Source organism: Sceloporus undulatus, chromosome 4 (genome assembly GCF_019175285.1).
Source record: "Sceloporus undulatus isolate JIND9_A2432 ecotype Alabama chromosome 4, SceUnd_v1.1, whole genome shotgun sequence".
NCBI lineage: Eukaryota > Metazoa > Chordata > Lepidosauria > Squamata > Phrynosomatidae > Sceloporus > Sceloporus undulatus.
This window is the reverse complement of record NC_056525.1, coordinates 77,127,309-77,199,397: the sequence shown is the minus strand read 5'-3', so window position 1 is coordinate 77,199,397 and position 72,089 is coordinate 77,127,309. Positions and strand designations below refer to the sequence as shown.

Genomic DNA, 72,089 nt, shown 5'->3' with positions numbered 1-72,089 from the left:
AACTTTGTTTTTCAGTACAGTACTCTCATTTGCACTTGATTAAGTTGGCTGCAGTCCACAGAAACTTATGCCAAATAAACCTTCTTGCTTTCAAAGTGTCATAAGATTCTTTGCCCTTTTTTGCTATAAAAGACTAACATGGTTCCATCCTCTGTCTACATACAGCCGCCAGTCCTCAGGTCAGAATTTATTTGCATGAGTGCAAGTTCTGCTGATTTGGAAGCTGCCATAAATAAGAAAGTGCTCTTCCTAATTGCCTTTCTCCCATGTGTGCTCTTCAGCCATGTGCTTACCGGATAAACATGCCCTGAATTTTGTTTTAGCAGCCTAACCTGCTTTCCAGGATAAACTGTAAGGATAAACTGTGATAAAAGGCCAGCTGTAGCTGACCATGCACCATGTGGCGATGGCTGAAGAAAACAAACGACAGTGGCTTTAAATTAACTATAAAATGTTTTAACTTTGATTCAGATCCAACCCAGATATTTTTGAATCCCGAATGAAGAAAAAGGACGATATGAAAAAGCAGCCTGTTGGATTATCAAAGCAAGAAGAATTTGTCAGACTCATAGAGGAAAAGGCAAGGCCAGTTTTCAGTTTTGTTTGCTATTGTATTAACTACAGGTTGAATCTCCCTTATCTGGAATTCCGAAATCCAAAATATTTTAAAAAACCAAAACTTTTTTCATGGGTGGCTGAGATAGCAACACCTTTCTTTCTGATGGTTCAGTGTATGCAAACTTTGTTTCATGCACAAATTATTTAAAATATTGTATAAAATTACTTTCAGACTAAAGCGTACATGAAACATAAATGAATTTTGTGCTTAGACCTGAGACCCATCTCTATTATGAGACCCATAATGTACATATACATGTATTCCAAAATCCAAGACACCTCTGGTCTTAAGCTTTTTGGAAAAGAGAGACTCAACCTGTATCAGAAATCTGGCTTAGAAAAGTTGACACATATAGTGTGTGTGTATGTGTGTGTACGTGTGTGCGCGCATGCATGGAAGGGTGTGCTGGCTCCTAGTCTTTAGGTAGCTTGGACCTAAATTATTATTATTATTATTAAACTTTATTTCTAAAGCGCTGTAATTATACACAGCGCTGTACAAAGTCGGTAAACTTAAAGAGTATATAAAAGCCTGCCCAAGGCGTACACTCTAAGATAATAACAATTAAAAAGAGGAATAGATAAAATTACCATTTAGAAAATAAAAAACAAAGTAAAAACATCAAATATAAAAACAAATCACATCACATCAAACATTATCAGACATTATCATGTAATTTGTTTTGTTTTTGTTTTTTATTTATATACCGCTATTCCAAAGATCATAGCGGTGAACAGCAAGTAAGCTAATTAGCAAGTAAGCTAATTTGCCCCCAACAGTCTGGGTACTCATTTTAGCGACCTCGGAAGGATGCAAGCCTGAGTCGAGCTTGGGCCCTTTTGCTGGTCTTGAACTCACAACCTTGTGGTTTTGAGTGAATGGCTGCAGTACAGGCATTTAACCACTGCGCCACCAGGGCTCCTATAATGTAATGCTTTAAAGATGGCCCCAACACCTTGTACCTGGCCCAGAATCTAATTGGAATGATTTTCATATTGGTGTAATATCATCACTCCTAGATGTGCCATTAATCTATGTGGCTGCCATGTTTTGAACTACGTGAAGTTTCTGAACTTGGTAGCCCAATGTACAGCACATTGCAGAAGTTGAACCTTGAGGTGGTACGTACACTACTATCTTTAGATCCTTCATAGATAGGATGGGGGGCAGTTGGTATAACAGCTAAAGCTGATAGTAGGCACTCCTGGTCATTGTATCTCAGCTGTCTTTTGTAGTGATAGACGCAGAAGTATCCCCAAGCTGCAAACACTCCCCCATTGATGCTCAGGCAAAGTTCATCCACTAAAGTGACCACAGCAGTCTGCGCTCTGCATCCTGCTCTGAAGTTAGTTTAAAATGAGTCTAGAAAACCTGTATCATCCTAGACTGCCTTGAGTTGGGTTGCAGCAACCCTCTCAGTCTTCTTGCCCAGGTGTAAAGGAACCTTCAGAGGTTGTTGATCCAGGATTGCAGTTTTGCTTTGGGCATTTGGTTGTCAGGAACTTTTGTCTTTCACCCTCTCTTTTATTTTCACCTGTTCAGGCACTTCTCTCCTATTTCTTTAACTGCATCTTTCTGTCTTCAGTTGTGAGGCTGGAAGTGATGTTTCTCTATAAAGGCGCCTTTTTCTGGTGCCTTTATAGAGAAACATCAGGGGGCACTGCAATATATAGCAATATATATATATATATATATGCATGCATGCATGCATGCATGCATGCATTACATATATGCATTACAGGCAGCCATATCCACAGATTCAACCATCCATGGCTTGAAAATATTTTTTTTAAAAAAAATATAAATTCCAAAAAGCAAACCTTGATTTTGCAATTTTATATATAAGGGACACCATTTTACTATGCCACTATATATAATGGGACTTGAGCAGCCATGTATTTTGGTATACACAGAGGGTCCTGGAACCAATCAAACACCAGTGGATACCACTATAATTCTGTAGTGCAGATGCAGCACATGTCACACAAAAAATTGACAACAACCGTTGGCTTAAAGGAGAAAAAAGCCAATGCCTTTTAGAAGGTAACTCAAAGGTTGTAGCATACTGTACAGGTTTTCAGATTTTCTGTAACTCTTTGTCCAGGAAAATGAAGGTGAAGGGAATATGTTCAGGGCATGAAGTCTGCATCTGTTTACAGTCCTAAGATAGAAAAGGGTGGAGCCTGTATAGCAGAATCTGATACAGACTCCATGCCTTGAACAAATGCCAGCCGTCCTCCTACATTTTCGTTCCTTGTTTATCATAATGCCTGTAGGAAATCTGGAGAACTCAACAGCTTGCACAATGTTTTGTGACTTTTGGATTTGTCTAATACAAAAGTATTATCCCAATATGAATTTTGCAGCTGAAAATACAAACATCTATACTGTACTGTACATACAATGGAATATTGAAGTTATAAATTCAGAAGTCAAGTCCAAGCGAATATGCCATAACCTGTTTTTATATCCTGTGTAATGTTTGTTTAACTAACTGTAAAAGGATATCATTGTGTCATGTCAAGGAAGTAATTTCAGCAACCCAGAAACAAAAACATTGGCTTAAACCCAGCTGCTAGTCACAACTAGAGTAGATTTATTGGATCAGTGTGATATAAGTGTTGATTTATCATTCCAGTTAAGTCACTGGGTATACTGAAGTTGGGACTAGCCAGTGGAGAGTAGTTATGGCAGTTGTAAGCCTAAAGCATGTGGCAGCCTATTGCTTGCCATACCTGATTTAAGTCATTAGCCTTAAAGTTAGTATCAGGTGTAATCATAACTCCCAAAAATTGAAGTTCCAGAAACAAATACTTAATTCTGTACAATGAGGGGATTTTAAAAAAATAAAATAAAGGAAACTTCCTAAGAATAAATATTTCCTTAGTCAAATGTATAAAATATTAAGACAGAATAAAAATAACCATCAAACTTTAACCATTCTAGAGAAGTTTGTTACACATGTTTAATGTCTATGTGATTTTGTTTAATGTCTATGTAAAATTAATAATGACTTTTGCATCTGATTCAATTATGTATAATTTTGGGAAGAGGAAGATTGTGTATGCACATAGTTTCTAACCAGATATTTATATATGTATTTCATTGGTTCACTGACTGAGGTCAAAGTAGCTTAGCAGTTTTGTTACCAAACATGTCACAACAACATAGGAGATAGCAATTTTAAAATGAACCTTTTTATTGTAGTTCAAAGAAGCATATGAAGCCAAAAAAGGATTCACAAAAAATAAGGTAAAGCAGTATTGTATTAAGTAACTTTTCTGTGTTTTTATTTCATTTGTATTTACCCTGTTTTGTTTATTATCTGCTATGGGGTCCAGTTCAGTCCATTAATATATGAACTAGATGTGAATCTTAGGGACCTGAATCACTGTTCATCCATTTATTTTTATTGCTTAATTTATACCATGCCTTTCATCCACTGTGGGACTCAAGGTGGCTCACAATATGAGTTAAAATAAAACATAGTTGAGACAATGGCTAATAAAAAGTTTTTAAAAATTAAAGAAATAATAATATTAAAACATTAATTTATAATAAATATTATAATAATAATGATAAATATGATAGTGATAATAAATGTGTAACACAACACACCTTGGTTAATATATCTTTACTGGAAGACAGGTAACACTCAAAAGCCGGGGTAGAAAGAAAAATCTTCACCTGGTGATGGAAAGAGCATGGGAGCATGGAAAGAGAGCATTCCCTTTCCATGGCTGGGAATTTCGTAGGCTATAGAATTAGTAAAGATATACATAGTTCTGAGCACTAAAGGTAGAATCATCCAATCCATTGTATTCCACGTGACCATGTATGGATGTGAGACATGGACAGTTAAGAAAAAAGATAGGAAGAAAATTAATTCATTTGAAATGTGGTGCTGGGGAGGAGTGCTGGAGATACCGTGGGCAGCCAAAAAGACAGAGAAATGGGACCTTAAAGAGATCAAGCCTGAACTCTTCCTGCAAGGCAAGATAATCAAACGGAGGCTGTTGTATTTTGGCCACATCATGAGAAGAAATGACTCATTAGAAAAGACAATAATTCTAGGAAAGGTTGAAAGTACAGTGCACCCTTTTTTTACACGGGGGATCCTTTCTGGACCCCCTGTGTAAAAAAAGCGTATGCTCGAGCCCCATTGAAAATAATGGGGCATGTGCATGTGGCAGCAGTATGCCAAGGGTGCACGCCCTATTAATCTAAATGGGATGCGCTGCCCCATGCTCCCTGTGCATCCCCGCGTGGCTTTCAACATATACTGAAAGCTGCGTATAGGACCACGTATGACACGGGTGCACTCTAATTGAAAAAGAGGAAGACCAACTGCCAGATTGATAGACTTAATCAGAGAGGTCATAGGCATAAAACTACAGGACCTAAGCAGAGCAGTGGAGGATAGAGGGTTCTCAATTCCAACATGGAATCATGATCCTGTGATGGTAGTAGGACAGAGAGAAAGCTTTCTGGCTGGCATGGGGTGGGGCGGCACTACTTGTTTGCAGAACATCCAAAAAGCTTTTTACAGGAAGTAATGTGAGGAAATGGCACAATCTAAAGTGCCCCTCATGAATTTTCATTACATTCTATTTCTCCCCACCTTTCCCCAACCTCTCTATTTTTAGAAATAACGTAAGTTTGTATTATTGTACCTATATTTATTAAACTCTTGGGGGGGAAATAACAGCAGTATGTATATACTCACTATTTCTCTTTTCCCCTCTCACATGCAAAGGCACATGCATTCAATCCTGTGGTTTTTCTTCTTTTCCTCTTATAGCCATGGTCTATCATGCAAACTTTGTTGTTGTTGTGTGCCTTCAAGTCATTGTTGACTTATAGTAACCCTATCACGGGGATTATCTGGCAAGATTTGTTCAGAGGGGGTTTACCTTTACCTTCTTTTGAGGCTGAGAGAGGGTGACATGCCTAGGGTCACCCACTGGGTTTTCATGGCCAAGCAAGAAATTGAACCCTGATCTCCAGAGTCCTAGTTGAACCACTATACCATGTTGGTGCTGTACAAACTTTATTTTGTGTCATTTGTTTTAGACACTTGATTCCATACTTAATGTTGAAATGATGAAACAGAAGAAACCTGAAGAAATAAAACAGGTGACAAAACATTGTGAATGTATGATGATTGCGTTTATTTCAGATTCTTTTAATTTTCAGTGATGGACTATAAGTAAATGGAATCATTTCTTTCTTTCAGATATGGAAGCAGTATTACTCTGGGGAAGACACCGTTTATGCTGTTATTCCAGTAAGTATAGTTGATACCCAGTGATATTTGTTCTGTTGTGCTTGACTCACAAAAATTTGCTAAGTAGGTTTAATACTTTCTTGTTGTTAATCACTTAAATGAGCTCGATAATCAGTGTTTGCTGAAGTGAATGGAAGCATGATGCAGTTTCTTTTGATCAAGCATTGGATTCTTTGTTTAGAACTGAAAGGCTCAATGCCATAAAACAGAGGTCCCAAAACCTTTTGGGACTATCACCCCCTTTCCTCTTGAGCAACAACCACCCCCTCACCACATATTTCTTGATAGACAGCATCACCTATCCCAACTGCACCAAGCTTGCCTTCACCACCTCAGCATCTCATGTGTGAATACAGCAGTGGCCCATTTCTGCTGATTTTTGAAGCTTCAAAATACATTGGTTTTGAAAGGAGAATTCAGTTTGAATGAAGAATAGACTTCCTGCTATTGTTCTGCTGAAACTTAGTTGTATATATCCAGATTGGCATTTCTATACATTTGTGCAAGCCTTCCCATTGTAGATAGCTAATGTAACATATATGTACACAGACATTTGAAGACCTTCTTGTAGATTGATATTAGACCTTACAAAACCTTTCAGGAATGACCACAAGGTTCAATTGGGTAGCCCAATTACTAGCCAAATAAGTCTTCTTTGTTTCAAACTTTAATAAGTTAAAACTTCTGTCAGGATTTTTATCATTGTCTCTGTTATAGTGCTGTTGTTGATTGATTATGGGTATGGTTTATCATCTGTAAGTTTAATCATGATTTTTGGAGCCACCAAAAATGATTTGAAATATACATTGGAAATGTTTGAAACAAATACTCTGTCCTGTATTTCCCAGTAGTAATAACCATTCAAACATGTCTCTTCCCTTTTTTTTACCAAAGGGGAAGACTTTTGATTTGATGTGGGAGCGAATTCAGAACTGCCCCTCTGTAAGTATGGTACATGTTGTCTTAAAAGATTTGTTACAGCCACAGCTTTTTGCATCTGTATTGATTCTTCTTCTCATCTCCTAGTAGACTGACTGATGATGGCTTATTGTGTAAATTTTGTGCAATTTGGATCAACTGTCCATAAAAGACTTTGGTCCAAATGTAGTAGGTGTTCTTGTACTCTTACATTACAAGGACTTTAATTATATTAGAACAGCAGAGAACAGTTATGAGATCCTTCCTGGGACAGTTCTTGTAGATTGAAGTGTTTTATAGTATAATTTGGGAGAAATTTATCAAGAGTAGATGAAGTTTCCAACAACTGCAAATCTTTGATTAGAAAGGCCATTCTTATAAGTGTTGAATCTAGGCAACAGTTAACAAAGACACTATAATGGCCTGCTGAAATCCAAAACATTGATTCCAAAGACAGCTTTATGCTGTGTGAGATGAACACTGCTGGCAGATGGCTATGAAGAGTTGCTCTCCAAAAAATCTAATGTAATTATCTCCTCCTTTCATTTGCTATGTTGGGACACTTGCCACGTGATAACTTCAGCTTGTCATGCAATTATTTACAGGCCTTATTGATTAGTTTTGTGGTATCTGGACAGAGATCAAAACCCAGTGGGAGAAGTTTTCATATGTTTAGCTTAATGAAAATCATCACTGAGATACCTCTGAAAGCAAGAGATCTGTGAACATGATGATCTTTCACATAATCATTATAAATATGATAGCAGCTGGTGAGAGTGATGGTGTTGGAATATCCAGCACTTCATTCCTGAGCAGTGTTTTAACATTTTAACACATGTGAATACTGTGTGTTTAGTTTGCAAAACAGCTAGGAGCAAGAGAGGCAGACTAACCCGGTAAATGGCATAAGGGGAAGATGTTCTTGCTATACCAATGAAGGGTAGTAGATAACATGTTGAATTTAGATAATAGACCTTGGAATTTAAATTTTTACTAGACCATGAAGCTCACTTTGATCCAAAACACACTGCAGAAATACAGTCCGCCCTTGGCTTACGCGGGGGATTTATTCTGGATCCCCCCCCCGCGTAAGCCAAATACCACACATGTTCAAGTCCCGTTCAAGTGAATGGGGCTCATGCATGCGGTGGCACGGCATGGGCACACGCCCCATACATCCGAATGGGACGCAATGCCCCTTGTGCCCTGCGCGCTCCTGCGCATTTTTCAACATATGCTGAAAGCCGCATATAGCCTCCTGCGTATGACGCAGGCGCGCTGTAATCCAGTTTGAGACTGCTTTAACTGTCCTAGCTCAATGATAGGGAATTCTGGGAACTAGTTTTGTGAGATATTTAGCCTTCTCTGTCAGAGAGCTCTGATGCTACAATAAGCTACAATTCCCAGGATTCCTTATCACTAAACCAAGGCAGTTAAAGCGGGGTCTCAGACTGGATTATTTCTGCAGTGTGTTTTGGATCTTAGTGTTCTTAAGATAGGTACTATTTTCCAATTGAACCTGGCTGTTTTGTAAGAGTAACCCCATACATTTGGTCCTGATCTCTTTGGGACAAAGACAGAATACAAATGCTATAAATCTCTGAACATGCCCAATGTCAGATTTTTAAATAACTCTTAAATAAATACATTAGAAGTTGCAGTTCATAAATTGTAGTGTGTCTTAAGATCAAATGCTTGTTTTTAAACTCTAGTATTCTGTTACTGAGGTTTTCCATGTTCCAGTTCACTTAAAGCAGGGCAGGGAATGTATGGCACTCATATGTTTGACTGCATCTCTCACCAGTGCTAGTTTGCTGAGGGATGATGGGAGCTGTAATCCAACCATGTGTGAAGAGCCATGTATTTGTCATCTCTGGTTTCCTGCAGAAGCCAACTTGTTCTGTACAGATGGTCCTAACTAAACTATTTGGGATTGAGAGATGTTTTTTCAAAAGCACATTTATAATTTGTCTTTATAATTTAAACTTTTCCAACTCAAGCAGTGACTGTGGCTGTACATGTGGCTTCAGAAATCTCCTTTTTTTACCAAAAAAAAAAAAAGATTTCATCACAAGAAATGATTAAATAAACCAGTTTAATTTCTCTCTTCTTCCCGCCAGTTTCTATATGCACTGCCAAGGAAGGAGGGATATGAGTTTTTTGTGGGTCAGTGGTCAGGAGCAGAACTCCACTTCAGTTCTCTGATAAATATTCAGGTAGGTGATATGAGAAACTGATAAATCAGTTTTTGAAATGTATGTGTATATTTAAATAATTTTATGTTTTCTCTAGTTGGACATGAGTTCCTTAGCATCTTCTGCTTGTGCTCCACAGTACTATTTGCTTAAGGAGAGCTTTTTGTGTTATGAACCTTTCATTAGAGCACCTTCACATGTTTGATAAGATAAAGCAAGAGGTAACATTTTATTCAGTGATCAGGTGCTTATTGAGAACCTCATAAAGTAATCAGTCCTTCATGCTTGTTTCAAGTGAGATAACCTTCATTTCCAAAACAAGAAGCATGCAGAGATTCATTACCCCATCCTTGTTCTTTGTTACTGCTGTCTTGATTTTCCAAGAAACTGAACTCAACAAGAGCATAAGGAGAGCTTTGTGAGATCAGAGTTAAGGCCTATCTAGTCTAGTATTCTGTTCCTACAATTGGAACATGAATTCATTAGCATTTTCTGCTCTTGTTCCTCAGTAACTGGTACTGAGAGACATATTGCATCTGATGTTGAAGGTAAGATATAGCCCTCATGACTAGTAGCATTGACAGTCTTATTCTTGATTAATATGTCTAACCCCTTTCAATGTCATCTGGCATGGTGACTACTATCCAGACTGAATAACTGAACAGTAGTTGAATTCAAATGGTCATTTCTTGCCTGTTATACAAATGCAGCATCATTGCTTTCCTTCTTCACTGAAGGAGGCAATAAGTTTTGAATTCTTGTTTCATCTGAACTAGGAAACTATGGTTAGCAACTTTAAAACAAACCTGGGTATTACCCGGCAGACTGGAGGAGGACCAATGTTGTCCCCATCTTCAAAAGGGGGGGAGGGGAGAGAGAATTCCAACAAATACCACCCAGTTAGTCTGAGATTAGTACCAGGGAAGATTCTAGAGCAGATAATTAAACAAGAGAGTATGTGACCATTTAGAAGGGAATACGATAATTTGAAAAAGTAGATATGGGTTTCTGAGAAACAAGTCATGTTTTCTTGACTAATTAGATCTCTTTTTTTGATAAAATTACTGGGTGAGTAAATGAAGGAAATGCTGTGGATATAGCATATTTTGATTTCAGTAAGGCCTTTGACAAGGTCCCCCTGAGATTCTTACGAACAAGCTAGTAAAATGTGGGATAGACAGTGCAACTGTTTGGTGGATTTGTAATAGGTTGAACCCAAAAGGTGCTCAACAATGGCTTCTCTTCATCTTGGAGAGAAGTGAACAGTGGGGTGCCACAGGGTTTTGTCCTGTGCCCAATGTTGTTCAACATCTTTATCAATGACTTGGATGAAAGAATAGAGGGCTTGCTTATCAGATGACACCAAATTAGAAGGAATAGCTAATACCCCAGAAAAGAGGATCAAAATTCAAAATTAACCAAATAGATTAGAAAACTAACAAAGTGAATTTCAATAGGGAGAAATGTAATGTACTGCACCTAGGCAGAAAAAAATGAAATGCATAGATATAAAATGGGGGATACCTAGCTCAACAAGACTACATGTGAAAGAAATTTAGGAGTCCTATTAGACAACAAGTTGAACATGTGTTAACAGTGTGATGCAGCAGCTAAAAAATCCAATGCGATTCTAGGCTGCATCAATAGAAGTATAGTGTCTAGATCAAGGGAAGTAATAGCTCCACTCTGTTCTACATTCGTCAAACTTCACCTGGAAAACTGTGTCCAGTTCTGGGCACCACAATTCAAAAATTATAAATACCATAATAATAAAAAAGGACGTTGACAAGTTGGAGCATGTCCAGAGGAGGGCACCCAAAATGACGAAGGGTCTAGAAACCATGCCCTATGAGGGGAGACTTAGGGAGCTGAGTATGCTTAACCTGGAGAAGAGACAGTTAAAAGGTGATATGATAGCTCTGTTTAATTATTTGGTGTCATATTGAGGATGGAACAAGGTTGTTTTCTGCTGCTCCAAATAATAGGACATGGAGCAATAGAGGCAAACTATAGAAAAAGAGATTCCACCTAACATTAGGAGGAACTTCCTGACAGTAAGAGCTGTTTGACAGTGAAACACACTGCCTTGGACAGTGGTGGAGTCTTCTTTGGAGGTTTTTAAAGGGAGACTGGATGGCCATCTGTTGGGGGTGCTTTGATACTGTGTTCTTGCATATCAGGGGGTTGGACTGGATGGCTCTTGAGTTCTCTTCCAATTCTGTGATTCTATGATCTATGATTTAGAGTTGGTTTAAGTTCTTATTTATTTATCCTAATTTATTTATACACTGGTAACTATTGTCCCATTTGGAACAAAATGGGAAGTTGCCATTAATTAAATATATGTTCCTTTAATTGCTCCTAACCTAAAGGAAGAAGTGGTGTTTTCCTGCATGGCCAAAAGGATAATACATACCTTAATTTATTAAATAAGATGTTATCATTTGAGCTCTCAAAGTCGAAAGGGGTTGGTTGATTGTTGGAAGTATATGTTGGAAGTCAACATATTGTCCTATATTATAGACTATATCAATGTACATGCCACACTGAAACCTCACTCATAATGTTTTCAGAATTTCAATTCTCCATCTCAACTTTCTCGTGCTACCTTTTTGGCTTAAGATTTCCTCTTCTCTTCCTTTGTGTCCTTTTTACTTTTCCACACATAGGCCAGGTTCCAGCAACCTCTTGAAATGCGTTCAATGGGCTGCAAGTACATGCTGAAGTTTCTGAATTTAATTCCATACCATAGGTCACACTATGCTACTGATTCAAGCTGCTTATTAAGTTCAGTGTAGGCATAAAAATGCTGTTTGGATAAAAAAAAATACAGATGTCCAATTTATCTGTCTCTGCTCATGCTTCTTTGGTTAGTACCTGCCCTTTGTTAAAAGGAAATTCTTTTAAATTTTGGATAGATGATAGCTGGAAAGTTTATGTTTCTGGCAGTTGAGCAGAGTATTATTTCAGTTGTGCTAGGTGTTCTTATTTGATATAACAATCTCATCTGACAGAAACATTGTACATTGTTTTCCATGCGAGTTTCACATAAGAAGAATGAATCAGTTCAGAAATGTTCACTTTATGTTCCCTGAATGTATACTTCATTTTGTTCTAGAATCCTAATGCCACATATATACTAATAGTAATCTCAACTTTCTGTATACCATTGGTTATGTAGATAAAACAGCACCATTCCCATACAAGAGGAAAGTGATTCATGTACAGACATATTTAAAAATAGTCTAATGGGGACTGAGCATGCTCTGTGCCCATGGGATACAAACAACTGTTAGTGGAATGGAAAGGTAGCAGGGAGGAATAGATTAGCTGAAGTTTTGAACAGGGAATATTTTTCTGCAGTATTGTGTTGCATATTCCAGTTGTTAGGATAATTTGCTTCTTCATTTCTCTTGGGTGTCTCTTTGTGCTTGTGCTCTTCAATGGTTTGTTCATTAATTAAAATTCTGGCTTTTAATCTTCATTGAAGGGCCATATCATTATTTCTATTTCCTGCAGACACAAGGTGAAGCTGCTTGTAGCCAGTTGATCTTGTATCATTATCCTGAGCTTCGAGAGGAAAAAGGAATTGTACTGATGACAGCAGAAATGGATTCTAGATTTTTGGTAAATAGAAACATAGCTGTTTGTTCATTCCTTGCCCCACCCTCCCTTCAAGTAGTACCAATGGGAAAAAATGTGTGATTATTTTTCTTGATTACTAAATACAAAAGAAGGGTGACTATTTTCTGTTAAGGAAAAAGCAACATGGGTTATACAGTAAATGAAATAAAACATGTATGTGAGAGTCAGGGTGACTCAGCAGAAGCCAATTGAGAACCACACAGGTGTAAATGGTAATACAATTAACAAAGTCCTAACTGCCAAGGACAAGAAATGTAAAGTGAATAATTGGACACACCTGACAATTGTTAAATGGTCAAGGCTGAGATGATGAAATCATTAATTGTAGGATGAACCAAGAGAACCAATGGGAATAGTGTACACGCCTACTGGGTGGAAACAGACAACAGTGGGTGGTACCATGCATTGACTATAATAATGACTATACATCCCAATGTATTTTGTGGGTTGTAGTGTGGGTAGTAGTAGTGGATAGTGAGGAGTAGAGTATTGTTGTATTGGAGTTGTGTTGGATAGTTTTGGAGCTGTATATAGTAGAATAAAGTAGATCTTTTATTTAAGACTACTGTACTGAGTTGTCTGGTGTCTTGGGTGAAGCTACAAGAACCAGCTGGATCCTGAAGAAGGGTGAAGACTTCTGTGGAAGCAAGAGTGAGAAGGTTTGGAGAGTTTGTCGGGGTCTTCAGCCTATTCTCTGTAACTCTTGCTAAGCTATAACCACTGGCCAAAACTGGTCAGCGCGGTGCACAACCAGGTGGTGAGTTCAAGCCAGAGGTGAAGAGCTACAACTCCCATCATCCCTGACATTTTCAACATGGTGTACCAGTGGGATGTCTTGCTTGATATGTTAATATTACTAGGAACATCATGATCCAGGTATTAGCAGGGATCAGAAACAAAAAGTAACATTCAGTGTTGTTCTTTTCTCGGAAAGGACTGTAAGCTGATCAGCATTGTGCTTGTTGAATCTTCAATAAGCTTTTCTATATACACACAAATGCAAGGTTTCATATCATTATACATGTTAAAGAAGTAGGTTGAGTCATTCACCAGAATTCATGATTCTGGATATATGACATAGTCCTTGGCATGCCTCTGCAAATTCAAATGACTATCCCTTCCTTTAAGGCATGATGTGACCTAACTCTTAATGACATATTGGCAGTATATCACATCATCAATCCTGTACTACTTTTACAGCATATATTCATCTTGAGTTTTATTACTGGGTGCCTTTATTGAGTCAACACAACATTTGCTGACATAATGCATAATATTAGAGCACAGTGAGAAATTGAAATTGAAATAGTAGATATAAGACATAAGGTCAAGTGCAAAATGAATGTAAGAGGCTGTTGCATGCCACTTTATTTAGTATGTGTGTTTCTCCCCCTGTCCTGTTTCTTTAAATTGGGGATTGAGAACCTTCAGCCCCTCAGGTACTATTACTCCCATCGTACCTCATCATTAGATAGGCTGCCTAGGGCTGTTGGGAACTGGCATTCAACAACAGCTGGAAGGCCAGGGGTTCTTGCTTTAAATTATCATCCAATTTATGGTAAGGATACTGCAACTTATAGGGTAGAACCTTCTTCCCTGCCATGCTGCTTTTCCATGTGCCCTTACCCCATTTTATGCAAAGGAGCATTGTCATGAAATTTCCTTCTGATGTGTTAATGTTAGAGGAGCTAGTGATGCCTAATTAAGTTTCATGACAGACTGTGATGGGGCCCAAAAGCCTGATTGACATCCCACTGCAAGCACACAAGCATGCACCTTTTATTTTGCACCTGGATTTGTGGTCCATGAAATAAACTTGGAAGAGTCCTAAATTTAAACCATAGCCCATCTCTGAGCTCAAACTGTGGCATATTTCATAGGATTATTATAGTCCTGAAAAAGACCTCTCAGTCTTTCAACAACTTGCATTGTGTCTCCTTCTGTTTAAACTTTTCCAGAGTGTGCAAGAAGCTCAGTGCCTAGCCAGCCAAGTGCAGCTTTTTTATGCCACAGACCGACACGAGGTATACCAGGTAGTGGAAACTTTTAACCACCGGCCAGCTGAATTTAAGTACATGTCTGTAATAACTGAGGTTGAACAGAGCAGAGTTGGTGAAGAACTGAATCCTCAGCAAGAGCCACCATCATCTTCGGCTTGAGTGGTTCAGTAGCCACGAGCAGAGATGACTGACGTGGCATATGATCCTGCCTTGGGACTGGAGTTGCTGCTTCATACAGAAATAATCCAAATGGGAAAGGGTGATGTCTGCATCTGATGGGGAGAAGAAGATATCTTATGAATTGGTCAACTCAGTACTGTGGGAATGTGGAGGCTCTTGCATAACCCCATTTCTTTCTGAATGGTAGAGGAAATGAGGAAACACATGGTGCTTGCAGTTTCCTCTCCCGTATTGCACACAATTCAGTGGCTTTTCATATTTATGAAGATTCTCTGTATCACTTAGTCAGCAAGGAGGGAGTATGGGAGATGTGAGCTAGGAGAGACTAGATATGGTGAATTCCTAAACAAAAAACGATTCATGTAATTTCATCATAGTACACGATTTTTTTGCAGCTTGAGTGAAAAGGAAAGTTTTCTACACCGTGGGGCTTAAAAACAAAACAAACAAATAAAATTAAAAATACAAAAAACAAATACAAAAACACATCTTTGGATATGTCTCAAGCTTGATGAAGCATAACAACCATTCTGTATGTAAAACGTACAAAACCAAACAGTTGATTAGAGACTTCCGGGAAAAAAGGCATTGAATGTTTCTCAGAGTGTTTGCCTATCATACATAGGTGAGGAAAAACCTGTTGCATTTAGTCTCTAAAAACAGAGGTTTTACCCCTCTCCCTTCCCCAACAATAAGGATAATAAATATTGTATCAGAACTGAGTCATGCACAAATTTACAGTTCATTTGTGAAACTAGAGATAACTCTTGGTATCTTGCTTTCGCCCATCTTTGCTGCTTTATGTAATGGGTGAATTCCTTCTCCTTAGATGGCTTGTTTCTGAACCTAATAAGAGTGAGAAGGGGATAAGGAACAGGTTCAGGAAATCCTGGATGCAGATGAACCTGATACTGCACAGACTAGCCTTGGTTTTCCCGGAAGTAATCTGCAGAAGGGAAGCAAGATAATACTGTCTCTCTTCTCAAACTGGATTTAGAAATGACTTTATGTACATCGGAAATGATCAATGACAGGTAGTATGGATAAGCAAGGCGAGCGGAGAAAGCACTTGCAGTCTTGAGAATAGCTCCTAAAAGAGAATTTTTGAGTTTGAATCCTACACTCCATGCCCATAGCTGTCTTATCTAATGGTGCATACCAAAAAACAAAACAAAAACAAATCACCTCTTTTATCTCCATCAAGGCAAATGATTTCATTATGATTTTTTGGGGTGTGTATGCACTTGAATAATTTTGCATAATTTTTCATTTCTGAAAACCAAAGTAGTATAATAACTGTGACAGCCTGGATGGAAAAAGGTTAATTAAAAGAAAATAATTGCTGGATCACATATAGCATTTGATTTTAAAATCTGTATACATTTGCATATGAATAAAAATTGTTCTAAACAAAATACCTGCTTTACTTTCTGTTTTAGATTAAAAACATGCATGTCACAACAGGTACTTTCTTGGGAAGAGGCATTCTTTTCTGTGGAAGCAAAAGTTGAGAAGCCTCTTACTAAAGTGTCAGTGACAGGTGCCACATTGCATGTATTGAAAATTTAGTATGTCTTTGTCCTATTGATGTGGGATACCTGTTTAGTCAAGCAGAAATTATTTATTTAACTAAACTTTGAGAAGAGTTTTTTTGTGGGTTTTTCAGGCTATGAGGCCGTGGCCTAGAATAATTTTTTCCTGACGTTTCACCAGCAGCTATGCCTGGCATCTTCAGAGAATGAGTACAGGGCTTGGATCCTGAGTTGCCCTGTTGATGAAAGAGACAAAGGTGATTTTCACTGATTTACTCTTCCCTTTACAGCCTTCAGTGCCACTTTCCACACACTCAGACTGTCTCCCACCACTCCATTGCAGGCTTTTGGGAGGCACAGGGGGCTGAAATAAGTCTTCCAGAAACAGCAGGATTGTTAAAACCAATTTCTGTTGACATATGAGCACATGCATAAATGTGCTCGGTTAGAGAAGAGTTTGGATTCTTTTTGATTGGGTAATGTGCATAGCACATAGATGACTGTGACATCCTGGATTTCATAGGAAGTACCCTTTTGTTTTGCTAATGGAAATTAAATTTCCTGGACTTTAGACCGCTTTGTCTCCCAATACTACATGGCTAGAAGGATGAGTGACCTGCTTGCATAGATATCCCTCCATACTCTGAACAACACCACCAATAAATTCAGACCAGTGACAAACATGGTGTAGTGGTTTGAACATTGGACTATGACAGGAGGTCATGGTTTGAATCCCTGCTCAGCCATGGAAACCTACTGGGTCATCTTGGGCAAGTCACAACCTCTCAGCCTCAGAGGATGGCAATGACAACCTTCCCCCAACCTGAAAAAAACTTGCCAAAAACACCCCATGACAGGCTTGCCTTAGAGCAGGGGTAGGCAACCTGTGGCCCGCGGGCTGGATGCGGCCCCAGCCCAGTCCTGCCGCCGATTGCCGCCAGAGCCTTTGGCCTTTTGCGTGAGGGTGTGGGGCCTTTGGCCTATCAGGAGGAGGCGGGCAAGGGGGGGCAAGCGGCGGGCAAGGGGGGCAATTGTCTATAGAAACCTCCGAAACATGCATTTATATTAACATTTTTTCGCGTGTCCTCCATTTTTTATAAAAGTGTCCTCCATTTGAAAATTTTGTCCTACATTTGTCCCAGTTTATTTATTTATTTAAAAATATTTAATTATTTATTTTTTGGCTTCGGTCCCCCAGTTGTCTGAGGGACAGCAACCCAGCCCCCGGCTCAAAAAGGTTGCCTACCCCTGCCTTAGAGTCACTATAAGTTAGAAACAGAATTGAAAGCACACCACATTATTTTTAACCCTTTGTTGAAGAAGCCATTGGAACCTCAAAAGCTTGTAACATATATTTTATACATTTTGGTTGGCCCTATAAAAGCATTACTGTTTTGTGGATTTTCAATGTTACTGTACTGTGCATAGAGCAGAATATTCAGCTCCTCTTTTCCCCCTCAACTTCAGTTCCACTGGATGAATGAAAAAATCTGGTACTTGTGAAGCATCAAGCCTCCTCCATTCCTCTTGCTCAGCGGCAGCCCTGATGCTCCTTATATTGTCATGGAAACAGTCAATCACAATGGCTTGGAGAGGCCTAAAGCAGAGAGTGGAAAGTAATAAACCCAACAGACAGTGGGTGAATATAGATATCTTCCTGCCTCCCCTTATCATACTAGACAGGTGGCCTTTCCAATAGCAATGTTCTAGCATTAATTTTTGTTTTAAAAATATTTACCCCTGTTTTCAGAGAGGGCTGCTGCTTGCTGTGCCTGAAACACTTTCTGCACCATATCATCCTTTTTTAAAAATTTCCCCAATCTCCTTAACTTTTATTTTTATCCTATATTTCCTTTCCTTAGCTCATGTCGCCTAAATTGTTAGTCCCAGAGCAAGTCAATGGAAACTTGATAAGTCAACACTCATCTGAGTTCCCTTGACTGAATGATCAACTGCTGTTGAGACTAAATCAGATTTAGCCCTGTTTTAGTGTCTACAGTTTTTATGTACAGTCAGCCCTTTGCATTTGCAGCTTTGACCGATTTGATCATTCATGGATTTGAGTAATATGTTCTCTCTAGGAATCTTTGGGTTATTCAATGTGATTCTCGCGTCAACTTCCACCAAAAGCTGACACAGGAAATTATCACACAGGGGTAAGAAACAGGAGAGAAACGGAATGCTCCCATCATTATTGGACGATTGTGCAAAGATGATCACACAACATTGTATTAATAACCTATAATCATTCTGTAATATCTTATTAATGGTAAACTCCCATTAATATCTCATTACAGGACAATTACAGGACTATTACAGGTTATTAATGGGATACGTATGAGATGAGCACAATGTCAGAGATTATTGCATGGAGAAAAAGACCTGAAATAGATTGGGATTGCAAACTCAAACGTGGGTGGTATCGCACATAAAATCACCTCTGCCGCTTGGTGACTACAACCCAGGTCCCAGCCACACTTAGTTGGCAGCTTTGCAGAAACTGGACCTTTTTTTTTTTTTTGCAAAGCTGCTGGCTGAGCATGGCTGGGACCCCAGTTGTAGTTGCCTAGCGGTAGCAGCAGCAATTTAACATTTGATAATACCCACCTTTGAGTTTGCAATCCTGAATCTATTTTGGGTCTTTTTCTCCATGCAATAATCTCCATCATGTGATAGTCTTCATGCAATTGTGTGATAATGATGGGAGCATTCCGTTTCTCTCCCATTTCTTATCCCCATGTGATAATCTCCACAGTCATACTAGTGGACCTAGAGATTCCTAGAGAGAACCCTTCCCTGGGCCTTTGTAGGCTCTCCACCATGATGCTATGGCCAGCTTCCACCAGACATTGATCACAGCATTACGCTGAAGGACCTAAAGATTCCTAGAGAGGTGTTCTTTGAGCTTTTTTAAAAAGTGCTTTTTAATTTGTGTTTTCCCCCCACTTTCACCGGGGTCCTTCACCCCAGCAAATGTGTAGGGCCCACTGTATTTCTTACGACATTTATTGTAAACTGCTGAAACAATTCTACTCGATTGAAGTAGAAGAGAATTTCTAAAATGTAAACCCACCCTCCTCTTCTGGATCATGTCAGTTACCTCTGGTTGTAAAATAGTCAAACACTGGTCAAAGCATTGCCTTCAGTCTGCTTAAGATTCTTGCACACTTCAGTTTCCATTTCTTTTTAACATAGGTACCCTAATCAGCTTCTTGATTCTGACTACTGGGACAGCTACATCCTAGGAAATGAGTAAGATTCTCAGTTTTCATTACTGTTTCTTGAAAGCTTAACTCACTGCTGTGATTTACTTAAGGTTAGGCTGCTATAGCAGTTCAGTACAAAATTCATGTGTGTGCGCATGTACATGTTCTCAACATAATGGTGACCCCATGAATTCCATAAGGTTTTCTTAGGCAAGGAAGACTCAAGAGGTGGTTTTGGACGTTTCTTCCTCTGAAATATAGCTTCTAGCACATGGCATTGGCAATTTCCCATCCAAATACCTGGACTGACCTTGATTCAAAAATCACATGGGATATGGTGTCTTTAGAGCAGTGGTCCCCAACCTTTTTTGGACTACCATGCCCTTTTCTCTTGGATGTCAATTCTAGCTCCCTGCAATACATATTTCTTGGTATCAGATCTACTTTTCTAATGCACAGTCAAAACAACCAGTCTCATTCACTGCTCCCTTTGCTACATGGTCACACTGGAAGCAGCAACCAAGTAGCTGGCTGAGCAGTGACTGAGAACCCCCCTCCGCCTGATGGCCTTGCAACAGAGATGTCACTAGGGGGCATTGGGATGCAGACTGCACCAGGTGACACCATAATGGGGTGACACCATGACCACCACTGTGGCAATGCCACTGTTACTCTCTAAATGTCTGCCTTTTAGAAGAAACAAGACAGTATTAATGCACCTTATAAGACACAAGCACAGCAGAAGAGAAGATGTGCCCCAAAAGTGGGGCAAATGAGGCCTCTCCTTCCTCTAACCACTAAGCTTCAAACACCCTCTTGAAGAGGAGAAGACAGGGCAGGACGTTCAGGTTTCCTCTGTCCTCCTGGCATGGCATGGCCCTGCCCGTCCGTGAGAGAGGCAGAGTAGGCAGGAACATCAGGGAGAGAGGGAATGTGAGGAAGTATTTAGAAGGTATTTAGACCCCTGTCATACTATCAATCTAATTTCTAAAAAGCAAAAGAAACTTTCAACATACAGTACTGTATGGCACAGGAGAGCCACTAGAGGTCAGGATTGTACACTATTTATCTGGTAATTCCCTGGCTGTTTGGGTCTTTTTCTTCTGTCCTTTTTTGTTTTGGCTCTCTCAGTTGTTTCTGGCTGCATACCCAGAGGGGGAAATATAGCCAGCACAGTCTACATGTAGTCTTATTTATGGCCCTACATCTAGATTTTGCTTATGGAAAAATGCTTAATTTTTTCCCTAGAAGTACATATTTTAAATAAAGCGCATGTCAGTAGAACTTGGATGTCTTCCCCAGTCCGTTAATCATGTTGAGACAGTAAGAAAGTATGTACGTATGTTAAAACTTGAATACTGTTGCTGCAACAGTTGGAAGGGCCATTGAGAACTGATGGAAGTAATATGGCACAAGCATGACAACTGCACAGTCTCCTACTGTTCCAGACATTAAGGCTTTCCCATGATGGCTGGAAATGACAGGAGTCATAGACCACCACATTTAGAAATGGCAAGTTAGAGAAGATAGATGTAAACCAGCAGATATGATCACAGGGTTGTAAAATGACAGCCGTAAGGCACAATCCAGTAAAGTGCACAAGAAGACACTCCCCCCAACCCCCCCCCCCCCCATGGCAGTTTTTGTTGTCTCCAGTCCCTCCAAATTCCCTGGACCATCTTTGTTCTGCACAAAAATGTTGTGGGTGCATGGGGTCACTTCTTTTTGGATTGTTTCATTGGGGGGGGGAATGAAATGGCAATTTACTACCACCACCCCTTGGCTCCCTGGAAGCTCAATAAATGGCAAGCTGTGGTTCTCCATTCATAAGACCTAAGCCATGCATGCAGTTGATGACTGAAGCTCCCAGAAATCTCTAATTCATAGAGTTTCTATAACTCAAAGCTGACGATGGCAAGTAACAATACAAATTGCCACTCCTACGAACCTCCACTGTGGCAATTCACCTTTTTAAATATCAATCAATCAATCAATAGGTTGCAGAGACCAGCTACTCTGTTTCATATTTTAAAACTAGAAAGACTTAGGAAGAGTAAAACTAGAGAGAAAGTGAAAGAAAGGAGTTAAGTAGAATCAAGAAGGAAGTGTGGTAGGCAGGTGTTTTACAGGAGTCGTTTAGTTTTTGTTTTTGGTCATTTAGGGTTTAATTTGCTTTATCTCAACAGCTTTAATGCAGTGTTCTTTTTATGGAATGTGATGTTTTATCTTTTTATTTGTAAGCCACCATATGGCAAAAAGATGGCCTAGACATTTTGAAGAAATAAATAACTACACTTTCCTCTGTGTTCATGCTCAAAATATGTTCTAGGATTAAAATGATCCCTGGCGGTATAATCTGAAGTAGTTTTCTTATTCCATCAGCTTCCCTGGTTGCAATTCTTGACTTAGTTGACTGCATTATGTAGAAGAAATGATACCTTGGCTCACCCCTGGGGCATAAACAAATAAATAAATATCTCATTTGGATGGAAATGAATGAAGCAGAATCTTGGCAAATGCCAGATCTGAAAGAAAATAAAGCCAGATGCAGAGGTGCATTTGCTTTATTGTTTTGAAAGGGCAATGTGATCTAATTGAAGCAATAGGGAGGAAAGAACCAGTAAATGTGCTTAATTTTGCACCAGTGGGAATATGTTATTAAAAGCCATAGCATTTGAATTCTGAAACAAGCTAAATTGCCATGTGTTCATAGCACAGACTCTGGAATCGAACCCTCCAGTTTTATAATCAGCTTGGATAAGATACCTTACAAAAACTCAGACCTAACATGTTTGTCAGTTTTTAAAAAGAAAAACAGATAACAAATCTTGCTATTCTTATGCCAGGGGTGGGTAAAGTAGGACCAGCTTGCAGCTTCTAGTTGTGTCCTGGGTCCTGTGAGATTATACTGTACAGCTAAAAGCAATGATATAAATATAAATTCATTTCATATGGTTTATTTACAGCTATATTACATACTGTATACTGTATATTATGGGCTGTACCACTTCAAACTATAAGAGGGGGATCATATGACTGCTCTGCCATAAGAACCCCCCACCTATTAAAGCAAACACACACTAAACTGAGAGTGACCAGATATCATAAACACAAAGGAGGACAAGGCATCCCAAAATGTAGGACAGTGAAGAAAAATGTGGGACTTTACAAAATAAAAGCTAAAAGGAATTATATATATATATATATATATATATATATATATATATATATATATATATATATATATATTCATTTTGTATGGTTTATTTACAGCTATATTACATATACTGTGTTTTATTATCTATTTATTATTTTTATTATATTTTATATTTTATTATATTTTATTATCCTGTCTTTACTGATGTATCCTTCTAAAGATCTTTTTTCTTCTCTAGGATCAGCACTAGAGAAGACTTGCCTCCAGAGCTTGGGGTACATTTGTTTGTCAGAGGGGAAAGGGACAGTAAACATGGTGCCACTTAATAGACTTGTAGTGATGCTCAAAAATTAAGGCCATTTTGGAATTAATCTGGACAGAAAGTTGAAATGTAAGATGTGTCCTGGAAAAGGAAGACATAGTATCCTACACCCTGCCCCTACTGTGATCACTGAGAGAAGTGTAACTAGACTGAATTTTTCTACATGCAGGAGTTTTGTGTTGTGTTGTTTGTATGGAAGAACACTGCATATGGAAAGGAGTCAGTGGCCATGTTCTCCTTCATCTCAAGCAACAAAATAATTTGTGTCATATCCATGTCTTTATTGTAACCAGAGCTGATCCAAGATATTTTGCTGTTTGAGGCAGAACAGTTAATGGTGTCCTCTGCTCAAGTTAAGGTGCATAGCATTCAAGGCCACCCATGTTATTTTGGTGCATAGAGCAGAAAATCCCACAAGTATCTCTGCTAATCCTTGGTAATCAATCTAACAAAGTAAGTAGCTAATGATATCCTGCCCTTTTATATCAAAATTCTGCTGCCTGAGGCAGCTGCCTCACTCTGTCTAATGGCAGATTTGCCCCTGGTTATTGCCTCACTTGTTACATTTAGCCCTGGTACTGAATGCATATTTTGGGTCCTGATGCATACTAGGCCCTATCCTCTTTTTAAAGCCATATAACAGTGGGCCCTTGTTATCCCCTGGGGTTTGGTTCTAAGTCCCCTCCATGGATACCAAAATTCATGGATGTTCAGGTTCCTTTAAATATAATGGATAGTAAAATGGTGACCCTTATATAAAATATCTAATCAAGATTTGCTTTTTGGAATTTATGTATTTTAAAAATATATTTTCAAGCTGTGGATACTTGAATCATGGATTTAAAAAATCAGTGGGTTTGAAGGGCCGTATGTATGTGCTTTCTATGAATAGAACCAACTTTTTTCTAATCTAATTTTATACCCGTTGTTTTTGTTCAAACCCAACTCACCTAGTCATCTCTCTTTAATAAAAGAGAGAAGGTTAAGAGGTGACTCAATAGCCATGTTTAAATATTTGTAGGGGTGTCATCTTGAGGTTGGAGCAAGCTTATTTTTCTGCTGCTTCAGAGAATAGGAGTCAGAGCAATGGATGCAAACTACAGAAAAAGAGATTCCACCTAAACATTACGAAGAACCTCCTGATAGTAAGAGCTGTTTGACTGTGGAATACACTGCCTTGGAGTGTGGTGGAATCTCCTTCTTTGGAGGTTTTTAAACAGAAGCTGGATGACTATCTGTCAGGGTGTATTCCTGGAAGGCAGGGGGTTGGACTGGATGGCCTTTGTGGTCTCTTCCAACTCCATGATTCTATGAATGGCAGCCACAAATGTGAGCAACCTTTGGGAAGATAAATACAGTTCCAACAATCCAGTCAACGAAGTTTACCGCATCGGGGATAAAACGTCCCCCGATGCATTACAACGGGCGCGAGCAGGGCCATGCACGAAGCGTGATGGGAACTCGATGGGGCCCAGAACGCTAGTTTACCGCACAGGGAACGCCGCCACCGCATGTTCCCATTGCATTCCCATCAGGTTCCAGAGGACACCATTTCTGGGAACTGTTGGCATCCTCTGGAACCTGATGGGAATGCGTGGCGGTGGCGGCGGCAGCGTTCCCTGTGCGGTAAACTAGCATTCTGGGCCCCATCGGGTTCCCATCACGCTCCGTGCGCGACCCCACTCGTGCCCGTTGTAACACATCGGGGAACATTTTATCCCTGGTGTGGTAAACTTCTTGTACACATGTTCTCAGAAATGTGCTTTTGGTTAGTTCAGTAGAGCTTCCTTTCTACTAAGTATGATTTAGATGAAGCAGTTTTATTAAGAGAAGCCTTTCCCCTAGAGATATTTAAAATATGAATACTGAAATTCATTGTCTGGGTATGGGCCTGTTTGAAGTGTTGTGCAAATTTTTGAATGGTCATGTTCCAGAAGGCTAATTTCAAATTGGAACAAATGGCAAGAACAGGGAGACACAGGAAGGATGCTTTAAACATAAATTTATTCAATTAATTTAGCAGAATGCCCTTGATGCCTTTGGCATATTACATCATGCACCTATCTCTCTATTTCTAAATAATGATCAGATCCTGAATATAGCAGTTCTGTATACTGTTAGTTGAAGAAGCCCATTCATATGTGCTTCCTTGAGCAATATGGTGGTTGGAGTGCTAGATGAGGAAGACACAAGTTCAAATCCCCGCTAGACCTTGAAACCTTTTAAGTGACCTTGTGCCACTGATGACAGACTACTTCATAGGGTTGTTTATGGATAAAAATGGATTTGAAGAGCGAACCATGTTGGAACCAAAGAGGCATCAATGCTTGTATAAAATGATATAGTGAGAGAACTGAGCCTAGATAATGCCTGCCTTTTGGTTTCACCTCTGTGTATCTTTCTTTGGTATATGTACTCAAGCCTTAAATTAAATTAAATTAAAAATGCCATTGTTGACAATGCAGATTTGTTTTGTTTTGTTTTGTTTCAGGCATTCCAACTGTATACTACTTTTCTGTATGAACTGCACTCTGAACAGCCTGCAATGAGGCATGGAAACAAGCAGCACATGTATAAAGATATCAACAATACATGTTCAGACATAATTTCTCCTTATAAATGATTATTCAAAAATGGTTTCATAATAAAAATCTAACAAGAAAAGGCTCTATATTAAAACAATTTATTCGTCATATATTACTAACAGGAAGACTGTAAGACACCCTTTCACCTAGGAGTAGAACAGTAGGAGAACAAGCTAAACCAGTCCTCAGCTCCACATATTGCAAAGATAGGTTGAAATATCCTCTTGCCTGGGGAATAAATGAGAAATACTTTTTCCTCCAGCATGGCATATTACACACACACACAGAAAGAGAGAGAGAGAGAGAGAGAGAGATTATTTCCCTAATGTGCCTCAAGTAGGGTAGAAAATCTAGCCATTCCAAAAGCTTTCAAAAGGGTTTCATTCTTCTGGAAATAGGCCCAAAACAGAGCAGGGAGCCGTTAATGCTTCAATATGATCAACTCCTTTTTCTCCTTTTTCTTTTTATGTAAAAAAGAAAAACAGAAGACATATCATGAAAACATGGGAGGGTTCTAAGTGGAAGATAACAATGACTGAGAGCTTGTACTGTATCGGGAGATGAAGTATAAAGTTCTGCCCAGGAAGAACTGTATCATGTCTCCCATTTCTCCTGAAGGACTTGCTGTCCTCCTGCAGGCCATCTGCTCCATGGCTGTTTTGCAGCTGATGGAGAATGTATGTGTGCGTCAGAGAAGCTTCTAGCTATGTCCCTATAGCTATAGCCAGATGCAGTACCATGATGTTATCTTCCAGGTTCTCTGGAGGGTCTGGAACCATTGATCATTTTGCTTCTATCTGTAGGGTAATAGCCAGTGTGCTCCTGCTCTCCACTAACTGCTAAATGGCTATGGCAGATGAGCATAGAGGAAAAGTGAGTCTTGAGTAGGTGGGGGTCATTATGTTAGGACTTCACATTGTGTGAAGACTCCCCCCCCCCCGCACCAACCATAAAAAGAGTTGTGTGAGCATTTTAAACTTAAGCCTATGTATGTATGTCCCACCTTGCTTCCTAGTTCTTGGGGACTGAGACCTTTTTACTATCAAAGTTACCTTTTGCTTGAGTGAAGTGTTGCTTTCAGAGTGTGGGTAAAATTAATTCATAGCCTTAGACAGCCACATTTAGTCATTAGCTGGTGGCTCCTGTATCAGTGCACTGGTGGATCTATTCTAGGTTTCAGCATGAACTTCAAAGGAGTTGCCCAAAATGATGAGCCTATATAAGGGGGAGAGGGGGATTGATTTCAACACTTTGGATAGTTCCTAAAGCCAGTAACAGATTTGCTGCCCCAATGACATGGAAGGCACCGGCCATTACTTCAGGCAATCACCATTTGTAATTTAGAAGTGGATGAGATAGACTCAGAAGTGACAGAGAGACTGTAAATAGTTGCCCAAAACAAATGTATGAGTGGAACAAATCCTATTTAATACAGAAATATGGTTGCCAACATTTCATGCTACTACAGACTCAGGATCCATGCTCTGACCTTTTCATGTTCTCATCAGCATGACGTTTCATGTTTTAACATTGTCTCTTGGTGTAATGTGGCATAGAATTGAACACAGTGAACAAAGAAATAGTGGGGATGGGGAAGGCCATTTTATTTATTCATTTATCTTGTATCTTGCTGTTCTCCTAGTGCAGAATCTAAGGTGGTTAGATTAAAGCAAAATGTGAATAAAATTAGATTAAAGCAAAGTGTGACTAAAACCTAGTCAATTATAATATTGAAAAGCCATTGACATACCATATTAAGCCCAAGCACTGAATCAAAACAATTTGAAAGCATTTAGAAACTAGAAGAGAAAACAGTGCACTTCTACCTGTTAAAAGATACTTCCACAGAAACTAGTTGAAGTCCCATAGCTGTCTGAATAAAAGGATCTTTGCTTTCCAATGGAGGGTGAACAGAGAGGGGGCTAGCCTCACCATCTGTGCAAGGAAATTCCACAGCACTGAGAGAGCCCAGCTTTGTACATAAACAGATGCTGGCTCAGTCAGCAGATGAACAGAATATTAACCTCAGTCTCTTTTAAGGCCAAAGTGTGCACACACTACAAGGCAACAACAGATCAGATTTGCCTGGTGGCTGCTTTTCCCCTGCTAAGCATCCTTGTCAAGGTGTAATTTGCAGCATAGAAGTGGCTTTCCCCTGGAAACTCCCCATTCTGTGCTTCCCCCTTGCAGGATTCCATATATATAGTAAAGATGAATCTGGAATGGTGGTGGAGAATTTTGAAGATGGGAAAGCAGAAGAAAGAAGGAAAGTTAAGCATAATCTTATTGACACTTCTCCATTCCTGGTGTGAGGACACTATGGCAGAGAAGCAGCTTTTGAGCTAACTTTGCACATGTCTCCACTGTAGTATAGTTTGAGCCAAATGCTGATCTCACAGAATAGGTGTGCTCATAAAGAGAAATTCATTCATTTCCATGCTTCTCTCATTTCCTTCTGCCTCTTCTTCATTCCTTCCCTCCTTCTTTCTTTCATTTTTGCTCCCTTCCTCTTTGCCTTTTCTATTTGGTGGCATGATAGCACGTAGGAGGGTTTGCTTGAATCAGACAAGTTAGTTTACATCTGGGAGATTAGCTATGTTGGCGAAAGAAAGAGATTATTCTGAAAATAAATAGGGCTCTGAATGTTTAAGGCTTTGTAGATAAGATCTTCCACATTGAATCTGAAGCAATGATAACCAGAACAGCCACTTCAAAAGTGGCTGGATATGTCCATGTCATGCCTTCTGTATCTATAGCAAGAACACAAATGTATTCTGTGCCAGCTGTGGCTTTCTTAATTCACTTCAAGGGTGGTCGGTTCCCCACAAAGCACATCACACTAGCTGATCCTAGGATTTTCAAAGGCATGTAGGAAGGTAAATAACATGAGGGAACTCATGTTTGCATAACCAGAACAGTAAGGCCTAATGAATCTTTCCTTGTTGTCTTTCCTGGTACAGTATTGTCTCTTAAATCTGTGTGACCCTCATAGAATTTACCCCCTAGGTCTTATCATTGTTCCCTATAGTATTTCCCATAGTCATCTGGTTATAGGAGCTCATGAGTAATACTTCCTCATAATTTGCTCAATCTGTGCTAAATGTGAGAGCACAATATTAAGTAACATTGATAGGCTTTCCAACTTTGCTCTTGGCAGCTTGTATAGTAAGCAGAAATGTTTCCAGGAGCTTCCTGGGCAGATTTTCAGGACTATATCAACTGTCCTGAGTACAGAGTGACTGGAAATCTACCCTTCCAAATCTTTCAGTGAGTTCAACCAGACATATGGCTGAGGCATTTAAAAAAAACGATTCTGCAGAAGGGACAGCCAGCCTTTTGTCCATGATAGGAAAATGTGTTTTTGCATATTATATGCCATAGGCTCCATCTAAAATGGAGAGGCTCTTTTCAAGATGCTTTCTCCTTCTATGCTGCCTTGGGAAAGAATTATTTTGAATGGTACTTCCATGGATGTGCATTTGGCACCAACCTTATAGTAATTTATGAATTAGGCCAATTTCCCCATTATTGGAAGCTATAAGCTGGTCAGTTTGTTTTGTACTTTCTTGTTAAACTTTATTGGGTTAGTTTAAAAAATTGTTTTTTTTAGCAATGTTATTTATCCTTATTTTTTTTTTATTTTTTTTTTTTGGTGAAGGGCAAGTTAGAAACAAGTAACATAAATGAATGAAATAGCCAATTGTCATAGGCAATAATCACTATTTCACTGCATCTTACTGTATTGCACTGTTACCCATGAATTGATTGCTCTGGAAGGCAACCCATGACAGCCGTAGTAATAGTATACAGCTATAGATAAATATCTTCCCCATATTAACTCCAAATTAATCCAGAATAAATGTTCATGATTGTTTTAATAAATGCTGTGCTAGTTTTGACTGGCTGAGAATCAGTAACAACACAGGTATCTTGGAGAAGGGCACAGGTTCATAGTGAACAGCAAATTAGCAAAGTTAGGATGTCAGAATCCTTGCTTGCCATATGCTTATTAATTGCCTAAGGCAGTGAAGAATTTACTACCTAAATACCCTAAAGACACCAGATCCCATCTGATCTTAGAAACTAAGCAGGGACAGCTCTGGTTAGTACTAGGAAGGGAGACCACCAATGAGTATCAGGTGCTGTAGGCTATATTTCAGAGGAAAGAACTGGCAAAACCACCTCTGAGTATTCCACATATTTCGTTATCCATGGTGGTCCTGGAACCAAACCCCAGTGGATACCAAGGGCTCACTGTGTGGATACAGACATGCTCTCTCTATCTATCAATCTGTCTATCTAAAACTGAAATATTTTTTTTAAAGATACAAATGGGTAAAGAGTTAATCTGACTCTAGCGGATCATGAATGTATCTTTGTTTTCTGGTTTATTCTGCATGTTTTTACTAATGAAAAGCAATAAAAATACCTGAAAAATAATAAATCAGAAAAATAATAATGAAAATTTACATTGGGATCATATATATAGTAATTTCATTGAATTATAACTGAATGAAACTGTATGTTTTATTTTTATTTATTATTTGTATGAAATAATAAATATATATATATATACATTTTAACAAAAGAAAGAGCTGGAGCCAAGCAAAAGGAGAAGGAGGTTGGGGAAGAGCTGAGCTGGGGGACCCCAGAGGTCTTGCTCCTTTCCAGGGGGTTGCAAAGAAAGAGGCGTCACTGGAGACAGAGAAAGAGAGGAGGGCAAAGCAAGGAGCCAGCAGCAGCAGCAGCAGCATCGCCTCCTGTCTCTCTCTCTTTCTAAAGCCAGCAGCCAGGAGGATGTGACATCATGGAAGGGGGAGAGGGAAAGAAGACAAGACTTGCAAGGAGTTTCTCTCATGGAAACCCCAGCAGCTGGGCTTCTCCGATGGAAGAGCTGGAAGGAAACCCCTGAGCTCCCAGTCTTTCCCTTTCAGTTCCCAACCCACAGAGGGAACCCATCCCTGCTGGCAGTGGCACCCCTCCTAAGGTAACTAGCAGGATTCAGGTGAAGTGGGGAGGCCAAAGAAAGGAAGGGGCATTGTTGTGTGGGGGGGGGGTGAGGGGTGGGGGGGGGGTTGGAAGTTTGTTTGGTTTTGTTTGCCCTCCAGAGATTTCCTTCCCGCACAAAGAAAGGGGGCACAGTCAGGAAAGAGGATCCAAACTTTGCTGGACCCTTCTTCTTCTTGTTGTTGTTGTGCTCCCCTGGGAAAGAATTTTTCAAAGCATGCTGCTGGGTTTCTGAACTTGGCTGCATCCGCACGGAAGGCATGTTCCGGTTCGACACCCTGGGGTCCATGCTGTGGAATCCTGGGAATGGTGGTTTGGAATTAAATTGTAATGAAAAAGCCAAGATGTATATGTGTGCGTGTGTGTGTGAATATATATACATACATACATATGTGTGGGCATCTTGCCTTTTAAATTACATTTTAATTACAAACTACAACTCCCAGAATTCCATAAATATATGGAGTTCCGTGTGTGTGTGTGTTTGTGAATACACACACACAGACATATTGCCTTTTTTATTACATTTTAATTACAAACTACCATTCCCAGAATTCTCTCTCTCTCTCTCTTTCTCTCTCTCTCTCTCTATATATGTTCCACATATGTGTGTGTATGTAAATATATATATATATCTGTAAATAATACACACACACATATATATACTATGTATATTGTCTTTTTAATTACATTCTAATTACAAACTCCCATTCCCAGAATTGCGCATATATATATATATATATATATATATATATTCCATATGGAATACATATACAGCATATGAAAATTCCACATTGTGAGATATATGAACATTAGTTTCTTACATATATGAAGGTTATGTGTAAATTAAACTCTTGTTCTTTATAGACACACGCCCATAAAAGAGAGAGCAGCAAACTACCATTCCTAGAATTCCATAGCACTGAGCCATGGCAGTTATGGTGGTGTCAAACCAGATTATTTCTGCAGCCCTTGTCCCCCATTGTGTGCTCAGGAGAGGCAATTTGGGGCTGTGGAAGAACATTTTTTTTTAAGGCAATTGGGTTCTAGGAAGAGGGTTGCAATTTTTCCAGCGTCCGCACGCTGTTGGGTTCAATAATTGGCTTTGAAAACAAATGAGGGCAAAGCTATTTTTTTAAAAAGAAAAATCTCCAGCAAGGTTTTCAAGGCTCTTGGGTCTTGTTGGTGTTGGATGGCCTCCAGTTGCCATTTGGCAACACCGCTAAAGAAACTACAAACTCACAGTGTCCAATAATCCTTGTAGAACGATTGAATCAGCACATAATTGGTTGTATTGAAGACTGGAACTTATATCTGTGACAAATAATAGTCTCACTAGAAATATAGTGCAGGGGAGGAGTGTGGGTTACAATTTCCTTATGCCAGAATATATGAGCTTCTGCAGCCCCCCCCCCCCCAACTATTGGCCCTACTAGCTGAAGGATTGTGAAACTTGTAGTCCCCTAAAAGGAACTTTCCCAAACTTTGCCTATTAATGGTTCAATATTTCCAAGCCATTTTAAAAGAGAACTATTGAATTACTAAAATTGTTAACAGAGCCAGCCAACCAAGACACGTTGTTGTTGTTGTTGTTGTTGTTGTTATGTGCCTTCAAGTCATTTCCAACTTACTGTGACCGTGAAGTGAGTCATGGGGTTTTCTTGGCAAGATTTGTTCAGAGGAGGTTTGCCATTGCCTTCCCCTGAGTTGAGAGCATGTGACTTGTCCAAGTTACCCAGTGGGTTTCATGGTCGAGCTGAGAATGACCTGGGGGTAAATTCCCAGTGTGCATAATGGAGCTTTCTTTTGAGCAGGCATACATTGGTTGTGCTGTAACCAAACTCACACTCTGTGGAGACACAGGCTATAGGAGGCCTACATGCTTATGTTCAGCCCGCCCTAGGGACAATGCCAATGGTGAAATAAGTTCTCTCTTGCCAGAGAGGTGTAGTGCTTTGAGCATTGGACTATGACTTTGGAGAGCAGGGTTTGAATTTCCACTCTGCCATGAAGACCCACTGGCTGACTTGGGCAAGTCACATGCTCTCAGTTTCAGATTATGGCAATGACAACCTCCCTCTGAAGAAACTTGCCAAGAAAACCCTGTGCTAGTTTCATTTTAGGATTGTCGTACATTGGAAATGACTTGAAGGCACACAGTGCCAGGGCTTGCCCTTTCCACATCTCAGCTTGGAGACCCACAATATTACAGAGATCCCTCCTTTACTGTATTAGAGAGAAGAGCTCCTCAGGCAAAGTGTGTGCCTGCAAGGCTGCTCAGTCCCTTCATCCACACATTCAGAGGATTATTCATGTTAGACAGAAAATGGATGCCAAGAGCTGACACATGAGTCCTAGGCAGAAATTGTTTGCCACTCGTGGCCACTCACTTTACAAGTTGGATTTCTTTGCATAACTCAGGGGCTATGCAGACTACCCCAAGGGGTGGCCTGCAGGCACCTCCATTTTTGCTGGATCGGAGCTGCAGCAACTGCACGCCATGGCCCTGATCCAGCCTTTCCAGGGCACAAAAAGGAGCCACAAAAAGTGGCTCCTTTTTGCAGCCTGGAAAGGGTGCCATAGCTGCAGTTGCACATCTTTACAGCTCTCCTTTGGCACTGCACCATATGGACATAGTGCTGGAGGAATGCCATAATGCCGCGCGCCATGAGGTGCAGTGCATGGTATCACACCGCCCCTGGGTGCTGAGCCAGGGCGTGCGTCATGAGGATGCGACACCCCGACTTCGCTCCCAGGCTGGCATTAATGCCCGGTCTGAAGAGCCCCTTTGTTGCTTAAACAGAGCTTTTGAAGGAGTCAGGATTTGGCCTGTAGCCTTGTAATACTTTATTTTGGAGTAAGTCTGAGTAACCTTACATATAAAAAATGTGCTGTTAGAAGTGTTGCAGTTCTTGTTCTTCCACACAACTACTCAAATGAATTTAGTGGAGTTTACTGCCATATAATGTAAACAGCACGATCTGAGTCTTCCATCTCCAGACCCAAACTTCATCTTAAGCATACTAGGAACTATACAGATTCCTATAGTACTGTAACTATGCCATGCCACAACCCCCTGGAATGATGTTAATTTGTGTGTTATCCAGGTGAAGGGGGCTCCTCATAGATAAAATAACAGAGTCAGAGTGCTAGTCTTGCCTCCTAACCCCACATCCTGCAGCACTGATCTTCATTATAAACCTAGTGTAAATATTTGCCAGAAGCATGAGTAGGGCTAAAGTGGAAGTTTACAGATTCCTGTCTCACCATCAAGCACCTCCTTCTCACCAGCTGCTTCATGGGTCTTTATGAAATTTAGCATGAGAACCTGACCACAGATCTGGAATAGATTTGGATGAACATGTTTTGGTTGTTGTTGTGTTGTGTTCCTTGAAGTCATTTACAATTTATGGTACCCCTAAGGCAAACCTATCATGGGGTTTTATTGGCAATATTTGTCAGAGGAGGTTTATCATTGCCTTTCCCTGACACTGAGAGCATGTGACTTGTACAAGCTCCCCACAAGGGTTTCATGGCCTAGTGGGGAATTAAACCCTGATCTCTGGAGTTATAGTCCCAACACTACGCCACACTGGCTCTTACGTGCTTGAGTAGCTCCTGTGATAAGACTGGGCTCTAACTGCAGGATCAACTGCAGGATGTTTTTAGATCATCACAATGAGTAAAGCTCTAAGACATAGCTAAGGGTGCTTGAAGTTGGGTATACTTGACTCTCTTCCCCATATTAAAACTATTTATGTTCCAGGTTATTGCCTACAGAAGGCTCCATTTGGGAATCCTGCTCATGCAGGGTCCTGGATAACATAGAAATATGCATGCATAGCTTTTCCTGTAGCAGAAATCCAGACTCATCACATAAATGAGAGAGGAAAAGACAGGGCACTGTGTAGTGTCACGAGTGGTACTAGTAACACACCCCCGTTGCCATTTTAAAGTCTGGGGACACCTACATGCAAAACATGTGAAGGAAGCTGCAATGTTTTGTTACTACTGTAATTTTAAAACACATTGCTAATTCTGTGCTAGCAAATATGGACTTCAATCACTCATTCATGTGAGGATCAAACTAGATGGGAGGGATACTCAGGCATCTGCTTTACCCAGAGTATGATGTGAGTTAGTGACAGTGGGCCATACTGGCCAGCAATATTTCCTCACCAACAGTGCACTCTTTGGCCACAGCCCCGTTGACTCTGTGCTCAATGAACATGTGAAGCAACTCTGTATGCATGCTAACTTATGACTGTGTAATGCTTTCACATTACAATTGGGATTTCTCCATGTATGCCAGCACACAGATGTATATTTATTTCACATGCACCCCACCTCTCGCACTATGGTTACAGATGTATGACTGTGGGGAAGAGTTATCTGAATCCCCTTGAAAGAGATCTACAATCCATTCTGCTATTTGTTTATAAGTTTCTGCTGCAGTAGGATAGGTTTCCAAACTACTGTTTTCAGAGTCTAAGGCCCGGTACAGACCATCAGTTTGCAACGACCTGGGGCCAAAATTAGGCTTCGGGAGTGTGGAGTATCCGCATGCTCCCAAGCCCTAGCGTGCAGTGGCGGTGCCATCATGGCATGGCCCCATTCACACAGGGACTGCTATGATGATGCAAGCGCGGTGCAGCCTCCCCACATTGCGGCACCATGCTTGCATCATTGATGCATGACAGTGTGCTAATGGTGCATTGATGGCAGTGGCCGCAGGCTTTTAGCAGATTCTTTTTGGTGTGGAGGGAGCCCGCGTGGTTTGGTTGCTGCAGACTCCCTCAGGAGCAAAAATGGGCGCCTGACCTTTCGGGGTGATCTGTTGAGCCCCTAAGATATTAATAGCTGTTAACAATGTTAGTCATCACAAAATTAATTTAGGAGTATCCATACCGCATTAATGTGCTGTTGATTTGTGTAATGCAAGAAAGTGGCCTTGGGCTTCTGGCTGTGCTTTAATAATAATTTCTGCCAAGAATGACTTTCTCTTCTTTCTCTTGAATATGTTATCATCCTCTGGCTCCTTTTTTCTTCCACAAGATTTCCCGTCAAGCAAGCATAGTTGGCTTCCTTTTCCTAAACTCTACAACCTTCCTCACTAGGCAGTGAGCTATTTTCTTGGAGCAAGTTCTGGAATTTTCCATTGTCTGTAGATAGTTGAGTAAACTGACCTCTGGAGAGCAAATGGTTGAGACTGCATTCTAGTTTCATATGGCAGTGTGGTGAAAGTGGAAGCAAACAAAACACAGCAAACCCTTCCCGAGGAAGAATTTTAAATGGATACAAGTCAGTGGGCATGGACACTCTTACATCATCACATTGTGAGTAGCTGACTGGAACTAAATTCCCAATCCACTTGTGAATCCACATTTGTCTTTACTGACCTCTTTCAGCATCAAATCAGCAAATCTCCACATAATAAATTTGACAGTAGTTGACAAGTGTATTCTTGGTACATGATGATTGTGGCATCATAATGGCTGGCATCCCCTTCTTTCTAGAAGCCCATGCCATTTTTGTGGGCTTTGGAAAAGGCTGGAAGGCTGTCTAGTTGGATGCCATGTGGCTGGACCAGAAGAGCTCTCCAGAACATAGCATTACCAGATGCTCTCCACGACAGCTCTTCATTGGACTTTATACTCCACTATATATTTACTGGTATATATTCTGAATCTTTATGCTGTTACCTTTGTCGTAGGTTTGGGCAATGTTAGAATGAGAGCCAGATCCAATTTGTCTCAAAATCCAGTTGAGGAGTCCCGTAAAGGATGTTGGAGTGGGGAATGGGGACATGCTCAACTCAGGGCAAGTATCTCTTAACTCATACCTAGGACATAGGAGAACCACACAGTGACTTCTGCCCATGTGGACTCCCACAGCTGTCATTCCAGAGATACCCAGGAGGTGGGCTGACCAGCAGGTGGGTCAACTGATGTCTGGATACAGGGCCAATCCTCTTTGACTGTTATCAATAAAATTATGGCCTCATCCTGCCAAAATCAAAATACTACCATAGTGCTATAGTGTTTTGTACATAGGTGGAGTGTCACTTGTTGCTAAGCCTGCAACAGATATTCTATAGCAGAACGATAGCTGATAATAAATACCACTGCACATCAATTCCCTGACCATATTTATTTATTTTTTTATCCCATCTTTATTCTGAAATAAGAAGTCAGAGTTGGTTACAACAAGGGTGATTAAAAGGGGATACAGATTAACAAAAAATACTCTCTAATATCCCATAAAAGCCAGATAAAAGCCAGGACATGTGTGGTCAAGATGGCAAAATTTATTAATGAAGAAGAACACACAAATTAGGCAAAGCTACAGCAGTTTGCTTTTGCCTGAGTCTACAGGAAAGAGTAACATTCTGCATTTCCCTTTGAGTTAACTGAGTGCAAACTACTTTTTCACTTTAAACTCAGTTTGCACTTGAAGTAAACTGAGGACAAAAGGAGAAAAAGACATATTAAAAGCAGGTGAAAAAGTGAGACAACAGAAGATTAAATGGGACTGACCATATGACTAGCTCCTTTTTGCACCTTCCAAAGGGTTCTATAGCTGCCGCAATAGCACCCCTTTAGCACTGTGTTATCTGGATGCAGCGCCGGAGGTTTGTCATGATGGCATATACCATCTGGAGCAGCGCACACCGTCACGGTGCCCTGGGGGTGCAGTTAGGGCCTTCGTCGTCAGGATGCTGCGCCCTGACTCCGCAGGCTGGCCTTTTAGGTCGCTCTGGATAGATCCTTAGCCTCTTATGAAAAGGAGTTTTAACAGCCTGGGAGCATTCCCCAAGAAAGCTTTTGTCTGTATCCACACCAGGATGGTGCCTGCGGAGATCAAATAAATCAGCCTCCCCTCATCCTTTTGGTGGGGAGTCCAGACAATGCAGAGCCTAACCCCAAGTCTGGCACAAACAATCTGAATGATGTCAGAGCTGTTCAGCACCAAACCTGAGGTATACCCCCTTAAAACAGATTTAAATAATTCCCTTTTTGCTCTGGATCTTCTCAGAAGATCAGGAACCCTCCATTCTGACACTGGGCAGCTGTCACATATGTGTCTTGTTGTGCCACCTGGTGAAGGCACCATAGTGGAGTGTTGCTCACTCAGGTCAATACAAGGCACCTAGCCATGGGCACCTCATTCTGACCTCAGAGGTGAGTGTCTCGCTATAGCAGTGGCTGCACTGGGTGGTACAGCAGGACACAAATATGAACAGCCAGCCAGTGTTGGAATTGAGGGTTGAAGTAACAGGGAGGTCAGGCAGTTCCAGGGCCTGGATTATCCAGACAGCACCAAAATGTCCCCATGGCAGACATGTATGAAATAATATGGTATTTCAGATTCCTCGGTACCAACCTTTATTTATTTGTTGATATTAAATTGTTTTTAATAACTGAGAACTGGTATTGGAATTCTGCCAGTATTTAGTGGTTAACATCATGCATTGTTTGATATTTAAATATGACAATAGATAATATTTGATTAGCAGCAATATATGATATTAGACTTTTAATATTTTTATTCTGGATCCTTTACTGTCCTGATAATGCTCCTAGAACTGTGATGTTCAGGAATAAACCCAGCAAATTGGGCCTTAATAGAGTGAGGTAGTGCTGTTATATCAGGCCTCATCTGGAATACTGTGTCCAGTTCTCGGCACCACAGTTCATAAAGGATGTTGACAAGCTGGAGCGTGTCCAGAGGAGGGTGACCAAAATGTTGAAGGGTCTGGAAACCATGTGTTATGAAGAGAGACTTAGGGAGCTGGGTATGTTTAGTTTTGTCGTGAACATCTCATGCTAATTAAACTGGTGGTAAACAGTTCTGCCACAGACAGCCAGACCTGAGCTGATTCCTCCCCATATCTTAGAAGGGGATTTCGAAATAAGAACTGAAAGGAGCCTGCTTCACTGTGAAACGAAAGCAAATAATTAAACCTGAGAAGAATGAACCTGAGAATGAGTGCTTTTGCACATTTAAAGCTTGTGCACCAATTGCACCTGTTCTTGAGACACCAGATCTGGCCACAGTGGTACATGCCTTAATTATATCCTGTTTGGACTATTGTAACATGCTGTACTTGGGGCTGCCTTTGAAGAGTGTTTGGAAACTTCAGCTGTTAACTGGGGACCATACAAGATCCCTGTTGAAACAGCTCCACTGGCTGCCATTGTGTTTCTGGTTATGACCTATAAATCCCTGTATGGCTCAGATCCAGACTATTTGGCAGAATGTATGAGCTGGCCTGGGCTCTGAGATTAGCAGGAGAGACTCTTTTCTTAATCCCACCACCATCGCAAGCACATTTGGTGAGGACATGAGAGAGGGCCTTCTTGGTGGCTGCCCCTAGACTCCATTTCCAGGGAGATCAGAATGGCTCCCTCCTTATTGTCCTTCCATTGGCTGGTTAATACATTTTTATTCAGATAGGCTTTTAAAGAATAGGCTGAGGGTGTTGTACAGTTTTAATAGTACTGTTTTTGAATGTTTTTATCTTTTTAACTGCATTTTATTTTTTTAATGAGTGAAATGCTTTACTACTGTAATAGTTTAATTCTATTTTAATGCTCACTTTTGTATGTATTTAATTGTTCTTTTAAACTGTAAGCTGCTTTAAGTTCCAGTTTTGGAGGAAAAGCAGGGTCATCATCATCATCCAGAGCTGATAAAATAATAAGAAACCTCTTGATGTGACTTTTTATTGGTTGAGAGAGTGTCATTTCTTATAATCTTAGGGAATTATTGGCAAGTGATATTCCTCTGTCTGTGGGAACGGAGTTAATGTGACTGGAACCCCCAGTTTGTTATTGCTTATTTTTATTGTAAGTACAGTTGCCCCTCTGTTTTTATGAACTTGAAGTCCCTCGGAAGTACGCGAGGGGCAAATGGAGAGTGACACAATGGGGCTGGTGTTGACTGGAGTTGTTATTCAAGACAGCCAGACAATGCCAGATTGAAGAAGACTGAGGAGTTTATCAGACAAGGGAAATTGGAAGTATAATCCAATGGCAATCTGAACGCAATCATGGGGTTTAACATTATTGCGTGATAAACTACCACATGCAATTTCAGGCAATGGGAAGTTAGTCCGAACGCAATCATGGGGTTTCACGTTATTGCGTGATAGTCTATCACACGCAATTTCAGGCAATGTCAAGCTATTTTCAGGCAATGGGAAGTCAGTTCGAATGCAGTTCGAATTCACATAAATTTGCTGAACTAGCAAATTCATGTGAATGCGTTCTGGCCCCACTTTCTTTTCATTCGAAATTAAGAGAAATTCCTCCCATGTGATAAACTCCTGAGATAGGGGGTACCTTCAGGGCTACTAGTGAAGATGATGAGGATGAGTGCAAAGGATCATTCTTACTAGCTCAGTCAGCACAGCCAGCCACAACTGGGCTTCCCTCCATCTGTGTTTACAATATTAGTGATATAACACATGCAACACATTTGGAGAGTTTCAGTTATTTTTTTAAAAAAATCCTGCACAGTTCTATGTATCTATCAATGGATAAGCAGGAACTGAAACAAAATGTGGGAGTGGGGGAGTGTTGTTTTTGTTTCCTAGACTCTCAAAAGGAAGAAGGAAGTGGCTGCTTCAGGAAGCAAATCTTAGCTATCTTCAAGGGACAGCAAAGTTTTGGTTAATACTGTATATTATGACTCTGTTTTTGCCCCTAGGAGAGAAGTGGTGAAGATAACACTGAGATCAGCAGCTGGCTGTTCTTTATAAAGAGCTAGCTGCTTTTTGAATGCTTTGTTCTGAGGGTTCTGCGAGCCAGGCTTTGTGGAAGGGTCAGGGTGCATTAGAAAAACTACCTGTACTATAACAGAGTGGCATCATTAATGTTGGTGTCACATGGTGTGGTAACTCATAGTGTCACCCCCCTATTGACTTCCTCCCATACCATGCCATACAGAACCTTTAGTAATATTTTTTGTACTAATGTTATTCATTAGTTGTACTTCCTGTTTATTACTGATTGTAATGGTAATACTTGTGACATAAACAAATAGCAAAATTAAAATTATACCTTTAAACTATAATATCATACACGCAGCATACATACATTCACATATACATAGTATCATGTGGCTGAAGCAAAAATTTGGTAAAATTTGATAAATGTGATGTTTTAAATAGATTTTTTTTAAATAAAATTTTAAAACGGGGGCCTCTCCTTTCTCCTAAGCCTTACCCCACTCATGCTACCCTTCAGCAATTTAAAGGGACATAGGTGAATGCCACAGCCCATTTCTGCCCAATGTGTGAAGATCAGTGATGTCGCCCCACTTTAGGGTGTCACCTGGTGCGGTCCACCCACCCTGCACCCTTGTTAATGATGTGTCTGCTGCAACACAGTAGCTAAAGTATAGATATGATGGGATCTTGTGGGGTCTATGTTTAGAGCAGAGTGAACATTCATTTAGCCACCTGGAGCAGACATAATGTTCACTGAGCTATGGCCTAGTGGCAAAGATGTAGCAGAGGATGCACATGCATAGCCCTTCCTTTTTACAGATTGAGCCTTCCTTATCTGGAATTCTGAAATATGAAATACTCCAAATCAAAATTGTCTACATGGGTGGCTGAGATAGTGACATCTTTGCTTTCTGATGGTTCAGTGTACTGTGTACACAAACTTGGTTTCAGGCACAAAATTATTAAAAATATTGTGTATATTAGTGTACCCTAATCTTTTCAATGCCTCACATCCCTAGGATTAATGTTCATACCCACTGCAAATGTAGTATCATATTTGAAGCAGTAGCAGCCTATTTTCTAATTTTGAACCACAAATTGAACCACATACAATACTGCTGGTGAACAAATAGCTTGTAAAAATATAAGCTTTTAACTCAGTGCATAAAGTGCAAATCTAAACTGAGCAACCTGTACTATTTTTGGGATTTTTGCCCCCATTTCAGTATTCTATTTTTGAAGAAGTGGATTTGAGCATAGCTTAGGCATCTCCTGAAGACCTTCCTTTTGTGCATTGGTGGGCTAAGTTTAGTCACAAAGCTTTTGGTACTAAAATGGGGGTATATATGTAATTATATAGATTTATACAGATATAAATACAGATATATTGTGATCCTGAGTTTCAGACCCCATTATGTTTGCATTTTCCTTGATAACTCAGGCTGAGTTTGGGAGGGAGGGACAGAATGGGAAATGTCCATTTATAATGCATAGCAGAAAAAACAACAAAGACAGCTGCTACTTCCTGCCTCATATCTATTACCTTTATCCTGTTGCCAGGTTATAACTAGGCCCTGCATGCTTTGTTCCTGACAAAGGAGGTTGTAGGGTGGAGTGAAAATAGAAAGCGGTTTAGTTAAACTGGTAGCAATTTTTATTCCCAGAGACCGGGGCTAATTCTCTAAACACAGCAAACTCCACACATCCCATCCCAATGTTTCCAAAGCTTGTTATCTGCTGGGGTTTGGTTCATTGTTATCCCCCCATCCCCCGTGGATAACGAAATCTGTGGATGCTCAAATCCCATTAAATACAGTGACACAGCAAAATGGTGTCCCTTATATACAATAGAAAATCAAGGATTGCTATTTGGAATTGATACTTTTTTTTGGAATGTTTTCAAGCTGTGGATGCTTGATTCCATGGATAAAAAAAATCCATGGATAAAGAGGGCTGACTGTACTGGACCGATCATTTCCCAGTGTTTGCCATGTCTTGATTTTACCTTTAGAATTGCAACTATGCCTCCTCTCTTGCTATTCAGTTAAGATCAGAAATCTGTTGCTCATACCTGTACAGTCTGGAGGTTATTTAAGCCAAAATGCTGCTAAGCCCTCTGTGTGCATCTCAAAGTGTTAGGACTGCCTGGCTCTCTAAAACATTGGCAGGGCCAAAGTGGGCATTCTGAAATTTTTGACATCAGATAAGTAGTCCAGTTTCATCTATAATTGGGTCAGACTTGTGTAACATAATGACAGGCATCCTGTTAGTGGCTTGTGCATGTACACATTTCTTTTATACGTGCATAAATCCCTTTAATGGGCACTATGGAGGCTGGAATTCCCATCCTCCATTTCCACCTCTCCGGGATCAGAGAGGTGTCTGGCTATATCCCCATAGCCAGACATCAATGATTACTTCAGTGCTGAGGTCTGCCAGGGTCCTCTGGAGGTCTTAGTACTAGTGTAACCAATTTGTGTCTGGCTGTGGGAACATAGCCAGGCACTTGCCCAATCCCTTCCCCCACAGAACAGCCATACAGGGGTTTTGGAGGCTGTATGGTAAGTTCAAAGGGGATGATATATGGCAGTGATGGTGAACCTTTTACAGACCGAGTGCCCAAACTGCAACCGAGACCCCACTTATTTATTGCAAAGTGCCACGTCTCTGGCTTTCTAGTAAGAAACTCTGGCAAACTCTGTGCTAGGGCGACAGCATGTGTGCCCACAGAGAGAGCTCTGAGTGCCACCTCTGGCATGCGTGCCATAGGTTCGCCATCACTGATATATGGCTTAGTTTAGCATAGATTAACGTATGGGACATACAGAATTGCAGCTGCTATCTCATACAGGTAAATGTATGCCTTGTCAGGAGAAGGTTCCAGGTTCAGTCCCTAGCATCTCTAGCTGATCCTTGCTTGAAACCTTGGAGAGACACTGTCAGTCAATGTAGACTAGGGATAGTGAACCTCAGGCTTTAGGACTTTCTTGCCTTCTTCCCCATGGCACTGTACTTTGATTGCTTCCTAGCTTGTTTCAATCTCCCTCCATTCTGAAAGGTTGAAATACCTTTCCTAAGCCTTAGTTGTGGTAGCAAAGAACTTTAACATAAAATATGCTATTCTTTTTCATTCCATACTTTTGGCTGTGGTCTCACTCTACCACTGGAATATTGCACCTGACAATTTCTCTGAAATTGAACTTGGCCCTTGAGCTGAAAGAGTTTCTCCACCTTTGGTGTAAACAGTACTGAACTAAATACATCAATGGTCTGACTTGCTGTAAAGAAGCTTCCTTGGTTCCTAAATTTATTTATTTATTTATGAAATGTCAATATGCCCAATTTTATCTAGGGCTTACTCATTCTCAGGTATACTGAGCTGATTGTGAGTTCCATTGAAAATGTACAATGATATAATAATTATGCATAAATGTATACTTCACAGTCTGGTTGCTGTAAAGTCTGACATTTTATGGTGAATAACTGAAAGATGATTGACAGCAAAGGAAACATTGGGGAAGTGGATAGTTATTTAGTCAAGAAGGAATCCTGGCTAGCTGTTAGAAAAGGAAATGATTCATAGGCTTCTTTATCTGTGGTGTAGCTGTGGAGATATGTGTCTTGGTAGCCAAAGGCAAAACTTTTTTTGGACTATAATTGGCAGAATTTTACCTATACAACAAATAATTTTTCCAGATGTAGCAGTACAGAGATTTCATGAGAAATTCAGTGTTCTCTGCCCAGGTGAGCGGCCTGTGGCTTCACAAGGGACAGAGACATGCAAGAGGGGTTACTTTACTGCTTCAGTGGAGTTTAAATATTACTGCCCTTTGATTAAGCCCCACATAGCTAAGAGAGGCATGGCCTCTATCTGGACTGAGACCCATCCAACTGAACTATAGCAGAAACAACATCTATACAAAATGTAGGCCTGTGACTTCAGCGCCATCACTTTTCTTCTCCCTGTATGATTTTTGAACACCTTTTGCCTGTTGAAAAAGCGAGTGGAGCTTTGAAAGCTTACATGGTGTTTTTTGTGCATTTTGGCTGGCCAATAAAGGTATCACTCCTTTGTGGATTTTGTATTATTTTGGGAGCCAGAGTTTTAGGTTTGAGACATCTGTTGGTTCCTAGCATCTGTCTTGCCCTTTTCTCTATTTGTTCTTTCCAGCCAAATCCCTGGATTCATTCAAGCGTAAGTGGCGGGGCACCTTTCTTTTATTCTTCCAGCCTACAGTAGCTATAAATGGGCTTAAGGGTATACTGACATCTGTATGAAAGTGCATGGAATACTGTACAATGATATTGTGTTGATTATAAATGGCTTGGATTTTAGAGGATGTGACATTTTTTCATACAAAAATATCTTTAACATAAAATATGAATGGAAAAGGAAATACTATTGTTCTTAAAAAAATTGAAGGCTTTGAATTCATTGTAGCCCCTACATGATGGATTTATATTCTCCTGGAAATCAAAGAAGGCAGAATACTAAGAAAGAGTGCTCCCTCAACTGGTTGTAAAAACATTTTATTCTCCTTAAGAACACTTCTTGGATTTTTCTTCACATGTGTGATTCTGTGATCAAATTCCTGTTATAAACAGGACAGGAAGGTGAAGGAGTTAAAAAAACATATATAGAATGCATTTCTCCCAGCACCAGGGGTTTCTAGATGTGACAGTATCTAAGTTCATTTCAGTTTGGCTTCTGACCCGGTTATGGGAGGGATGCCACTTTGGTTGCCTTGATGGCTGACCTTTGCAGAGAACTGGACAAGAGGAGAGTGTCCTTGTTGGTTTCGCTGGGCCTCTCATGGGCTTTTGATACCATCGACCATGGTATCCTTCTGCACTGCCTCTTAGGATGGGACTTGGAGGCACTGATGTGGAGTGGTTCTGGTCTTTCTCAGACAGATGAACTCAGAAGATGGTGCTAGTGGATTCATGTTTCACTCCATGGCTGTTGGCCTGTGAGGTTCCACATCGTTCTGTTTTGTCCCCCATACTGTTTAACATCTACAGGAAACTGCTGGGAGAGGTCATCTGGGGTTTTGGGCTGCAGTGTCACTAGTATGCTGATGACACCAAACTCTATCTCTCCTTCTCATCTGATTCTAAGGAAGGTGTCTCCGTGTCAATGTCTATTGTAAGTAATAGATTAGATGAGGTCAAACAAATTGAAACTTCATTCAGAGATGACAAAGGTGCTCCTGGACAGTCGAAAGGCAGATCAAGGGAACAGGGACTCTCTTTATGCTGGATGGAATTACATTCCCCTTAAAACCTCAGGCTCTCAGCTTGGTGAAAATTTTTAAACATCCCTAGTGCTACTGCTTGGATCCTCATTGGCTCCCTGCCTCCTGTGTGGCTGTTTTTAAGTGTGGTGTTTTGCTTTGCTTTAAAAGTCTGATCCTGGGTCCCATTGTGTATCACATCTGTCCAGGCCTTTAGCAAAGGGGCTAGACTGTGGATCACTATGACTGAAGTAGTAAGAAGATCAGTTGTGTGATTTACATATTGGTTGCTGCTGGGGTTTTAAAAGTACTTGACAGGCTAGATTGTGCACTTGCTCAGGTGGGAACATATTTGTATTCTAAAATATGTCCTCATTATCTGGCAGTTGTGAAAAACATAAAATGAATAATTTCCCAGTGGTGATAAATAATTGAAAAGAGAGTAAGTATAGCAATCAAATACACATCAATGTTAAATTACTAAGGCGGGATACACACCGCCATTTAGTACGTATACAATACGTACTAGGGTTAGGAAGGGGCGGTGCTTCCGCACCCCCCTAACCCTAGTACGTATTGTATACGTACAAGATGGCGGCGCCCCTTCTACATGGGCGCCGCCATCTTTACGTACTGGACGCACAGCGTCCAGACGTGTCGCGGCGCCTATGACGTCGCGAGTCCGCGCCAGGTGCCTCGCGACGTCATTGAGGCGCCGCAAAAAGAAGCTCCGAAATGGAGCTTCTTTTTTGCTCCGCGCGGGAGCCGCGCGGTTTGGCTGCTACGGCTCCCGCACGGAGCAAATGGCGGCGGCGGCGGACCGCCGCAAAGCGGCGGTCTGTACCCCGCCAAAGAGCCAAGTTAGACATGATATGTCTTAAAGAACTCACCTTTTGTCTTGTTATTTTTAAATAAACAGCTAGCATGTGATGTGGAGTGGTGTGTGTATGTGTGTATGTGCAGGAGGAAACTGCAAACCGTGTTGAAACTATGTCATGAGAGGAGATATTTCCACCCACCCTGCTCCTGATTGAAATTGGCACCTGCTATTCACAATGAAGATAAAATGTATTGGCTTGTGTTATAACGCAGGGAATATATTGTCCAGCTTTTCATAAGGTCATGATTCCGTACTTGTTTGGGTAGCAAGGGGGCCATGGCTGGCACAATCCTTAAATTATTGCTGCTAGGGGCATTATTAGGGATACCATAGATGTGTCCACAATTTTTTACACTTTTTGTATTTTCATGGTTGTGGGCTTTAAGTAAATACTTCATATTCCATATATTATCTCAAAGTACAAAGTACAAAATATATACATACAGCTAAAGTGTCTTTGTGTGTGTATATAGCTTTCCCTTTCAAATTAGATGTATGGCAGCTGGGGAAGGATCATATTCCTGTTCTTACTATTTTGAGGGACAGGCCATGTTTTGTATGTACAACTGTCTTTTATAAATAGCAAATATGTATAATAATATCTTTGCTAGATTTAACTAATCTGTCACCTATGTCCAACAGGGACTAGCCTCATACCTTGTGAAAGCCAACAAACCCAGTTTGAAGACAACATCCCTCCTACTTGCCTCCCTCCCACAGTGAACATTGTTTGCCTTCTGAATTATGAATGGACATAGTAATAGTAATCTAGTGTGTGTGCGTATGTCAGATTGGATTATAGTAGATAATTATGATTAATGCATGTTGTATAATGGAGAGAAAATGAGAAAGCATGAAAGCATTAAAATAATATAAAAAAGTAATCTGAGGCATATGTGAAAAAGGCAGTAACAAACCATGCCTTTACTGAAAATATATGGCCCTTACCCTAAATTGTGAGATGGCCAGTTGCAACATTATATTTCTGATTTATAAGTATTGGAGTCCATGTGCCCAGTATCCCAATGGCTGCTTCTTCTTTACAGGACCCACTACCTCCATGAATTACAGCAAAAAAAGAGCAGTACGTGAAAGGCTTTGTGCCCAAAGCCTTCCCATGGCTCCAAACATTGTTTCCTCTCCTGGGATTTCATTGAACTTGAATCTGAAGCCCAAGAGTCTTTTTAAATATAATTCCCCACAAACATGCATATCAAGTGAGAACTGTGTGACTATGTGAACTGCCAAACATCTGCATTCCCAGGAGATGTTGGAGGCATGGACAAGCTGGTGACAAAGCAGAAGGAATGTTTTCTTCTTGGGCTGAAAATACAGCAGCTGTTGAGGAAACCCTCCCCTTCCTGCCAGCAAAAATTCCTTATTTTTAGAACTGCCTTGAGGTCTCACATTGATATGGTCTTTTACTTTAAAATATTCTTTGTCCAATAACTTAGAGATAAGAGCTTTTAAGGTTATTTCATTGTAACCTTGGAACATCACGTCTTTTGGGGAGGGAATTGTACTGGAGTTGGGAAGAAATATTTGGTTTAAGTGCACTGTTCTGATAGTTGTGGAGGCTGGTGGTAGTATAACTTGGCAGGCTTGAGAAAAAAAATGTAGATTGTTACAAAGAATGCTATATTTACATTAACATGATAGCATATTTGATAGTGTCAGAAATAAAGTGGTGTGGCCATTTGCCTGAGAGCTGCTGAGATTTTATTTTTTATTCTGGCACAATTTTAGAAACTTTTACTAGAAAGAGAGGTGGGCAATTTATACACAGTTGGATAAACAGAGTTGCAAAAGGCAGCATTTTTTCATGGTAGGGCCCCCTACCATTAGGCAAAGTGAGGTAGTTGCCTCAGGCAGTGGAAACTGGGAGGCTACAGCAAACTGTTGGAAGAGGAAAGGTGACATGAAGCCTGCCCTACTTGCCCTACCCTAACCTGCTGCCTTCGGGTGTGGAAGAGGATATTCTCCCATTGCCAATGTTAAAGGATAAATTGCCAAACCAATAATGTTTTGTGCACGACATGGGAGATGGTGCCATCTTTCTCATATCCTCAGGAAGCAAAATGTGTTGGGATTGTCCCATCGTTAAGCTGTGTAATATTCCTTACTTAAGATGAAAGTGTTTAGATTCAGCAGTTCTTAAGCAGTGTGGCAAGACTCCAAGGGGGATGCAAAAGTTAGTCAAGGCCAGGGGCGTGTGAGACATGGAGACTCTGATCCCTCCTCCTCCTCCTGTCCAACTTTTATGTGTAAAATTTAAACATGCATTGAGTTACATTTTGAATTTACTTAAATAAAACTGTTCTAATTTGAACAATGATATTTCCTTATAAAATCTTAAAATATTAATATACATGAGTGTGTGAATGAAAATACACACACTAAATAAACAAACCATTTTTATTCATATACTGTACTGTGTTGCGGGAGACAGACGGATATCTACGTGTAGATGTAAAGTGGCCAAGGGTAAAAAATTTGAGTACCACATTTCTATTTTTAACATATATGAGAAAATCCCATGAGGAATCCTGTCCTTTTTACTTGTTCAGTATTCCTATACACCATGTCATATGCATAAGAAGGACTGGCATTCCCCCCATCCTCAGTTATTTTTTATTTTGAATAAAAATTACAAGAGTCAGCATGATGTAATGGTTTGAGTGTTGGACTGTGACTCTGGAGACCAGGATTTGAATCGCTATTTGATCAAGGAAACCCCTTGGGTGACCTTGAGCAAGTCACAATCTCTCAGCTCAGAAGATGACAATGGCAACTCCCCTTTGATGAAATTTGCCAAGAAAATTCCATGATAGGTTTGCTTTAGGGTTGCCATAAGTTGGAAAAGACTTGAAGACACATAACAACAACAACAACGGAACACAAAGAATAAAAAACAGCATAAATAATACAAATGACAACTACAAATTATATAAAATCAACAACTAAAACCTTAACTAAAAGCAACATTTTTAAAAAGATGACTTCCAACTCTCTCTTCTCCAGGTGTAACTCATTATAAGTTCCATCCTTCTTTATTCTCCCCATTAATTACCCTTCATCTATATATTTAACTCATATTAATTTAAAAAACCAACAATCATCAAATCACTTTTACTATTTTTCATAAAGTCAATTAACAATTTCCAATCTTTCAAAAAACTTGTTAATGGTTTTTTAAAGCCCAAACAGACAGTTTACCCATCTTTGCTAAATCCATCAGTTTAGATAGCCACTCTTCTTTCATGGGAATTAAGTCAGATGGATTGACATTCTTATGTTTTCCAAACATGGTTGCACCCAGTCTGGTATAATGGTTGCAGCATTGGGCTGGGCTTTGAGAAATCCTGATTTAGTTTCCTGATTAGCCATAAAGCTGCTTGTGTAACTTTGGGCTAGTCACTTTCTTTATAACTAACCTAACACAGAGGTTAGGCTGAAAAAGAGATTGGTGCAAGCCAGGTTACCCAACAATGGCATTTGACCTACCTCATAAAGTTACAGTGAAGAAAATGAGGCTAAAGAATCATGTGTACTCCTTAGAGAAAAGGTGGCATAAATACAGTATGTAATAAACAAAAATAAAATGAGGCTAAAGAATCATGTGTACTCCTTAGAGAAAAGGTGGCATAAATACAGTATGTAATAAGCAAAAATAAAATATTTGCTTGTTACTTGTGACTTTTGCTTAAGATTACAGATGTACCATATTAGAACTTGATAGGTCAACAAGCAGTGGGAATAAACTGTGTATGTCTGTAGCTTGCTAGAAAATACTTTTATCCTTCCTTATTTATGATTTTCTGGGATTTCACTCTAGACCACTGCTGTGCCAATCATTTTTGCAGACGGATGAAACTGAGAATGCAGAGAAAAAAGAGGGAGAGCCAAATACTTTGAGCACTGGGTCAGATAGCCTATGCAGATGCTACAGTTTATTATTTATTAATCTGGTTTTTGTTCTCTGTACCAAGCATCTAAAATTAACATACTGGGCATTTTGAAATATTTGATTTAAGAACTAATTGTCCTTTTTATTTTTCAGAAGTCATCATTAATTTTTATGCTTCAGTTTTCTTGCGTTTGGAAAACATCTTTCAGAAGTCCTCTTCAGTTTTTCTGCTTAGCTTTTTTTTGTGTCCTTGGAAAGCACCCTTGCCCTTGCCACCCTGGCTGGGTTGAGCTCAGAATGGCTTTGTGCCTTAAACAAGTTTTTAACAAAGACAAGACATTTCGCCCTCGAAAAAAATTTGAGCCAGGGACCCAGAGGTTTGAACTTTACAAGAAAGCCCAGGCCTCACTCAAATCAGGGCTAGATCTGAAGGCTGTTGTCCAGCTGCCCCCAGGGGAGAACATCAATGACTGGATTGCAGTACATCTTGTGGACTTTTTCAACCGGATAAATCTCATTTATGGGACCATGTCAGAGTTCTGTACTGAGAAGACCTGCCCCATCATGTCAGGTGGGCTCAAGTATGAGTACCGGTGGCAGGATGACTACAGGTTCAAAAGGCCAACCAAGCTATCAGCTCCCCAGTACATGTGCATGCTGATGGACTGGATTGAGACACTGATTAATAATGAGGACATCTTTCCCACCAGGATAGGTAAGCTGGCTACAGTTGCTACATAACAATCTGCCTCCTACCAGACCAGACTATTCGGCCATCTAGCCTGAAGTGTTTACTCTGACTAATAGTAGATTTCCTGGACAGAAATGTGGGAATATTCCCTTTTTGGACTACAGATTTTAGGATCCTCCAGCCAATGGCCAGGCTGGTTTAAGGATGCTAGAGTTTATAATCCAAAAAGTGACATTCCCAAGTTCTGCTCCAGGATCTCAAGTAGAGAACCATACCAACAACTTTTAACTGGTTCTTTTTATTCCAAGGGTGGGGATAGTCCAGGCAGCATGTGTTCCTGTAACCCTACTTTTCTTGCCCTGAATCTGCCAGGCAGTCCCTTGAAGCCCCCCAATTTTTCCCCCAAAAATTAATTGACAGGTTTTTCCAGGTGATTATGACTGGAAAACTGTTCCCAAATGCCTCAAACTGCAAGTAAATGTGACTGTTTGCCCTTCCCTAACTCACAGACCTCTTCCAAACTTATTTCTTTGGATAAATATCACTCCAGAAAGGTGGCCAGTAGTGATGCAATGTCACTTCCAGTACACTCCAGTGCACAGGGCAGCCTGTAGGAGAGTGGAGGGGCAAAAATTGGCCCTTAGCCCTGCACAGTTTCCCACCCCTCTTAATGAGAGATGTCACGGTTTGCATCTTGAACTTCTGCATACGAACTCTGTATTTTGCCACTGTTATAACCCCTCCCCATCCTTCCTAAATATGCAGAAATTACTCAAGAGGGGTTTCTGCCATCAAAAGTCCATATTGAACTCATTGCTACCCTAGAGTTGTAAGAGACCACAAGGGCCATCCAGTCCAACACCCTGCCATGCAGGAACTTTAGGTTACAACTCTATGCACCTTAGCTAAGAGTAAGCCCCAGTGGGACTTATTTTTGGATAGGCATTCTTAGACTGGTTCTGTAAATTGGTTATGCAAAATGATTTCTCCCTTCTGGAGTCTTATTCATTTCTGTAGGCCAATTTAAAAGGATGAGCAGTCTTCAATATGAACATTGCAAAACTACAGTCGGCCCTTCTTATACACGGATTTTTTATACACGGATTTAAGCATACACGGTTTGAAAATGTTCCAAAAAAGTATAAATTTACCTTGATGTTCCATTTTTTATTAGGGACACCATTTTGCTATGTCATTATACTTAATGGGACTTGAGCATACACGGATTTTGTTATACACGGGGGATCTTGGAACCAAACCCCGGCGTATAACAAGGATCCACTGTACGTTGCTGCAGTCCTGCTACAGCTTCTGGAATATGACTTCCAAAGCTGATAACAGTGACTTCCCAGCAGATATGTAATTTTCCATTTCTCACAGATGTGTTAAAAAAAATTCTTGTTCCCATGTCTCTGGAAGAAAAAAGAAAGAGACTGAGTTGGAAGGAAATAGGCCATTTTCATCAAGCACAATTCCTTCAGTCTTAGGCCCTAGGAGTGTTGGAACTCAGTTTGCAGCAACTGATGCAGTGAAGCAGTTAGAAGAGGGTATATTACTGATATATTAGAATGATTAGCCATTAACTATATCGATTAGGGCAAATATTATCTTTTGATGTGCGTCCAAATGTGACACTGCCCTAACCTGCAAATTATCGGGAAAGGATTGGCTTTCTCTATGAATGTCCAGATGTATAGCTCCTAGCTATATTGTGCAACCATTTCTTCTTTCCCTGCTTAGGTCCAAAACACACTGCAGAAATAATCCAGTTTGAGACCGCTTTAACTGCCCTGGCTCAGTGCTAGGGAATCCTAGAAACTGTAGCTTATTGTGGCACCAGAGCTCTCTGACAAAGGAGGCTAAATGCCTCACAAAACTACAGTTCCCAGAATTCCCAAGCATTGAGCCAGGGCAGTTAAAGTAGTCTCAAACTGGATTATTTTTGCAGTATGTTTTGGAACTTAGTCTGTGTGTGTGTGTGTGTGTGCGCGCGCACACGTGCATATACATGTGTGTGCATGTGATAAGAAAAAAGATGGAAACATGTAGTGGGAAAACAATGGAGGGTGGAGCAGTGCATGGCATGGCGCCCTGGGGGCAGAGCCAGGGTGTGCAGCATAGAGACTCTCCGCTCCCCCAAGCTGGCCCAAAGTGCCGGTTTGTACAGGGCCAATGTCATCCAGATCAGACCATGGAAGCAAGTAGTTACAAATAACTAGTTGCTTCAAATTAATTTTTGGCTGTAACAAGAGGCAAAACTAGAGGTAAGCTGTGATTGTAGCTTGACAAGCTTCACCCCTTTTTCAGAGTAACTGTACTATTTATTCAGTTACTTTTATAGTTGTAGGGATAGATTAAATAACTGGCATCTTGTTTGTAAGGTCACATGCTTTACACGTGATATTTGTCCTTTTTTGAACAGGGCACAGGGGACTATTCTTTAGCTTCTTTAGTTGGATGTATCCCATCCAACACCGTCCTGCAACACGGGATAAGTCCTGGGAACAAGTTGCTGCTGTGAGGAAGAGAGAGAAAGAAGGAGGGAAGCAAGTGAGCAATATCCTAACTGACAGAGGTGGAATATTAGATGGTTGAGTGCCAGCTCCTGCCTCATATGTTGTTTTGGGTCTTGAGACACTGATTAGATGGATGGGATGAAAATCAGCTTTATATCACAGGCCAGCAACTTATAGCATTCACATTTGTCAAAGTAACTATTTTAGTTACTTTTCAAAAAATGGGCACATAAAAAGTTACATTTGAAAAATTGTATTTATAATAGTTATAATGGTTGTTGGGACTACAGGTTTTAAAGTGTAACTGACTGGTTTGTTTTTTAAGTAGCTTGCCGAGCTAGTAAAATTTCAAGTTTAGTAAAATTTCATGACCGAGCCAGAGCAACTGCACAGTAAAGATGTTATCTGGGCTCACCCCATTTTTTGTCTCAATTCAAGTAGATATGCCCTTTTGACGTTGAACTTAGTTGGCCCTTCATATACACAGATTTTTTATACACAGATTCAAGCATACACGATTTGAAAATGTTTTTTAAAAGTATGAATTTCAAATATCAAACCTTGATTTTCCATATTTTATAAGGGTCACCATTTTGCTATGTCATTAAATTTAATGGGACTTGAGCATACACAGTTTTTGTTATACACGGGGGATCTTGGAACCAAACCCCAGCATATACCAAGGGTCCACTGTACTGTGAAGAGAAGGCAGAATGCTACTTACAGAGACACTCAGTTTCTCTGTCTACTAATGTTGGTTGCCAACCATGAAAGATAGATGAAAAGATGAATTTGAAAACAACAACAACAGAAAAAACAGTGAGCTAAATTCGTTCATCGCAGACTTAGCAGCTGTCCTCACTGCAGAAATAATCCAATTTTACATCTGTTTAACTGCTATGAGTCAATGCTATGGTATTCTGGGAATTGTAGTCTTGCGAGGTATTTAGCCATCTTTGTCAGAGAGCTCTGGTGCAACAATAAAGTACAATTCCCAGAACTCCATAGCATAAATAAATAATAAATGCATAAAACTTTTATTCATACTCTGCTTTTCTGCTACAAGGGCAATCAAAGCAGACTGAGCCATGACAGTTAAACAGATGTAAAACTGTATTATTTCTGCAGTGCGGATACAACATTAGGCTGCAATCTTTATTTATTTATTTATTTCAAGGATTTATATCCCTCCTTTCTCTTGCAATGGGATTCAAGGTGGGTAATCTGAAACACATTTACTAAGATGTAAGGCCCACTGGAATTTGTTTCAGAGTAAACATACATCAGTCTGTCCTGTTAGCCAACTATTTCTAGTAGTTTGGAGTGTTAGGGTTTTTATTTTGGTTTGGTTTTTTGCTTCTATTCAAAAGGCACTTCCTCAAAGCATACAAATATTTTTTTAGGTGGGGGTGGCTGGTGTTGGGAAAAAAGAACTATTGGGTTCTTCCCCCTATTATAAAGGGATAACTACTTTGACACTGCATGTTTCTACTTGTTTTCACAGCTGGCCTGCTTTATAAATGCTTGCTTGTGTCATCTTTCCTCTTCATCTCCTTTCAGAATTAATACCGTGTAACAATTTGCAGCTGTTCTTGTTCTATTCCCATTAAGTGCTAGTTTATACACACACAGAGAGAGGTATTTATAGAACGAGTCCGTTAATGGCACCCGTGTCTTGTAGTATGTAAAGTTTCATTGTTTAAGTGCAGTTGTTTTGAATAATTGTTCCTAGCTACAATTACTTTGTTATGATTAATACCAAAGAATCCCATTAGCAAGCTTCATTGGGACTCATCAGAAAAGTCTTAGCTATGGGGGAGTGGGGGACTTTAACATTCTGTTCTATAATTTATTTGTTCTTACTGCCTCTCATTTATGATGTATGAATACACAACGTCTCATTATTCCCTTGTTGGTTCAAGTGATTTTTTCAAAACATCTGTCTCCTGGAAAGGAGGGTAGCCAGACTTTTCACAACTGAACCCCACTCTGTGCCAGTCTGTTGCCCTGCTCCCTGTATGAACAACACTTAGTGGTTGTAGGCAGACAATAGTTGCTGTCAGAGAAAGGTAAAACAGAGGCATTGTTGCTAAGATTCACTGGATTATCCTTATTCACAGATTTTTCAGGTATTAGTATTACTTAAAGCTACTCCTTAGCAAAATCTGACCAGTGAAACAAAAATGTCATACCATCTTCAATTCCCTTCCCAGAGAGGTCAGACTGGTATAACATTCCTTGATATTTTTCTGAGGCAGTTGAAGACTTTTTTTGTTTTAGCAGGCCTTTGAAGACTGATTGTTAAAAGGGAAAATGGCCTTGCATAATGTGCTGGATTTACTCTTTGTTGTTTCCTTTTACCAGTTTATACTTCTAATTTGTTTGATAGTTTAATTACATTTTTAACTTTAGTATTCGATGAATTTTTGGCTATATTTCTTTTAACTATTGCAAGCTGCCTTGAGTCCTGAACTGGGAAAAATACAGTATAAGAATACTGGCTGAGATTCTAGATCAGCTACTAAATAGTTAATATATCTAAATATAACTTTGGCCTGAAAAACACGGGCCAAAAGAAACGGCTTTTTGCTGATCGCGTATGCCCCCAAATCGGCCAGAAGCTTGGACAGGAACAGGATTCAAAATGACCTTGGTAGACTGGCTAATGGGTCAAAACTAACAAAATGAATTTCATTAGAGATAAGTACTGTATAAGGTTCTGCATCTAGGCAGGGAAAAATGCATAGATATCAGATAGGTGACACCTGGTTAGAAAGCAGTACATGCGGAAAAGATCTAGGGATCTTGGTAGAGTGTAAGAAGTTTATCACACGGGGGAAATCCTGTGCAAAAATGGGATTTAAAAGATAGAAAAAACCCACAAAAAGCGGTTTGATTTCACATATTTCATTGTTAAATTTGTGTTAACCCAAACAGAAAGTAAACAAAAGCCATTCCTTTTTACTTTTGGGATTTTCAGAAAGTAAAAAGGAGTGGCTTTTGTCTACTTTTCCACCACTTTCTGTTTGGGTTAACATTAGGTTAACAATGATGTTGTGTGACGGGTTTTTTTCCAATTTAAAATCCTGATAAACTTCAAAGATAAACACGAGTCAACAGTGATGTTGAGGCCAAAAAAGCCATCAGTTTAGCTTGGAGAAGAGAAGACTGAGAAGTAACATGATAGCTATCTTTATATATCTGAAGAGATGTTGTGTAGAAAGTGGAGCCACTTATTTTCGGCTGCTCCAGCAGAACACAAACCAATTGACCCAAATTACAAAAAAGAAAAGAGATGCTACATATACATTAGGAAGAACTTTTTTTAATTGCACGAGCTGTTTGTACAAATTAAAAGATCAAAGGAGATGAGAAGAGACTGCTCATTCCCAGTCCTTAGAATCCAGACATTTGGAGACCACTTGACAGGGCTGACACAAGACATTTTGGTTCCTGAGGGGGAAAAGCAGATTGTGAGACTGCCATAGTCTTTCACAACCACACAACTGCAGCCGGCAACTTTGCGGGGTTTTCCTTCTCTGTCGATCTTGCAGTGACCTACCCATTCACCCAGCTTCTTGTTGCCATCAACCTTTATCAGCTGTTCAGCACAAGGGCTTCAACCGGTTTGAAATACATGAGCTCATGAATGGTAGAAGCTGTTTGGTGGTAGACTGCTACTGAGGTGGTCTCTCCCTCTCTTGAAGTCTTTTAAGCAGAGGTTGGATGGACATATTTTAGGAGTGCTATAATTGTGCATTCCTGCATATAAGAGGGTTGGACTACATGACCCTTGTGATCCCTTCCAATTCTAAGTTTCTGTGATTCTAGAAAACATACAACATGTAAGGTGAGCCAATTGCATTTCGGCAACCTGTTGCTTTAATTAATCTTTCCTGAGCAGAATTGTAGTAGGTGGCTAGACAGCTTTCAAAAGTTCAAAAGGCTAGACAGTTTTCAAAAGTTAATATGAAAAGAGGATGTCTTGCTTATCAGGTTTCCACCATACATCCTGACTAGAGAAAGGTTGTGATCTTCATTCAGGTTACTACTAGAGGTAGTTCCTGTCTGCTAGCCTGATGCTGATAGTTCAGCTTCTTTTTGTAACATGTGGCAGAATTGGTTTTCAGATTTGAACAAGAACTAGCATAGAAAAACCTAGATTTATATATCATATCTCTCTCAGATTCTGTTATTTGACTAATTTTATTAAATGATTGGTTTTCCAGTGAGGAAGATGATAACATCCTCCTCTGGTTTGGTTGAGTGTTGTTCAGGTCTTTCATCTTTTTTTGCTGTAGACGCCATTCAATATGACATGAAGTTTATACTTAGCAATTGTATGAGCTTTTTAAAGGAAAATTAATGAAAAGTGGAGAGGGAATTGTCATAGGACTATAGGAGGTTTAACCTTTTCTTCCTTGCCTAACAACCCCAGCAGCTGTTTTTAACCCTGGGAGTGAAATTCCCATAGTATTTGTGAGTGCTTCCTTTCTGGGGCTGATAGGAGCAGCGGGATTGTAGTGATTGGTTGTAAGGACAATGGGAAGGAAGGAAAAAGTTCCTGCCTTGTGATATGCTGTCCACATTAAATCTGCTACTGCCTGCCAGCCAGCTGTGATGCTATTCCCCCCCCCCCCCCCCCGAACAGTAATGAGTTTGCTAAGAGCAGCCACCAATTTTATAACCCAGCGAGGTCTGAACATGCATTTTCTCCTTCCAGATTTAAAATGTTCATTCCGGGATACTCCAGATCAATTCAGTCTTCATTTGGCAAAATTTAGTTTTTGAATTGGATATGGCTAATTGTTTACAGCAGTTAGATAAGCTAGTTACATGGACAAAAGTACCAAGAAAGGAACAGGCAGAGATCTACTTTATTTCCTCTTCCATAGGTAATTTTGAAGATATTATGTGGGTTCCATCAATTGTTAAATACTGGAACACACATTAGAAGCAAATTGGCAGTAGCATGTCAAAAACCCAGCTGAGTCTATAGCAGTGTCACATATACCTGACTGGCTCTTGCTCAGCTGTAAACTCTAGAAACAGAGTTCTAATGAGGAACATGCACATCCAAATAGACACCATTTCAGGTATCTGAATCCAGTGGATAGCAGCATATGCACATGGCTGCATCTGTGCAAGCTAAAATTGGCTAGGAAACAAGATGGACTTGAGTGAGACATGGCTACAATAAGCTTAAATTTATTTTACAAATAGGGTTTCTGACTTTGAAAAGCCATATGTGGATGTATGAAATAAAATAAGGCATTTTAGCACATTAAGTTCAGTTTAACACTGATAATAAGCATTCATACTTACCACTTCTGATTCCACTATTTTAAATTAGTACCGTTAGAAAATGAGCACTCCCAGCATGTCCTGTGGCACCACAGAATCCCAGAGCCAGCTTTTTCAAGGTTTATGCAGTTCTGTGATTTTTTCTTACTGTGTCACATTCACACGAACACATATGCACATAAATGGGCACACATCCCAAAATCAGAGAGCTATTAAGCTCCAGACACACATGAAGAACAATACTTGCTAACTTCCTAGTCATTAGCACATCAGAGGCTGATGTGTTTTGTTCTACGGTTTTGGCTAGATATGTCCTCTTAATTCAGCCTCGTAGAACATATTGACTGATTTGCTAAGCTTGTCCTAAGACTCATGTAATCTATTAATGGGAAAGGGTACATTGGAGTTTTTTTTAATGCTGCTGCTTTTTTAAAAGTTTAAAAGCTTAAAAATAAAGTGTATAAGATCTCTTTATTATATCTGTGGCTATTCTTTTTGGCTGTACAGTGTAGCTACCAAGCACATGTGGTGGATCATTTACTCAGCTGTTTCATGCATTTCCCCCCACCTGCTGCAAAAAAGTTGCAGTTCAATAGAAATACTTCTATATCTTTGTCTCTCGCCAGTTCTGTCATCAATAAATGTAGGATTCCACTCAAAGCTGAAGGAAACCTTGAGCTGCCTCTGCAGGTATAGTGCTGCCAAACTAAAAAGTGGGTTCTGTTGTATTATCATTATTTTACTAATTCATTGATAGCCTGCCTTTCTCCCACTAAAGGAACCCAAGGCGATTTATGAAAATTCAAATACAGATTGAATCTCCTAAATCCAAAACACTCCAAAAATCTTTTCCCCCCCATGGTTGGCAGAGGTACTGGCACCTTTGCTTTCTGATGGTTCAGCGTTCACAGACTTTGTTTCATGCACAAAATTATTTCATAGAATCGTAGAGTTGGAAGAGACCACTAGGGCCATCCAGTCCAACCCCCTGCCATGCAGGAAATCCAAATCAAAGCATCCCTGACAGATGGCCATCCAGCCTCTGTTTAAAGACCTCCAAGGAAGGAGACTCTATCACCCTCCGAGGGAGTGCATTCCACTGTCGAACAGCCCTTACTGTCAGGAAGTTCCTCCTAATGTTCAGGTGGAATCTCTTTTCCTGTAGCTTGCATCCATTGTTCCGGGTCCTGTTCTCTGGAGCAGCAGAAAACAAGCTTGCTCCCTCTTCAATATGACATCCTTTCAAATATTTAAACAGGGCTATCATATCACCTCTTAACCTTCTTTTCTCCAGGCTAAACATCCTCAGCTCCCTAAGTCATTTAAAATATTGTATGAAATTCCTTTCATGCTATGTGTATAAGATGTATATGAAACATAAATGAACTTTGTGTTTAGATTTGGGTCCCATCTCCCAGATTATAGCAAATGCAAGTATTCCAAAATCCAAAATAAAATAAAATCTGAAATCGAAAATGTTTCTGGTCCCAAGCACTTTGAATAAGAGACTCAACCTGTTTAGTAAAAACATGAGTTACAAAGACAAACAAAAACATTAAAAAGTTGTTAGAAGGAAGTTACCCATAGAATTAGCTTTCTTTTAAGTAGAATCATTAAAAGACACGAGATAAAAATAAGTAAAACAATGCATCATTAAAACAGCACACCATTTAAACCCTTGTAATGAATTCCTAAAGATGTCAGAACAGGAAGGTTCTCATTTGCCAACAGGAAGACAGCAAGGATGGAGCCAGCCTATCCACCCCGGGTGTCTCTCTCTCTGTGTATGTTGTTTGCCTTCAAGTCACTTCTGACTTATGATGACCCTAAGGTGAACTGATCATGGGTTTTCTTGGCAGGTTTCTTCAGAGGGGGTTTGCATTGCTGTCCTTTGAGGTTGAGAGAGTGTGACTTGCCCAAGGTCACACAGTGGGTTTACATGGCCAAGCTAGGATTCGAATCCTAGTTTCAAAAGTCATAGTTCATCACTCAAACCACTACACCATGCTGGTTCCTGCCACCCCAGGTAGGGAGTTCCAAAGTCTAGGAGCAGCCACCAGGAAGGCCCTCTCCCACGCTCCCACCAAATGTGCCTAGGAAGATGATGGGTCTAAAAGAAGGGGCTCTTCTGAAGATCTTAAAGCTCAATCTCATATAGACAGTTATAATCCTTCAAATAGCCTGACAGAAAACTCTCCTGACAGAAATGACAATTCAGTTTTTGATCCTGTAAATTTTATCAAGCAAACTTTTACAGCATCAAAGAATTAACTGCAAAATCAAAAATTGATGGAGGTCATAACTCTTGCAAAGCTTTGAAGAAAATCCAAGATTTAGTTTCTGGCATCTCCATTTACCTTTGAATGGTTTTGGTGAGAAAGGCTTCTGTGTGAGACCTTAGGAATTGCTACTCATCGGGAAGCTAGATGAGCTGGTGATCTAACACTGTATAAGGTAGTTTCACATGTTCCTAGTATTTCAGAAGGTAGTCCAGTGTGGCACGGTGGTTTGAGTCTTGGACTATAACTCTGGAGACCAGGGTTCAATTTCTCGCTTGGACATGAAGCCCACTGGGTGACCCTGAGCAAGTCACATGCTCTCAGCCTCAAGGGAAGGAAATAACAAATCTCTGAACAAATCATCCCAAGAAAACCCCATGATAGGTTCACCATAGGCTGGAAAATGACTTGAAGGCACACAACAGCAGCTCTAAAACTATCCAGCCCCATCTCTAACTCAGCTTCCTAGAAACGGATACTCTGCACACTTTCAACGGCCAGCGCAGGGCTGGAAACATATGGCCTTTCAGATGGTAGATTCTAGTTCCCATCAGTTCCATTAGGCTGTCCACTGGTAATGAATGGTGGGAGTAGTAGTCCATCAATGTCTGGAGAGCCCACAGTTCCCCAGCCATATGCTAATAGATAGCATTTATGATGTATCATTTCTCACTCCAACCATTCAAAGGTAAATGGAGGTGCCAGGAAATGAATCTAGGATTTTCTTCAAAGCTCTGACAAAGAGTTATGATGTTCATCACTTTTTAAAATTTCACAATTAATTCTTTGTTCCCGTAAGAGTTTGTCTAATAACATTTACAGCATCATAAATAAACAAATAAATGTGTAACAGATGGATTGTTATGCACCAGCCTATTCTGAGACAATGGAAGGCAAAGATTTCTGCAGGTGGGCTGTTACTTGAAACAACAGCTGAATCAGTAGTGGCACAAATTGATGCTTCCTGTCATGCTGGATGCTTAGAGGCTAAAGCTTTTAGCGGGGCCCCGACTCTATTTTTATGGCTCTTGACCCTTCCAGAGTTACTGATCTGCCCTTTCTGGAACCAAAACATGCCTCCACGAGCAGCAATTTAAATAAGTTGCAAAGCATTCCTGCATTGCATAATAATAATATAATAATACCACCACCCATGTTTCAAAGCCAGAAGTGGACTTCTGGCCATTTTGTTTGGGGAGTGGGGTTTTGACAGTCCATGCAGCCCTCAGAAGGTTCCAAGGTAGAAAACTGACCTATATTGCAGTTGGTCTAATGCTTTCTTACCTCCATCTTGCAGGTGTTCCTTTCCCCAAGAATTTCCAGCAGGTCTGCACAAAAATCCTCACACGCCTCTTCAGGGTCTTTGTCCATGTCTATATCCATCATTTTGACAGCATCATCAGCATGGGTGCAGAAGCTCATGTCAACACCTGCTACAAGCACTTTTATTACTTCATCAGTGAGTTTAGTTTGGTCGACCAAAGGGAATTGGAGCCACTGGTAAGAACACAGATACTGTCATGTCCCCCTTTCCTTCTGAGCAGTAAGTTACCATTGGATGAAAGAACACTGGGAATGTTAAAATGCACATCTCCAACCAGTGCAACTTACTGCTCCCTATTTTCTTGTCTTTCTTTCTAAATTTGAGCTGCAGATGGCTCTGTGTTTTTTTCTTAGTTCCTCCACTCACAGATGGTGCAGGTGACAGCAAACTGTTGAAGGACAGAGCTGTGTATCCAGCTCTTTACTAGCTTGCATCATTCAGGTGTAGTGGAGGAGCTTTCTCATCACCAGTATTAAAGCAAGTTTCAACTTCCAGTCCAGTCAGCTTAAATAAAACCAACAATAGCAAGGGAGTGAGCACCATCTAGTTCTTCATTGTCTTGGAACAGCTGTGGGAGTTATGAATCAAAAAGAAAGCAGGCTCATTTGGGTAAAAAATGCTCAATTTTGAATGAGAAGTGCTGAGTCAAGGGATACTAGGACAGGCAAACCAGCAGCCTGAACCTACATAGCAACAACCACCTTCTGAGGTCAGCATAAGGCAGTGGTTCCCAACCTGTGGGTCGGGACCCCTTTGGGGGTCGAATGACCCTTTCATGGGGGTCGCCTAAGACCACTGGAAAATACCTATTTAATTACAGTTTTGAAGTAGCAATGAAAATAATTTCATGGGTTTGGGTCACCACAACATGAGGAACTGTATTAAAGGGTCACGGCATTAGGAAGGTTGGGAACCACTGGCATAAGGTATCTCTTTTGCCTTAAAGTCATTTCTGACTCATGGTGACCCTAAGACAACTTTATCAAAAGATTTTCTTGGCAGTATTTGTGCAGAGAAGATTTGCACTTGCCTTCCTCTGAAGCTGAAAGCGTGTGACATGCCCAAAAATCCCAGTAGGTTTTCCTGGCCAAGCAGAGATTCGAACCCTGGTCTCCAGAGTCATGGCCCAATGCTCAACGCAAACCACATTCGCTCCCTAAGGTATCTCTACATCCAAATTTATCTGAGCTCTAAAGATAGATTTTTTTTTCTTTTTTAATTCCAGTATTACCTACGCCAACAATGGACTTTTTCACACGTGGACCTATGTGCGTCCATCCCAAAAATGGTTATAGTGGTGGCATTCCAGGAAAGCAAGCCCATTTGCTAATGGTTATCACACACAAGAGCACAACAATGGGTTAAAGGCACATTACTTAGGGTCAGATTCGAATTTGGCTATCAAATGGGTGAGGATAAACTCCCATTACTCGCTTAGAAATACACTTAGAAATACCTTTTCTCTTCATGCTCCAAACTGTCATTTCCACAAGTGCTCCCCATATGCCCAGGGAGGGAGGGGAAACTGGGGGGGAGTCCTCTTTGCCCCCAAAGCCCCAGAAACTGTGTCAGAGGAAGGCAGAATGAGGCTTCCCTTTTCAAACTCCGTAAAACCACAAAGACATACACACACACAAGAGAGCGAGAGAGAAAAGAGGGGGCTGGGTCCATAGGCCTGCCTTATTCCACAGAGGGCTCATACTCCCCAATGCCCTCCTTTTCCAGGGCATGTCCTCCATTTCTCCCTCCTGTCCAGGAGGACTTCCAAAATGCCTTCTCCCACCAGCTGATTAGAGCCTGCAAAGAGGGGGGAAAGCAGCTGAGCGAGGCTAAAGAGCGGAGTGAGTGAGTGTGGGTATCCCTTTAAGGGAAAAGAGCATTCTCCCTCTTTGGCACAGCAAGGCACCCTGGGAAACGAAGGCATCTGGAGGCTTGCATTTTCAGATGGCTGGCATTATGCAAAGAGAGTGAATTCACAAGCAAAATTGATATGCAAATCCGGTAGTTTTGTGAATTTACTCATTTCTTGATTTACCTCCCATTCTCCCTGGATTCTGTCCTGATTGAGTGCAGCATGTGAAAAAGTCCAATATCTAGGGGTAGCCGTGTTGGCCATATAGCAAATCCAATAGCATCCAAACAATGATACCTTTTATTGGGACAACCAAAATGCACAATTACATGTTGCAAGCTTTCAAAGTCACACTGGCCCGTTACAAACGGGCATAAAGTACAGACTGGGTCCGTACTAGGGTTAGAAAGGGGCGTCACTTCCGGATGCCCCTAACCCTAATACGGACCAAGTCCGTACAAAATGGCGGTGCCCGTTCCACACGGGGGGCCGCCATCTTTACATAGCGGATGCACTGCATCTGCACGTCGCACAGCACATATGACACTGCAAGTGCGCCATTGGCGCCTCGCGGCATCATATCCACGCTGCGGAAAGAAGCGCCATTTTTGCGCTTATTTGCAGCGTGGAGGAGCCTCGCGGTTTGGACGCTGGGGCTCCTCTGCGCTGCAAATGGTGGCGGCGGCAGACCGCCCCTTCTGGGCGGTCTGTAACGCACCACTGGCTTCTTCATCAGGCAAACAGGAGATAAAAAATTGAAGATGTTAGTCATATGTCTGCATTTTCTGTCTCTGGCCTTAATTCAGATGGTAGGGAGGGCTATCTGCAGGCTGGCACCTCCCTCTTTGGCCACATGGTCACTGGGAGATTATCATATGTCAAGGAAATTTAATGTCCATTTGCACCTCAAATAAGATGCTTCCTTTGGAATCCAACATGTCTCTTTCCTTTGTGAAGCCACAGGCCCTATGCAAAAATGCTGTACCACTTCAGCACTATAAATATAAAAGAAGTGAGTGGGGAGGAGTAAATGTTCAACCTGGTAACAGGAAATGTAATGAGGGAAGGAAGCTCAGCAGAAAACACACTAGCAAGGGTCACACCCTCATTCAACACGTCGTCATAGGATTGCCAAAAGTACAGGGTGAACTAAGACAGTAGATACAGATATTGGTAGCCACGCCTGCCTTTATCAGAAACTCTTTAGACAGAAGCAAAACTCACCCCTCCCTGCCTCTGCCCTGGGTTTAAAAAGTCAAGATTAGTCCCAGATATTCACAAGAAATAGACTAGAACAGGAAATATGCTGCATGCATATTTTAAAATGTCTTGATAAGTACAGGAACAACTTCAGCCAAATATGGAGGCTTTTGGCCGGTCTGGAGGAGCCCTTTTTTGAGAGAAAGTGCAGTTTTTGCATTCATAAGAAGAGCTCTGTTTCAGCTACCCCACTTAAGGTAATCAAAGCTCAGGAAGCCAAAGGCAGTGAGGAGAAAAAAATCTATAATAATCTACTTCCATCCTCCTGCTGCTCTCAAAATAGGAGGACATTTCTCCATGAATGTGTTTATACAAATAAGGCAATGGCTCCCAATTAGTGTCAATAGCTGGCTGCATTTCTGAGTGTTTTTGTCCTCCTCTCATATTTTTCAATCAAGTGGCATCAGATACCTCAATAAGAAAATATATATTCACTTAATTTCTAGCATTAGGTTATTACAGAATGTACAACTCATTCCTGTTCCTTCCTCTCATACCACTTTGTGCCAGGCAGTATGGTTCACATGTCACTCAGGCCACAAAGGACTGTGATTTAGGGGTGGGGGTAGGAAATCCAGCCCCCACCTAGATAGGGCTCTCCCCTCCTAGTTTAAGACATCCACTGTGAAATGGAGAATTGGAAGAGGCAAACTACAGCAATGAAACTCACTGTCTTTCTATCATGAGTCCTGGTAATATCATAGTGCCTGCCTAGAAGCAAGGACACTGAAGTGCCCTCAGCTAATATTAGCTAAGTGTCTTGGCTGATTGCCAAGTTAAGATAAAAATATTCCAAAGTGGAGCTAGGTCTTAGTAGAGGTTTCTGGTATCGGGTAGGAGTCCCATCCCATTCTAGGATATCTACAACGGATCACATCTTTTTATCTTAAATAATTGCCAACCTCTCATTTGGATCCCTCCTTTCCATAGCAGCACGTATTGGAAGAACAGGCAGAGAAACTCATCCTTTCTTTAACCAGTCTTGCTGATGGTAAAAGAGAAACTTAAAGGCTGCAGTTCTGTAGGGTGGCTTCAGTTCATGTGCAGCTTCTCTTATCTCTGTATAAGAAGCTGCACCTGATAAAAAAGCTGCTGCATTTCCATGCAACCAGGAGGATAGGTGAGGCAAGCAGAGCTTGGGAAATGTGTATGTCAGTGTGTAAGATTAACTCCATTTCTGCAGTGCCTTCTAGTCAGGACCCAAAGCATTCTACCAGAAAGAAACATAAATAATAGTTTTCCTCCTTTGTAGGAAAAATATAACCAGATGGAGCAGAGCAGTTACAATAATGGGAATTATTCAACCACCACCCCACCATGTTACAGGTGGGAAAATAGACTCAAACCACCCAAGTGTGTTTATTTCATATCTAACAAGAGAGTAGGGCATAGGAACTCTCAACAATTTATCTAGTGCACCTGCTGGTATGTATTCTACAGTGCTCATATATTTGCAAAAGCACTTGACTTGCATAGATTCTCCAGTTCCAGGGGATAAAACACCTCCACTTGCAAGGAATATTCTATTGAAGCTTTTTAGTTTTATTCTTATTACATTTGGCTCTGGATGACTTCTCTCTTTATTATTTATATTAATTGAAATGATTGGCTGTGTTTTTTCTCTCTGACTTTAAACACACCTCTCTTAAGAAAACAATAATCCATTTTATTGGCACAAATTATTGTTGTAATCAATCCACATCTACAAAATCTTGGATTATTTCTGTGAAAAATGGGAAATATCCCCAACTATGCTCTGGAGAGAGTTTTCAGCAGAGTGAATATAGGCTGACAGAGAGGTGTCACTATTGTGTCAAGGGAGAAAACAGCCTGAAAGAAATAAAATAAAGTGATGCAGAAGTCCTGCCCAAAATGTATTAAAAGAAGTGAAGACAAGGAGTGGAAGCAGAAAGAGCGAGAAGGAAGGCTGAGCCCTTTAACATAAGCATGAGATGTGATGAGAAGTGGCAGCAATTTCACTGAAGCTTCCATATCTAAAAGTCTTCACAATCCAATAATTTTAGCCAAGATTCTGGGAGTTGAAGTCTAAAACACCAAGAAGACCAAAGATTTGAGAATCACTACCCTACGTATCCTAAACAAAGGCATCAAACCCTGTTTGATCTTAAAGCTAAGCAGGGTCAGTCCTGGTTAGTACATGGAAGGGAGACCATTAAAGAACACCAGGTGCTGTAGTCTATATTTCAGAGGAAAGAACTGGGAAAATTACCTCTGAGTATTTCTTGCCTAAGAAAACCCTGTGAAATTAATGGGGTTGCCATTAGATGACAAGTCACTTGAAGAATACACACATCCTGCATGTCTTCTTCATATTGTAATTATCAGATGAAAAATCTCATTGTTCAGGCTTCTCTCTCCATACTTCCTTATCATGAACAGGCTTTCTCTTCATTATGGAAGTTCCCTCCTGTATTTCAAGAACCATAAAACACAGGCTATGCATAACATTTTATATGCAAACACTATTTGCTGTTCTCTCCTTATTGCTATAATTTAATAGGATGTTAGTTTGATTTTTTCCTCTTGTGTATGCTTATTGTTGCTGTCAGACCTTTCCTTTTCTGTTTTCTTTTTTGTGATATTAAAAGAAAACAATGAAGAAGTAGAAATTGGATTTTTAGAATGAACACAAATCTTTGTGGAGTTCAGCATCTTTTGACTTTTTTGATTATCACCTTGGCAACTCAAGGAAGGTTTTGATGATTTGTCTTAGTTTTGTTGCCCATGTCTCACTTCAGCATCTGGTTTCTTTCAAGCCTGAGTGCTTTAGGCTGGTTTAAGCTGAAATCTTTTGAGACAAGTATTGTAACATGAAATAACTAGGAACCTATTGTAAAATCAATGAACTGGGATTTATTTTTTATGTTTAAACCACATATTTTTCATTGTACTAGGATAAATTTTCCACAGTGATACCACTATAAACTGATACATTCAGTGACAATTTGAAAGCATCTACTAGATGAAATTGATTTTAACTATATTGGAAGCATGAGAGTCAGATAGTCTCTGGTTCAAAACTCACTTCAGCCATGAAATTATTTAGATGGCTAGAATTTCATTACTTAGCCATGCCATCTGTAATATGTGGATAAGGAAGACTCCTTTCAAAAGATGAGAACCTTTGGATTTAAACAGGCATATCCTGTAGGATGGCTGTACTAACTGCTAACAGCTGAACACTTCTGTTCAGTCTGAACACTTAAAAAGACTTCAAATACAAAATATTATGCATTATATGCATGATGAAGTAAAAACACATTGAAGAAAATCATACTGAAATTAGAGAAAAGGATACTGGAGCAGGCAAAGTTTGTATGTCTCTCTCTCTCCCCTCCCCCTTTCAGTACAGTATATAAGGCCAGTTTGTGTAGGAAATCTAATGTCTAATGGACATTATTCTGAAAAGTCTGTCCACCCCCCCCCCCCCCACAAAAAAAAAAAACCTGTGTAGCACAGGTCAATAATATTAAAATTCTCAGCAATGACTTTTTAAATATTTATAAGATACCGAGATAAAACTGCAATAAAACCCCAATTTTACTATTTCTCAAAAGGCCCTGAGTTTTCTAGTACTGGATATTTTTAATGTAACCGTTGTCCAGGGGCACATCCTAGCAATTAGTAATGACTATGAACATGCAACAAATTATGTAATATTGACTTCAGCCTTTATTAGAGTTTCACATGGCATTCCTTTTTGAAAAATGAGTTTCTAGTCCTTGTATTTACATAGAGGTTGTATCTGAAATCATGGCAACAGTTTCTGTTGGTGGCCTAGAAAGAATAGAATTCCTCAGTATTTAATAACAAAGTTCAGTGGAACAAATTTCCTAATAGGAAAGCAGAGCTATTCAGCAAACTCAGATCCTATTTACTGATAATGGTGGCCAACATGTAATGAACGTTTTGTCAATGATTCTAACTACAGACTTGAAATTTAAGTGTTGAATTTCATCAGTTACAGGATGTATGATGGCTGTTTCAAGGAGTGGGGGGGGGGGCAGATTTGTGCCCAGGCAATGTCCAACATCCCATTGTGATGTAGCCTGGCAATCCCAAAGCATAAAGAAGTATCAGATACCTCCTTACATTACATGTTGGGAAAAATCTTTACACTAACATGACCTCTGCTTAGGCCAGTGGAAGACACCAAGAGGGGTCCATTCACAGTCTACTGTTCAAGTTTCAAAAATATGTATCTGAAAGATTACAAGGGGTATTAAAGTGTTCTGTGCCATTAGGTATATCCCTACAGAATACAGTAAACAAGTGCTATTCAAAGGGGTGGTCTTTAGACTAGTGGCACTCTGCAAGCCATTGGCTACTGTTTAATAGCCAGTTTTCAGGGAAGAAAGAAAACAGTTGTAGCCCATGGGCACAAATATGGTGCTGATCACCAGCATCTTAGGGGGCAAATACTCCCGCCGTTTCACAGCGTCAGATACTTTGAGAAGTGCTGCAGTAAACAACAACAATCTAAAATAGCCCTTAAAAAGATTGAGAGAAGGGATGCAACACATTGTTTTGTAAGCTTTAATTGACTGCAAGGTGTTATTAAATAAATCTGATATAACTGTTGTGAAAGCTTTATTTTAATGTAGCATAATAAGGGGATACAGCCGCCATTAAATATTAGGAAGATGTTTTTACTTTTCTATTTAATAGAGGCAGTAATTGAAGTAATATGAATTAGATATCCAGGATTATAACAAAAATGTCTCCGGATCCCCTACTTATTGTGCATCTTTGATTGACTGCATAAGTGGCGGGCCACTCTATAATTGTTGATATTAAAAGATCCCAACCTATGCGAGAATCAAGGTATTTGAAGCAGAACTTTGAATCATAAGGATTGTTTTCTTTAATGTTAAGCTGGCCTAGACACTATCTAAGTAAAATTAAATTTATTTATTTATTCATTCATTCTTGCAGAAGGAAATGACAGACAGGATATGCCACTAAGATTCATTCAGCGGAGCATTTGTAAGAACAAATTGTTCCATGATGGACAAGATGATGATCTAATGGCTTGCCACAAGGAATGCAAGAGATTCCTGTTGACGAGAACTGATATATGTGGAAATCGTTCACGTGGATTCCTTTCTTTTCCAGTTCAGCACTCTGTTTTAATTTCAAACTCCTATTCAGTTCAGTTTCCTTTCAGCCTGCAAGAATCAACAGCTCTCCATAGATCAACATATGCAGCCTCATTTGTTGAAAATAGAATATGTACATTCCAGTAAAGTGTCAGCAGTGAAAATGGCTTCAAGTTACTCAAGATAGTGAGCCAAGCCATATACTACTGTAAAGAAAACAAACCTCAGACTCCACATAAACTGATAGCAATGTTGGGAAGGTAATCATAGAACAACCATTGGGATGCATTTATGGTCTGCAAAGCAAGCTGCTTTCTTGCTTGCTTTAATTCTTCCATAATTTTAAATTAGATTTAAACAATCTCCTGTCTGTTCCAGTACTGTGCATCCCAGTGCTGGTTCTGCATTCACTTAGTCTTAGTAGGTTTCTCTCAACCCAGTTAAGTCAAATGGAGGCACTGAGGGGTGAAACTCAGATTTTCTTCTTACAGTGTATGGTCTATTACTGAGCCATAGCCTCATTTCTGTAATTCTCAGTAATCTTTTCCTTACTAGCTCTTAAGAGCTACTCTCTCCTTTGAAGATGAAGTCTAGTAATTATTCTTCCTTTTAAAAAAGATTTTGATCTGAGCCATATACAATGACAAGTTTTATTAGTTTATTTAGTCAAGGTTTTATTCTTCCTATGTTAGTATTTATACCTTACGGTGTCCTGCTTTTTCTGTCTAGGAAGTTTAAATATTAAAATCGTACAGATTTGGGGACTGACAGCACTTATTTGTGACATGGAAAAGACATACAAGGGGCTTCCAGATGAAGCACTTACCTGGTAATCTTCTTGCCTCAAAAACAGAGACTGGAATTGTGCTGGTGAACTATGCCAGCATAACTATGCCAGTGAAGATAGTGGCAGCAGAAGAGAAAAGGCAATGGATGCAGTAGCCATGATGGAAATATGGCATTGGAAAATAGAGCCAGCAGATTTTGTTTGCTTTCCTTCACCACCACTATACAACACTAGAAAAAGTGCAGCTGCTGGCAAAATGCAGGATTTTAGCTGATATTACCAGGTGATGGTGGAGAATCCAGGTATCATTTTCTATTTGTAGCCCTTTTGGGTTTAACTCACCCTTTTGATCAGTAATACTAGGAGTCCTCCATCTGGAAGCACTCATATTTTTCTCCCATGTAAATAAGGAAAGAGGGTCGGGATCATGGTGAAAATAATTTCTAAAAATAGAAAAGACTTTGGTATTTTCACTTCTTGTTCTTTGATATTTTTCCTATTTCCTGGATTTGTCTCAACAGCTTTGATTTCTGAATAGCATCATTAATT

The 72,089-nt window shown here is 40.2% G+C and overlaps 2 protein-coding genes across 3 annotated transcripts in view; both read left to right on the top strand.

Moving 5' to 3' along the window:
* The window catches only part of ATPAF1 (ATP synthase mitochondrial F1 complex assembly factor 1), a 19,985-nt gene extending 3,726 nt beyond the window's left edge, over positions 1-16,259 (top strand). The window contains exons 2-9 of one of the 2 annotated variants that reach the window (XM_042461973.1): positions 472-580; positions 3,827-3,871; positions 5,693-5,755; positions 5,856-5,906; positions 6,801-6,848; positions 8,945-9,040; positions 12,539-12,646; positions 14,623-16,259. In XM_042461973.1, coding sequence (XP_042317907.1) covers positions 472-580; positions 3,827-3,871; positions 5,693-5,755; positions 5,856-5,906; positions 6,801-6,848; positions 8,945-9,040; positions 12,539-12,646; positions 14,623-14,823 — 721 coding nt within the window. In that variant the 3' untranslated portion in view covers positions 14,824-16,259. Of the gene's footprint in view, positions 1-471; positions 581-3,826; positions 3,872-5,692; positions 5,756-5,855; positions 5,907-6,800; positions 6,849-8,944; positions 9,041-12,538; positions 12,647-14,078; positions 14,200-14,622 lie in introns of those variants that run through there. The other variant, XM_042461971.1, reaches the window with a different exon arrangement.
* A 14,169-nt stretch (positions 16,260-30,428) lies between these two features.
* Positions 30,429-70,755, top strand: MOB3C (MOB kinase activator 3C). Its single transcript, XM_042461974.1, has 4 exons — positions 30,429-30,633; positions 50,561-51,122; positions 62,495-62,697; positions 70,590-70,755. The coding sequence occupies exons 2-4, from the start codon at positions 50,579-50,581 to the stop codon at positions 70,617-70,619; spliced, it is 777 nt and encodes a 258-aa protein (XP_042317908.1). The 5' UTR covers positions 30,429-30,633; positions 50,561-50,578; the 3' UTR covers positions 70,620-70,755.
* The last annotated feature ends 1,334 nt before the right edge of the window (positions 70,756-72,089 follow it).

Bases quoted from the DNA above. Each gene is read 5' to 3' on its own strand.
- MOB3C (XM_042461974.1), top strand. From the start codon at position 50,579: ATGCTTCAGTTTTCTTGCGTTTGGAAAACATCTTTCAGAAGTCCTCTT. The intron at 51,123-62,494 runs GTAAGCTGGCTA...TCCATCTTGCAG, and splicing joins CATCTTTCCCACCAGGATAG to GTGTTCCTTTCCCCAAGAAT. The intron at 62,698-70,589 runs GTAAGAACACAG...TCATTCTTGCAG, and splicing joins AAAGGGAATTGGAGCCACTG to AAGGAAATGACAGACAGGAT.